A 72089-nucleotide genomic window follows, 5' to 3' on the forward strand; every position below is an offset into this window, starting at 1 on the left:
TCACAGCCAGTGATCCTCAGCTCCCCTGTACTATGAGCCCTGCAATTGTTCTGAGTCTCTGAATGTGTGCTGGGTCAGATTAAAGTGTCCACAGCATTCTGGGTCCCCTGCCAAGTCCTGTCAGGGACATTGGGCTCGAACCACGCCCCAAGCTCTGCTGGATTTCAGGTCCAAACCATCTGGTGAGCTCAGCTAGGGACTTTGGGCCCAAAATGCATGCAGAGTCCAGCCAGAGTTTCAGGGCTAGGTCTACGTGCCAAGCTCAGCTATGTTCTTAGAGCTCAAAGTACATGCCATGTTCAGTTATAGTCTCAGGGCCTGGACCTTCCAACAAGCTCAGCCAGGAATTCTGGACCCCAAGTGCACACAGGTCCAACCAGAGTCTCAGGGCCGGGACTGCGCAAAAAGCTCAGCTAGAGTCTCTTGGCCCAACCTGCCTGCCATGCGCAGTTAGGGACTCTGCTGATCTCTGCCAGAGTCTCAGGGGCAGAATTACATACTCGAGCTCAAGCAGGGACTCTGGACCCACACTGCACACTAAATTCAGCCAGGGACTCTGGGTCTAAACTGCATAGAAATTCCAGCCAGATTCTCAGGGCCACGATGTGCGCGAAGCCCAGCTAGAGTCTCTGGGCCTAACCTGGTCGCCAAGTCCAGCTAGGGACTCTGGGCTGAATCTGCATGCTGAGCTCAGCCTGCGTCACAGCAGCGGAACTGCGTGTTGAGCTGAGCTAGTGTCTCAATGGCGGAACTTCGCACTGAGCTGAGCGAGTGTCTTGGGCGGAACTGCATGCTGAGCTGAGTTAGGGACTCAGGGCCTGAACTGCCTGCAAAGTACAGATTGGGTCTCAGGGTACCATGTGGCCCAAATTCTGCCCAGAGTCCCCTCTCCTGCAATAATTCCCACCGACCACCACACCAATCACCTCCACTGGAGAGCTCCAAGCTGCAACATCAGCCACTTCCAGTGCCACTGCCGCCACCGCCGTCACTGATGCTGCTGCTGTCGCTGCCGCTTTGATTCGAGAAAATCTGTGCTCTTCCTGTGTGCAGGAGCACGCAGGTCCTCTGCACACTGGTCCCTTCGAACCATGGAGCACTCTTGATGCCGTGGTGTGGGTAACTCGGTGTTCTTGATTCAGAATTGTGTACAATTCCCTGAATTGTTTACTGGATATACTAAACATGGTCCACACTGCTCGCAGCCATCTTGGATCTCTTTTTCTTTCTATTTTATGGTTTCAGCTTCTTTACTGAAAATCGAGTGTCTGAAGATGTGTGGATCTATTTCTTGGTCTTCAACTTGATTCCATTGAACAACCTCTCCTTTTTCATGTCAATACTTGCAAATTTAATTATTATTGTTCTTTAGTACAACTTGAAATCAGGGATAGTGATGCCTCCAGAAGTTCTTTTATTATACAGGCTTGTTTTTTAAGGGGGATAAGGAATTGCTGCACATTGACCCCAGGGACATTAGAGCCAGATAGATGGAATTTGTTGAATGATTAGCAAAATCTGACTGATCAGAGACACACTATGGATTTGGGAAACAAGACTGTGACCCTGATCCATATTTAGGGTGAGTTTTTAAAGGAAAAACACCATAACCAACCACAAAGAATCAATTCTATTTCAGGTACATTGTGCCCAGTTATCTAAGCATTTTAAGCTGATTGGCTGGGATTTAGGGTAGGATACCTTTTGGAAACTTTCCAATTCCTCATTGTTCAGGAAGAAAATATAGTTAGATATTGCATTTTAACTACAACAGAACATACAATTACCCATAATTAAAGCAGGACACATATTTATCTTCTGTTGTTTTATTCTAGGCAGCAACTATTGAATTAGAAGTAAAAGGGTAATCTTGTGTCAGGCAAACAAAGCCTGAGAACTTGAACTCAGTTTTACCTTATGATTCAAATAAAGACTAAAAATAAAATGGCTTAAGGTATGCTAAACACAAAAGTATGTGTTAAAAGTTATACTAAAAATTAAAGTAGGTCTCAAAAGAGGGGCTATAGTTATGCAAAACATTAAAGCAGGTCTCAACTGTTTTACCACATCTGGGATTTTTAAATTCCAATAAAATTGAGAATTGTATTTTCAAGGTCTGTTTAAAAAGTGTTGATATCCTTATGGGAACTGTGTTGATTTTGTAGATTGCTTTTTGTTAGATGGCCATTTTATTATGTTAATCCTACCAATCCATGAGTATGGAAGATCTATCTATCTTCTGATACCTTCTTCACTTCTTACTTCAGAGACTTTAATTTCTTGTCATATAGGTTTTCACTTTCTTAGTTAGCATTAAACAAGATATTTTATATTATTTCTAGCTATTATGAAGTGTGTTGTTTCTCTAATTCCTTTCTCAACCCTTTTGTCAATTGTATACAGGAGTGATAATGATGATCTTTTAGTTAATTTTTTTTCTTGTGCCATTTTGTTGAGGGTGCTTACCTGCTATTGTCCATTAGAATTTTTGGGTAACTCGTGGATACTATCATATCATGTGTGAATAGTGATACTTAGACTTCTTCCTTTCCCATTTTTATCCCCTTGAACTTTAGTTGTTTTGTTTTTCCCCTAGCAAGAACTTCAAGTACTATTATTGTAGAGACACAGAGAGAGTGGCCAGTCTTGTATTTTTCTTAAATTTAGTATGACTGCTGTAAATTTATCTCTGCTTAATTTGAAGTTGGTTGTAGGCTTGGAGAATATTGCCATTAGTGTGATTTGCTGTGTGGCTTGTATTCCTGATTTCTACAAAAGCTAAGTATTAAGGGTTGTTGGATTCTGCCAAATGTTTTTTCAGTGTTTAATGTGAGTTTTTTCTTTCAGTTTGTTTACATGGTTGAGTACATTGATGTATTTCCATATTTTGAACCACTCCTGCATGCTGGGGACGAAGTCTACTTGATCATGTTCGATAATGCTTTTGATGTGTTCTTGTATTTGGCTTGGGAGTATTTTGTTGAGTATTTGCATAGATGCTCTTAAAGGATCTTTGTCAGTAATTTTCTTACTTTTTTGGAGTCTTCATGTTACTTAGGTATCAGGTTGTCTGTGGCATCATAGAATGAGTTTGGCAATGTTCCTTCCCTTTCTATTTTCTGAGATAGACTTGATTTACATTTAAAAATGGTATCTATCAAAAAAGTTGTTCATTTTATTGTAGATTTCCCAATTTTGTAGCATACATGTTTTTGAAGACTTAATCATTCCTTGGATTCCCTCAGTGTCTGTTTTTTTGTTCCTTTTCATTTCTGATTTTGTTAATTTGGATACTGTCTCTGCCTTTTATTTGTTTCACTAAGGTATTGTTTATTTAGTTGATTTTCTCAGGGAACCAGCTCCCATTTTTCTTGATTCTTTGTGTTATTCTCTTTGTTTCTATTTACTGATTTTAGCCCTGAGTTTGATTATTTCCTGCCATCTACTCCTTTTGTGTTTGCTATGTTTTTCTCTAGAGTATTCAGGCATATTTTACATTGTTAGTATGAGACTTTGCTAATTTCTTTATGAGGGAACTTAGTTCTCTGGACATTCCTCTTAGCACTGCGTTTGTTTTGCTCCATAAATGTGGTTATAAGGTTTTCATTTTCTTCTTTTTGCTTTAGTCCAGCTTTAATCCCAGGCTGTCTGATAGAATACACGTTGTTATTTCAATTTTCTTCTGTCTATTGAGGCTTGCTTTGTGACCATGTATGTGGTCAATTTTGGAGAAGGTTCTGTGAAGTGCTGAGAAGAAGGTATATTCCTTTGTGTTTACATGGAATGTTCTGTAGGTATCTGTTAGGTCCATTTGATTCACCATGTTTATTAGCTTTATTATTTCTCTACTTAGTTTCTGTCTCAATGAGTTGTCCATTAGTGAAAGAGGGGTGTTGAAGTCTCCTACTATGAAATATGGTGTTCAGTGTGTGATTTAAGATTTAATAATTTAATATGTTTTTATAAATGTAGGTGCCCTTTCATTTGTGGCATACATGTTCAGAATTGAGACATCATTATGGTAAATATTTCTTTTGATGAGTAAGACATGCATTCCCCATTCTTTTGCTTAATTTTAGTTGGAAGTCTATATTTACTAGGTATTAGAATGTCTGATCGAGGTTGTTTCTTATTTCTGTTTGTTTTGAAAACATTTTCATTCCCTTTATTCTGATGTAATGTCTATGTTTAATGCTGATATATTTGCTATATGCAGCAGAATGATGTATCTTGTTTTTGCCACCATTCTGTAAGCCTGCAGCTTTTTTATTGGTAATTTGAGACAATTGGTGTCAAGAAATATCACTGACCAATCATTGTTAACTCCTGTTATTTTTGTGTTGTTGGTGTTATTGTGTGTATGTTTGTGTGTGTGTGTGTGTGTGTGTGTGTGTGTGTGTGTGTGTGTGTGTGTGTTTTCTCACTTTGTTTTTGCTGTTCTGGAAATATTTCTTTACTGTGTTTTCTTGTATCTTCCTTAGGATGGAGTTTTCCTTTTATTTTATTCCATAGGGCTTGTTTAGTGGATATTGTTTAAATTTGGTTTTGTCATGGAATATCTTGTATTTTCTATCTATTGTGATTGACATTTTTGTTGGGTATAGTATTCTGGGCTGGCATTAGTGATCTCTTAGGGTTTACAAGATATTTGTCCAGGCCATTCTGGCTTGTAAAGCCTCTGTTGTAAAATCTGGAGTAATTTTTAAAAGTATAGATTTATGTACTACATGGCCATTATGCCTTAGTGCTTTTAATATTTTTCTTATATCTATACATTTAAGATTTTATTATTATGTGTCAGGAGGATTTTCTTTTCTTTTTTTCTTTCTTTCTTTCTTTTTTTTTTTTTTTTTTTTTTTTTTTTTTTTTTGTCCAATCTATTTCATGTTCTGGAGGCTTCATGTAAATTTATAAGCATCTCCTTAATTAGGGAAATTTTTCTTCTATGATTTTGTTGAAGGTATTTTTAGGGCCTTGGAGCTTGGTATCATCTTCTTCTTCTATTCCAATTATTCTGAAGTTTGATATTTTTATGATGTCCCAAATTTCCTGTATGTTTTATATGAGAAATCTCTTTAGGATTAGCATTTTCTTTGACTGGTGTATCGGTTTCTTCTATTGCATACTCTATATCCGATATACTGTTTATTCTCTTGTGGTCTGTTGGTGATGGTCACATCTGTAGTTCCTCTTCTCTTTCCTAGTATTGCCATTTCCAGAAGTCCCAAAGATTGTGTTTTCTTTATTGCCTTTATTTTAATTTTTAGGTTTTGAACAGTCTTATTCATTTCTTTGTCTTGTTTGCTTGGATTTTCTATTTCTTTAAGGGATTTACTCATTTCATATACCTGTTTTTATTTTCCAGTATTACTCTGAGTGATTTATTACTTTTCTGTTTTAAGGCATCTATCATTTTCATAAGATTAAAGTTTGCTTTCCTGAGCATCAGGTGTGTTATGATATCCAGAAATTGTTAAGGAATGACACCAGCTTATGATGGTCCTTTATTTCACTGAATTTTGTTGAGTATATTCTAATTCTGTCCTCTAGATATCTGTAGTCCCTAATGGCTGTCAACTTCTGTAGTCACTGATGTATGCTTCCATTCTGCAGGCATTCTCCAATGGCCACTGTCTCTGGGACAGTAAGGAGAAGTGGTGCCCTGGAACTGATATGGTGAGGTCAAAGAACAGACCTTACCTCTGTTGTCTACAACAGCTGCTATCCCTAAGACCACAGGCTATACTTGTGCTCAGGATTTGGCATATGAAGGTCAGGAAGAAGTCCCTACCTCAGTTAGTAGTTTCCAATGGCTGCCATCCAAGGAAATGCATAAAGAGCCAGCACCCATGAACTAGAGCATGTGGATGGTTTTGGCAGACCTCACAACTGATTATAGTCTCTAATGGCCACTGTTCCTGAGACCACAACTGAGCTAACATGAAGTAGTTTGTGTGTGGTGTGATGAAACAGACCTCATTTCTGCTGATGGGCTCCAATTGCTGCAGTTCTTGGTACTGCAGGCAGAGCCACTGCCTGGTACATAAATGGCTGGGGAGACATCACCTCTTTTGGGAGTCTTCTATGGCACCCAGGAACTAGTGCTTGTACATGGTTGGGGCAATCCTTACCTCTGATGGCAGTTTCCAATGGCTCCTGGTCCTGGAACTATAGGCAGAGCCCTCTATGCTTTTTATTAATAGTGTGACATGTCAAAGAGATTGGGGGATTAACATAGAAACATAGAGCAGTAGAAACACCCTGAATTCTAAAAAAAAAAAAAGTAGCCATAGTAAGGTTTCTTTTATTGTGCGATATTAAGTTTGAACTGGTTATCATCCATAACCTAGCAGTGGGACTGGGACATCAACTTAGCCACAAAACTTTGAACAACAATTTGTTATGCCTGTAAGATATACTGAATTAAATGTGTTGTAGCACATGTGGGAATAGCCAATCAAAGACTGGTCCAGCTTGAGGCCTACACCAAGAGAGGGAGCTCGTGCTTAACACTTCCTGGATGATCACAAACCAGAGGCAGGACACCATAAGGACCCAGGATGGAAGTAGACTGGATTGACAGTGAATGCCTATGGTAGATATTCTTCTTTACTTTTAGATCTGTTCCAAACCCAATTTTCATCACAGTGAAGTCATACAGCAACTCATGAGAAAAGGTCCAAATTTCCACAGCCAAACACCATGTTGGATCTAGGGGATCGCCACAGAAGTGGGAGATTAAGGATTGTAGGAGCCAGATGCATGAAGGACAAATCAAGAACATGACCCACAGAATCTCTGATCAGGGCTCATAACGGCTCACAGAGATTGCAGTGAAAAAAGTCATTTTTTATTTTTTGAGCTAGGGGTTCTGCATACACCCTATAAGTGTTACCTTGATGTTCTTGTGCAACTCCAAACAGTGGGAGTGGGGGTTATCTCTGGACCTTTAACAAGCTCTTGCAACTTTTTCGTATTGCATTACCTCATTCAGCATTGATATGAGGGCTTTTCCCTGGTTTTACTGTGACTTGTTATGCCATGTTCAATGTATGTCCCTAGGAGGCCAACTGTTTTTTTTTTTCCTTTGAAGAGAAATAGAACAGGGGTGGATCTAGAGAAGCAGAGATATAGACAGAATAGAGAGGATGGTTTGGGGCTTGGGATAGTGGAGGGACAGGAAACTGTACTGTAATCTGTGAGACAACCAAAAGTTAAGAATGAAAGTGCCAAATTAAAAAGAAAACTCTCAGCATTTTGTGTTTATCTTTGTGTAATCTGTCTATTTTTATGCCCTATTTTTTGCGGGAGTGGTTGAGACAGGGTTTCTTTGCACCGCCTCAGTTGTCATGGACTAACTTTATGGACCAGGAAGTCTCGAACTCACCAAGGTCCAACTGCCTCTGCCTCCCATAGTGCTGGGATTACAGGCATGTGCCACTCCCAAACAGTTTATGCCCCACTTTTAAATAGGGGTGTTTGCTTTCTTTATATTTACATCTTTTAGTTCTTTGTATTATCTAGATTTAACCTCATATCTGCTGTGTAGCTGGTAAATAATTTTTTCCCTTTCTGTAGAGTAAATCATCACCTAAATGATGGGGTACAGAAGCATTTTAGTTTTATGAAGTCCAATTTATTAATTGATGATCTTCGAGTTGTACTTGTGCTATTTTAGTCCTGTTCCTAAAAAAATGCTTCCTTGAAAATTCAAAAGTATCCTCGACTTTTTCAATTGGATTTAGGATATCATGATTACATTGGCTTACTTCTTTGATATTTCTGGAGGTGAGTATTGTGCATGGTGAGAGACAGGGTTCTGGTTTCTTTTTTTATGTAGAGATACACAGTTTAGCAAGCACTATTGAAAATGCTCTATTTTGTCTAATATGTCAGCTTGTTTTTCAAAGATCATATGACCATAGATTTTCTTGTTTTTGTTTCTTTTATTCACCATCTTCTATTCTATTACATCAGTCAATGGGCACAATGTAAAGCCAGTGTCATCCTGTTTTTATTACTCTCCCTTTTAAAAAATAACCTGAAACATGGAATGCAAATGTCTCCAGCAGAATTGCTTTTGTTGTTCTTGGTCTCTTTTTGCTTACACGTGGACCTAAAGATTATTTTGAGTGTCTTTGAGGATTTGTATTAAAAATTTGTTGGAGATTGCATTGAATATGTAGTTTGTTTTTTGTAAAGTATATGTTTTCACAAGGTTATTCCTGCTAATCCTTGAACATGTACAGTTTCCATTTTCTCTTTTCTTTTTCAGTGTCTTAAAGATTTCCTTGAATCTGCTAGGTAACTTTGACTTACAAGGCAGAGTAAATCCAAGGTTTCTTAGTTTGGCTCATTTTCTGAAAACATATTTATTTCTATAAGACTTCTATTGATCATCACTGTGTTGGTGTAGAGCTATTGTTTCAGATCTAATTGTGTTTCAGTTAGGAAACTGAGAGCACTTGCGTTTGGTATGTATATATTTTGGATGGGAATACATTGCTGATGGATCTTTGGAGAGAGGGGAATACTCCTTCATTGCTGGTGGGAATGCAAACTGGTTCAGCCAATTTTTAAAATCTATCTGGTGCCATCTCAGAAAACTGGGAATAGGGTTTCTGCAAGACCCAGCTATTCCACTCCTTGGAATATACCCAGAAGATGCTCCAGCACAGAAAAAGAAAATTTGCCCAACCATGTTCATAGCAGCCTTATTCATAATAGCCAAAACATGGAAACAGCCAAAGTGTCCATCAGTAGAAGAATGGATAAATAAACTGTGGTATATATACACTATGGAATACTACTCAGCTATTAAAAAAAGCAATTCTCGAAATTTGTGGATAAATGGATTGAGCTAGAAATGATCATAATGAGTGAGTTAACACAGAAGCAGAAAGACTCAAATGGTATATACTCACTTATATCTGCATATTAGCCAAAGGGGCATGTCCCATGGAAGCCTTCACTTACCAGGAAACTGGAACAGAGGGGAAGACATCCTATTGGGACTCTAGATGAGAGAAGCATGGGAGAATAGGAAAGTAGAAGGATCCAGAGGGTCCTAGAAACCTACAAGTAGAACATTAGGATAGACAGATTTGGGCCCAGGGGTCCCGCTCAAACTAAGGCACCAGCCAAGGACAATACCAGTGGTAAACTTTAAACCACGCCTAGAACTAGCCAATGAACAGAAAATTCTCCACAGTTGAGTGGAGAGTGGGGCATGACTTTCACATGAACTCTGGTGCCTCATATTTGACCATTTCCCCTGGAGGGGGAGACCTGGTGGCACTCAGAGGAAGGATAGCAGGTTACCAAGAAGAGACTTGATACACTATGAGCATATACAAGGGAAGGAAATCCCCCTCAGGAACAGTCATAGAGGAGCAGAATAAGGGGAAAAAGGGAGGGAGGGAAGAATGGGAGGGTACAAGGGATGGGATAACCATTGAGATGTAACAAGAATAAATTAATAAAAAATTTTTAAAAAAGAAAAAGAAAATCCAAAACTTCTACAGAGTCTGTACCTGAAGAAAAGAAAATTAGTGGGATGTTCAATTATAAAGTCATAAAAAAGAGAGTCTCTCTAACAACAATGATTCAGATGAAGGAACTGGGGAAAGAATTGATAAATCACAGGGGAACAGTATAATTGCCGAATTGCTATTGCGTGTTATAATGTCTTTTTTGAATATACAAGTTACTACAATCAAAATGTTCAATTTACTCTAGTGAATATAAGAAAAACTGTGGAGTTAAAAAAAAAATAAAATACATAAAATGTAATGTTTGTGTTTTATTAAGTAAGGACAAAATAAATATAACATCATTGGGCATACTGGCACATCATCAACAGTAGCATTTTGTAGGCAAAGGAGGGCAGATATCCACGTGTTTTTTTCCCACACTTGTCTACGTATGTGGCTGGGACCAAAAAAGACTTCATAATAAAATTATTTTACAGAAAAAGGAATGATATGAATCTCAATGATAAAATAAAAATAATGGTTCCACTACAAAGAGACTTTGATGCCCTTAAATGAAGAATTTTGAACCCACAGAATATGGTAATATTGTACCTGAATAAATGCTATAAACCAGTATGCCACTGGTTTCAGGCATTGTATTTAATTTACTTACATGTCATAGCTAAATTTTAAATGACTTTTCCTTCTTGAATGGGTTTTGTGCCTGATGTCAAGACAGCAGTTCTTATCTGGCCTTAACAAAATAATGTAGCACTTTGGGGCAAAAATCAAGCCAAGGAGTGCACTACTGGAAGCCAAGATACAAAAGACTTCCATTGCCACCATGACCTTCCCCATGGTGCTATGGTAGACAGGAAGGAATGTGATCCAGACACAGAAGAACACCTGCATGCTGAAGGACAGGAACTTGGCTTCATTGAATGTGTCAGGAAGATTCCTGGACAAGAAGGCCATGATGTAGCTCCCAAGTGCCAAGGAGCAGAGGTATCCCAGGACACAGTGGAAGGCAACTGCTGAACCCTTGTTGCACACAATGATGATGTGGCCATGTTCAGCACGAGTGTCTTGATCAATGAAGGGTGGAGAGGTGACCAGCCAGATTCCACAGAGAACAAGTTGGATCAGTGTGCAGATTGGAATTATGAAATTAGGAGCCCTTGATACCATCAACCATCTGACCATTTTAGGTGGAACAGTGACATTGAATGCAATAACCACAGTAATAGCTTTTGCCAATACTGTGGAGAGAGCCACAGTGAACAAAATTCCAAATGTTGTCTGCTGCAAGATGCAGGTGGCTGTGCTGGGCTGACCAATGAAGAGCAAGGAACTGAGGAAACAGATGATGAGTGTCAGTAGCAGGGTGTAGCTGAGAGCCCGATTATTTGCCTTGACAATGGGTGTGTCTCTGTGCTTCAGGAAGATTACAAGAACCACAGCTGTGAGTACAGAGAAGCACAGTGCAGTGGTGGTGAGAGCCATGCCCAAGGGGTCTTCATAGGCCAAAAAGCTCACAGATTTCTGGAGGCAATAATTCTTTTCCAAATTTGCATAGTGACTTTCTGGACATTTTACACATTGATCCATATCTGTCGTTCAGAAATAAAGATAACTGGCATCAGTTCTGTGGTGTTCCCTTTCCTACTGGGTTGTTACTCAGCCTAAGCTCATTGAAGTGCTTCCTAAATTACCTTTGTTTATTGCTTCAGGAATATTTTAAATCTATACAGCCCTCTCTGTCGCTGGTAACAAAGATTAAAGAAGACCCATACTTTTCCTGTGTCTTTGTATACATACCCTGAATTTGTGACTCTATTGCATCCAATATATGTCATAAGATTATAAGATTATATTGTAAAATCCTAGTTTGATTCTTCTTCCACCTTATAGAAATCCCTAATTTGACTTAAGTTTTGTAAAATATGCTCAGTTTTTAATTCATTTTATACACTGTTCTCTAATTTGTTATCCATATTAACTTATTTTCACAAAATCCATTAGGTATTTAAGATTGGCTCAAATTTAAATCTTAAAGATTCTCAAATTCAATATCTTAAAGATTTTGAAATAATAAATAGCACTTCATTCTTAAGCTTAAATCCTTCACACATAATATGTGGTTACACATAGCTATAAAATATTTCTAAGATATAGGGACATACCTATTGAAATATATCATGGAATTCTAAAATTTCTGAATACTCTCATCCTAAACATTTATCATTTTATATAAAAACAAATGTGTGTGTGTATGTACATTGAGCGTTATAATCTCATATTTTTATTACATTAACCATTGGTTTTTTCTGAAACATATCACCTCACTAATGGGATTTCTCTTTTTTTATACATTGAGATAAACATGAATTTATTGTCAGTAAAAATCAAATCTTGCTTTTGATAACTTGTTTTTTTTTCTTTTGCCTCAGTTATTATAGAACTGTAATGAATTTGTTCTCAGGAGATGTTTTTCAACTTATTTCTCAATAGCCACAAGTAATACCTTTGTTCCTATTATGAGCATTTACTGTTGCTTTTCCATTGTATAAGATATGCTTCAAGTATAACATTTGATCTCTGCCTTAAATTGTTTACATGATATATGTTTCATTAACTAATTATATAAAGATAACACTTCTTTTTTAAAAATAGGTTTTTTCTTACTCAAGAAGACTGAATCAGTGATACTTTGGAATTTTAATTTTGAACATGAATGTGTTCATCCTAATTTAAATGATATATGGGTTCAAAATATAGTCACTAACAGAAAATTGTGTAAGATCTTGTATTCATGCATAAAGTACTTTTACTCTGTGGATCCTGAATATTTATGTGGACCTACCTACATGAAAGAGTGTTTCATACTTGCAGGTATGAAACCACATTAAATTTGAAAAGAGATGGAAAATGATACTTCACCCTTATAAAAATACTACCCACCAGGTGAAATTTGGATTGACAACTATAATCCAAACACAAGAACACCTCGTTTGTAAAAAGACCATTACTACAGCTTAAATCAAATATTGGCACTCACACACTGATACTGGGATGTCTCAATATCCCACTCTCACCATTGAACAGGTCACCCAGACAAAAGCTAAACAAAGAAATACTGGTGCTAACAGATGTTTTAAGCAAAAGGACCTAACTTAGTAATGGATCAATTCACAGAAACACACACAAAAAAAAATACCTTCTTCATAGCATCTCATAAGATTTTTTCCAAAACTGAAAATACACTTAGGCACAAAACAAGACTCAACAGATAAAATGATATTGAAATAATCCCCTCCATATTATAAGGCTAGTATTCATTAAAGTTGGATATCAACTAAGCTTTCTGACCCAAAATATTTAAGTCTTTGAAGAAAGAAATTGAAAAAGGTATGAGAAGATTGAAAATCCTTCTGTGTTCATGTACCGATGGGATTAACAAAGTAAAATCAGCCATCCTACCAAAAGGTCATACAGAATCATTGAAATCCCCTTTAAAATTCCAACACATGTCTTTACAGAACTTAAAAAGGTTCTCAACTTCATATGGAAAAATGAAACTCAGGATACCCAAAACAATTCTGAACAATAAAAAAACTGCAGGAGGTACCTATATCCATGATTGCAAGTTGTAACACTAAGACTAACAAAAACAGGATGGTATTGACATAAAATAGAAAGTTGGTCAATGGAATTAAATTGCAATCCCAGATATCAATCAAAACGCATATGATAAAGAGTCCAAAAATTTATACTGGAAAAAGAACATCTTCATCAAATGGTGGTGGTGCAACTGAATGTATGCATGGAGAAGTATGTATGAATTTCTATGCTCATCACCTTACACAAAACTCAACTCTGAATATATAAAATACCTCAATATCAAAGAAGATACATTAGCAGCGTTGGTGTTCCAATCCCTCCATTCTAAGTCTTGTCTGGGTACAGGAAATGACCCATTCAGGCTTCATATCCTCCATTGCTAGGAGTTTTAGCTAAGGCCACCCTCACAGATTCATAGGAATTTCCATTGTTCTAATTTTTTAATTCATCCCAAAGATGACCCCACCACCACCAATACAGTGGTCTTACCCAGTACTGACACCCTCTCTCTTTCCCAATCTTCTGTCTCATATTTTCATGCTTACCCCAGCCTAGGCCTCCCATTCCATCAAACCATTTCTCCTTTTCAGTGAGAATAAAGTGTTCCCCTTGGGTACTATATTTACTTAGCTTCTTTAGAACTGTGATTTGTAGCATGGATATTTTATACTTTATGATTAATATCCTCTTATAAGTAGATATTGCTCGTAAAGACACTAAGAAAGTACCTTAACAACCTTAGACCCTTAGTTTGTCCTGACCACAAGAGATATGGGTGAAAGGAGAGAGCAGAATTTTGAAGAACTCTAACAATATTAATTATATTCTGCTCTGTTTGCAGATAGGAGTTAGCATAACTGTCATCAGAGAGTATAGCGGTCATCTACCCAGATAATGATGGAAATTGATGCAGAGACCTACAACTGAAAATTATATGGAACTTGAGGAATCTTGTGGAAGAGGGGAAGGAAAGATTGATGGAGCCAGAAGAGCCAAAGACTTCATTTAAAAACTACAAAATCAACTATCCTAAAAGAAAATAACATTGAAAATATCCTTGAATGCATTAGTAAAAGCAAATCTTCTCTGAACATAGCACTGATATCAAAGCAAGAAGGTGAACAATTACTAAATGGAACCTCAAAAAAGTGATTATTTTTTATTCAAATGACACAGTTATTTATACAAAGCAGCTTCCTACAGAATGAGATATTAGTTTTTCCAACTCCGTATCTGAAAGATCACTACAGATTATATAAAGAAGTTAGGGAATTAGATATCAGAAAATGATGTACAGATATAAAATGAGCATGTTCAATACAAGATTTAATACTACGGTTAAAGAAAATCTTAAGGAAATGTTCAAAATTCTTAGCCATCAGGAAAAAGAAATGCAAATCCCAGCTACTTTTGGGGGTTAGGAATCCAAGATGTAGGAACCAATCTTACATGGTATGGGACCAGCACAACAACAGTGATTCCAGAATGACCACAAGGCATTGGCTTTGGATCCCAAGACTCCAGTGTTTGGGTTCCCAAGGTGAATGGAAATCCCACACTGAAGGAGACAGTGAGCACAACCTCAGGTCACCTAGATAATCATGGTAAAAGTCCCACATTCTGCTGGAAGTAGAGTCTCAGCCTCCAGCCTGCAACTCACTCCCACTTTCCTGTAGGTGGATACCTTCCAGATATCAATGTGCCTGGCTCCAACCTTTGGCCTCATCATGACAGGAATCCACAGAAACAGTATCCAATGCTGCTCTAACGAGAGCAACCTGTCTCCCAAAGGAGAACAACCAGAACACTGGGTTCACAGATTCTCTGGGATAGGGACACCCAGCAAGAAAAGATGCAAAAACAGTGTCTCAGTAATTCAGTGCTGGTGGCTGACTCCTGGAATTCACCTGACAAATGAAGGTTCCTCATGAGCCCAGTTGGTTCTGAGTATCAAACATCAGAGGTGATCTGAAAGAAATACCCTGATAACAAAACGGGAGTCTGAGAACATACCCACCAACCCCAGGAGGGCTTCTGAAAGAACATTCAGCCTCTTGCTCTGGGCTGTGTCCATCAAAGACAGTGTCTGAGCATAATGTCTGGGCAAATGGAGCTTCTGAACCTCAGAACTAGAATGCCAGACGTGGGGTGGCTGGCTCCAAGAAGTTTGCTGGTAAAAAGAGGACCACATGATTCAGGGGGGCCAAGTCAGTCTTGAGGATCAAACATTTTAGAAGAGCAACAGACAGTTCCATGAGAACCACCTACCAATCAGCGACTATACATTCCAATCTGAAGAGAGTACAAGCTCCCTGCCCAGGGCACTTCCATAACCCCAAGAACTCCAGTAGGCACCAGTTACTACCAGCCAATGCCAGACACAAATAGATGGCTAAAGGCCAGTTTAAAATAAAATTAATGAAAGCAAGAGAAATGAAGAATCTCCAGAACAGAGTTATGCACTTGCAAACAGCATTGGATACCATAAAACAACTGAAATACAGGAAAATGACAATAAAGCTTTTCTAAGAAAGATGATCAACGCTTTTATAGATGAATCCCTTAAAGATATAGGAAGACATAGCCAAACAGATTAAGGCCTTAAAAGAATAAATAAATCCCTCAGTGAAATACAGGAAAATACAAACACATATGACAGAACTCAATAAAACATTTCAAGATCTGGAGATGGAAATGGAGCCAATAAAGAAAGCTCAAATTGAGGCAACCCTGGAGATGGAGAACATAGGGAAGAAAATAGGAGCTACAGAGGTAAGCATCACCAACACAATACAAGAGATGGAGGAAAGAATCTCAAATATAGAAGATGCAAGCAACAAAAGTAAAGCATCTGCCAGAAAGTATTCAATATAAAATATGAAAAAAAACTTAGAAGAAATAAAGAATACCATGAAAAGAGGAATGCTAAGAATAATAGGAACAAAAGAAAGAGAATGTTCCTGGGTTCTAGGAACCCAGAGAATTCAACAAAATTATGGAAGAAAAGTCCCCTCGTAAAAAGAAAGAAATGCCTATAAGTATACAAGCAGCCTACAGAAAACCAAATAGATTGGACCAGAAATCAAATTCTTCCTACCATGTAATAATCAAAACACTTTATGTACAGAACAATGAAGAATATCAAAAGCTACAGGGGGAAAAGGCCAAGTAACATATAATGGCAAACCAATCAGAATCACTCCTGAGCTCTCAGCAAAGAACATAAAAGACAGAAGGGCCTAGGAAGGCATCTTACAAACCCTAAAAGACCACAGATCTGGAAAACTTTCAATCACCATAGATGGGGAAAGCAAGATATTCCACAACAGAACAAAATTTGAACAATATACATGCATAAACTCAGCCCTACAGAAAATACTAGAAGAAAAACTCTGACCCAAGAAGGTTAACTACACACAATAAAACACACGATATAAGTAAATTAACTTAAAGAGAACAAGAGCACAAACTCCACAACAAAAAATATAAAAAAGAAAGTGATAATCACTGGCTATTAATATCTCTCAACATCGATGTACTCAACTCTCTAAAAAAAAGACACAGACTAAGAAACTGGTTACATGAAGAGGACCATCTTGCTAATGCAAGAAACAAACCTCAGCACAATATAAACATATCTGAGAGTAGAGGGCTATTAAAAAGGTTTCTAACCAAAGAGACACAAGAAAAAACCTTTAGTAGCCATTTTAACAGGTAATGAAACAGACTTTTGACTAAATTTACTCAAAAGAGATGAATGATACTTCATACTCATCAAACAGGAAAATTCACCATGAGTGCATCTCAATTCTTTGCACTGAATATAAGCGCAAACATATTCGTGGGAAAAAAATTGAGAAAGCTAACAACACATTGACCCCACACATTAATAGTTGGAGACTCTAACATTCAAATCTTTAAAAAAAAACAGGTGAATAAAAGAGAAAATAACAGGAAAATAATACACTAACAGATGTCAAAAATCAAATAGACCTATCAGATGTCTACAAAAGGATTCATTCAAACATAAAAGAAGATACCTTATTCAGAGCACCTCATTGAACCTTCTCCAAAACTGACGATATATTTAGGCACAAAGAAGGTTGAAATGATCCCTGTATTCTTATAGATCACCATGCACTAAAGCTGGACCTCAACAACAACAGAAATAACAAAAAGCCTACATATATACTGAAATGGAACAAATCTCTACTGAAAACAACTGGGTCAGGGAAGAAATAAAGAAAGAGAGTAAAGACTTCCTAAAGTTCAACAAAAATGAAAGCACAACATACCCAAAATTATGACTCATGGTGAAATTTGTGCAAATAGAAAGTTTATAGGACTAAGTGCCTTCGTAAAGATATTGGAGGCATCCCAGAAGACCAACTTATCAGCACACCTGGAGGACATAGAATAAAATGAATCAGATACAACCAAGAGGAGTAGAAGGTTGAAAATAGTCAAACAAACTAAAAGGTAAAGAGATAGTATTCAAATCAACAAAATCAGAAATGAAAATGGAGATATAGTGCCACATATTGAGGAAATACAATGAAACATTAGGTTGTACTTCAAAAGACTATACGCCACAAAATTTGAAAATGTAAATGAAGTAAACAGTTTTCATAATATGGACCCATTGGTGTCCTGCACAAACTCCTGTTCCAACCAAGGACAATGCATGCAGCAAACCTAGATCCCCACTATTCAGATCTACCCAATGCATAGCCCATTCTCCATAGCTGTAGGGAGAATGAGACTCACCCTCACAGGAACTCAGGTGTGCCCTATTTGACCATTTCCCCCTGGTGGGAAGGCCTGTGGCACTCAGAGGAAGGGGAGCCAGAATGATCTGGATGAGACCTGACAGGCTGTGATCATATGGTGAGGGTAGGAATACACTTCTGTCACAGGTCTGGGGAGGGGAATAGGGCAAAAGAAGGAGGGAGGGAGAATGGGAAGTTATATGGGAGGGGATAACAATTTAGATATAAAGTGAATAAATTATTTTTTAATATTCAAGTGGAAAAAGAAACTAGGGAAAAGGAATATAAAATATGAACCAAAACTACTTTGAGTTTCCATCTGTCACCAGTCAGAATGCTTACAAACAGTAATATAATGATAGTCATGCTAGCAAGTACATGGAGAAGTGAGAACATTCTTCCATTGCTAATGATTAATACAGCAACTGTGGATATCAGGATGCCAAATTTTCATAGACGTGAAAATCAATTTCCCCCAGGATCCAGCTTTATTACTCTTTAAAATATACTTTATCTTATCACAAGGATACTTGATTAAATATGTTCAAGGCTCTATTCACAAAATCCTGACACTTACCCTATGAGAATATACAGGGGGAGGTAATCCCCCTCAGGAACAGTCATAGGGGAGGGGAATAAGGGGAAAAGGGAGGGAGGGAAGAATGGGAGGACACAAAGGATGGGATAACCATTGAGATGTAACAAGAATAAATTAATAATAAAAAAAATTTTTTAAGAAAAAAATAACATAAGAATGAATAAATCAAATATGATAAATTTAAATGATGGAGTATTATTTCTTGGTAATTAAAACTGACATCAACATTGCAGACAATGGTTAAAGTTGAAAAAATTATTAAGACTGTTGTAAGCCAGACCCAGAGGGATAAATATAATATGCATTTGATTATACCTGTGTATTAGCTGTTAAATAAATGATAGGAAAGCTACAATCTATAGACCCAGAGGTATTTGTAATGGAGAAAGACACTAGGGGGTTATATGGATATCCAAGGGAGAAGAAAATAGAACAGAATTTATGGGTGAACTGGAGAGAAGGGGAATGAAAGTAGGAAGAACAAATATGAGGAGTGACGTGAAAAGGAATTGAGGGAGAAAATGTGGACAAAGACAGCTAGAAAGGAAGGGGATTTTAGGAGCAATATGAACACAGAGTGATCATAATGTAACCTCTAAATAATGATGGACATAGAGACCCAATAGCCATTTCTTGTCAAGAACTGATACTTTGAGTAAGAGGACTGGGTTTCATGAATTTGGGTTGTTAGCTACAATGGTATCATTAAAATCCCCAAATAATACAGGCTGTTTACAAAACAACTGGTTGTTCTTCACAGACACAAGGCCCCACTTCTGAGACAACACAACGCCACAACTTGTTTAGATGGAAATGCCAAGTTCATGCTACAAGAAACCTTCAGCCCCATGTTTCATATCTATACCAAAGAAAGATACTCTATGGGCTGTGATAAAAAAGAGTAAGCACCCAATCAACCACATAAGTTTTGAATGACATTTAGTCCTACCCACAAAATATGCTAGGGTAATGGTGATACAAACATTGTTGGAGGAACCGACTAATTTCTGATTTGACTCAAAGCCCACTAAACGAGGGAGTAATCATTCCTGATATTACTTGATCAACCAATGCTCAGAGAGTAGATACCTCAAAGATGTGGGGAACACCTATACTATTGGTCTCATCAAATGACTCCTGATTATATTCCGCTATACACATAGATCAGTACCTTATCCAGTCATCATTAGAGAGGCTTCCTTGTTTACTCCTATAACCGAAGAAAATAAATACAGAGACCCAGGTCTAGACATTTTACACACACACACACACACACACACACACACACACACACACACACACAAACACAAACACACACACATCACCCAGAGAAAGAGAGAAGAAGGGAGGGAGAGAGGAAGAGCATAAAACAGATCTAAGTGAGATGTTTCCATCTATACACTCACTCAGAGCATAGGGAGCCCCATAGGAGATGGGGAAGAGTAAGGAGGGGCCAAGGCAACAGATATCAGAAGAACAAGGCTCTAATTAACAACCAAGTAATGCTTTTATGAATACACAGAGAAGGATTCACTAGGCCTACATAGGTCAGCCATAGACCATCTGCATGCACCATAGCTACAGTTTTGTACATTTTTGAGATTCCTGAATCATTAACAAGTGAGTCTCTAATTCTTGTGCACTCTCTTGAGGTTTTATTTTTCTGTTTCCTTGTCTTTTCCAAAATGATGGTTTTTGTTTTATCTTATCACATGTTATTTTATTGAGCTTTTTATGAGATAAAGATAAAAAGTGGATATCTCATGATAGAAGTATTGGAGAATTGGGAGAAGTAGAGGGAAGGGAAAATGTATTCACTGTGTGGGGAAAATCTGCTTAATAAAGGGGAGACAATTATATAAATAAGAAGAACCTATGGTATGAAACAATCTATTTACAGTAAAATAAAATAAGGTTAGTTTTATGAAGATAAAATATATGTCCTTAGGACATCAAACTGAACTCTTCATTTACCTGCTAGGTAAAAAAAAAAAAAAAAAAAAAAAAAAAAAAAAAAAAAAAAAAAAAAAAAAAAAAAAACAGAAAAATGAAACAAATACAAATACAATAAATGATGAACTAATTATAATCATAAAGAACTTGTTATGTTAGAGATCTAAGCTTGAAGTGAATCCTACATGTAAGTGAGCATGGATTCGTGCTCAAAACACTGTGTTCATGATAAAATGAAATAAAGTGTTAATTTATGGGCAAGATGGGTGTCTTCAGGAATCAGTGCCTGCAATGGAACAACAATGTAAACAAAGAATGATGTAAATTTCTAGAATGTGTCCTTTCAAAGGGAAATAAAAGTATCAGAAATCCTTCAATTTCTAATTAAGGAAGAAAAATGTATCTTTTACTTCTCTTCAGTTCTTCTTCATTTGTTTATTATGTACTGCAGATGCCTGTGGACAAAATGGAAGTTCTCTGTAAACCAGCACTTACCTGTCTCGTTGGAAATCTCATTGTCTGCACAAGGAATGCAGTCATAGCAGCAGACAGCCTTGCCCTGCTGAGCGGCTTTCCTGAATCCAGGCCTACAGCGCTCACTGCACAAAGACTGAGGAATCTGAAATAAATGAAAGTGATTAGCAAATGCTTGGACTTTAGTGAGAAGTCCTAATAAATACAGAGTTTAGGGGTATCATTGAACAGTTAATTTACAAATGCTTTCACTTAACCAATTCTAGCAACTTTTGGGCTGCACAGCCCATGTATTTAAATAGATGAAGCTAATATTAAGAGTAAGTCATTAAAGTAGTGTTCTAAAAAGTCATGATATGATTTTAGTTTCAACCTGTCTCTATTCTTTTTTATTAATTTATTTAGAGTGCATCTCAGTTGTTTTCCCCTCACTTGTATCCTCTCATTCCTCCCTCCCTCCCTCTTTCACCCTATTTCCCTCCCCAATATCTGTGACAGATGGTTATCTCCTCCACCACAATATGGTCACAGCCTATCAAGTCTCATGCTGGTAGCCTGCTTATCCTTTCTCTGAGTGCCACCAGGCCTCCCCACCAAGGGGAGGTGGCCAAATATGGGGCACCAGAGTTCATGTCTGAGTCAGTCCCCACTCTCCACACAACTGTGGAAAATGTCCTGATCATTGGGCAGATCTGAATATGTGTTCACTGTTTACTTCATGTATTGTCCTTGGTTGGTGCTATAGGTTGAGCAAAACCCCCAGGTCCAGATACGCCCATCATGATGGTCTTCTTATGGGTTTTTATGACCCTCTGGATCCTTCTATTTCTCCCATTTTCCCATATTTCCTTCATCTAGAGTTCCATTAGGAAGTCCCTTTATCCATCCCAATATCCTGGTAAGTAAAGACTTTCATGGGACATGACTTTTGGGCTAGTGCCCACATTATAAGTGAGTGTATACCATGTGACTCTTTCTGCTTCTGGGTTAACTCGCTCAGGATGATCATTTCTAGTTCTATCCATTTGCCCATAAATTTTAGGGTTTCCTTGTTTTTAATAGCTGAGTAATATTCCATAGTATAAATGTCCCACAGTTTCTTTATCCATTTTTTGACTGAGGGACATTTAGATTGTTTCCAGGTTCTGACAATTATGAATAAGGCTGCTATGAACATGGTTGAGCATATGTCCTTGTTATCTGGTGGAGCATCTTCTGGGTATATTCCAAGGAGTGGAATAGCTGGGTCTCGAGGTAGCCCTATTCCCAGTTTTCTGAGAAAGCACCATAATGATTTCCAAAGTCGTTGTACAAGTTTGCACTCCCACCAGCAATGAAGGAGTGGTACCCTTTCTCCATATCCTCACCAGCATTTACTGTCATCTGAGTTTTTAATCTTAGTCGTTCGGATGGGTGTTAAGTTGGAATCTTAGAGTTATTTTGATTTCTTCTTCTCTGATGACTGACTAAGGATGTTGAGCATTTCTTTAAGTGTTCTCAGCCATTAGATACTCCTCTGTTGAGAATTCTCTATTTAATTCTGAGCCCCAGTTTTTGAAAATATTTAATTCCATAAAAATAATTCACGGTATTAAAAGAATACATACATTTTGCATTTTATTAAATGTGTGTATAATAATTGTTATAGTAGTCAACAGTTTAAGATCAATTAACTTGGTGATCAAACATAATATATGAAACATAAATTAACTTTATATTTGCAATGCTAGCTATTTCACTCTCATTAACTTCTACACAAAAATCACATCATATTGTAATACTGAGCCCCATTTCTTAATTCGGTTATTTATTTTGGTGGTGTTTAATGTGTAGCGAGTGCTCTTATATATTTTGGATATTAGTCCTTTGTCAGATGTATGGTTGGTGAAGATCTTTTCCTAGTCTGTAGAATGTCACTTTGTTCTGTTGACAGAGTCTCCTGCCTTCAAGAAGCTTCTCAGCCTCATGAGGTCCCCTTATTAATTGCTGATCTTAGAGCCTGGGATGTTGGAGTTCTGCTAAGGAAGTTGTCTCCTGTGCCAATGAGTTACATAAGTGACCCCCAAAATTCAACCAGAGAACTCCTACAGCTGAAAAACACCTACTGCACAGTGGTTGGATACAAAATTAACTCAAAATATCAGTAGTCTTCCTGTAAACAAAGGACAAATGTGCTGAGAAAGAAATTAGGGAAACTACACCCTTCATGATAGCCACAAGCATTATAAGGTATCTAGGAATACCTCTGAAGAAGCCAGTGAAAGACTTGTTTGAACCTGTCTTTATTCTTACTGGCAATTACTTTTATATTTAATGTGATTGTCAATGTTGATTGACAACTCAAAAGAGCTTGGATTAATTATGGAAACAAATCTTTGGGCAATTTTGTGAGGAGTTTTTTCTAATTTATTATAGTTTATCCAGATTACATTTCAATTGTTATCCCCTAGCTTGTATCTTCCCATTCCCACCCTCCCTTCCTCTTCCATTCTGTTCACTCCTATAGATCTCTGACAGAAGGGGACCTCCTCCCCCACCTATGACCACAGTCTATCACGTCTCATCTGGACATCCTGCTTCGCCTTCCTCTGTTGGTCTGATGTGTTTTGATGCTAATTAATAAAAGGCCTTCACACCACCTGGGCAGGGGAAATGAAATAGGCATGGCTAAGGTTCCTGGCCGTGAGGAGACAGAGAGATCCTTGTGAAGAAGAGAGACCTGAGGAGAAAAGAGGATAAGTCTGCCATGGGTTAGATGGAAGAGAATCACATGGCTGGCATGGATGGAGATTTGGCCCAGATGAACATTAGCAAGTATTTGGGATTATGGAATGGGGTAGCTTAATAGAAATTATTAGAAGCAGATGGCATGGGATTGGGGTAGGTATCCCATACGTGCTCCACTACGGGAAGTAGTTTAGGGGAAAAATATCTGCCCTGCTCCAGGTGAACTAAGGCTGTTTTAAAATAGAACAAGTGTCTGTGTCTTGATTGATTGATTGATAGGTAGTTATACTGTTGTAATAATAATTATAGGCCTGACAATAAACATTATTAGGCCATACTGATAAATTAACAACAAATTCTTCTGTGTGTCCCGTAGGATTCCCCATGAAGAGGAAATACTCAAATTGTGGACATCACAGTTCATATAAGCGGCAGTCCCTTTCCTCGACTGTGAGATTTATAGAGAGGTTGTTTAATCTGGAAAGAGTAACCACAAAATGAGGTCAATATTTCATTGACTAGTGTCATAGACAGAAAGAATAGTAGATATATAAGGAGAACCAAATTGTTTGATGTGTGATTCTGGTCTATGAATGTGATGTCATCACTTCCTTTCTTTTCCCACCATAATATACTGCATTCTTACAATATCAGATGTTAATCAAAACAATCCTGCCCTTCCTTAAGTTGTTTTTGTTGACTATATGAAATAGCAAGTAAAGATTGGGCATGCTCATGTACACACACACACACACACACACACACACACACACACATATACACACTCACTCACACCTCTGTCATGCTAGTCTACCCTTTCAGAGTCTGACAAAACAAAACTGCCACCTTAACTTTCACTGAAATTTCCGAGTCTGGATTACAAAATAAACCTTGGAGCCATGTTTTGAGGAACTGAGAGAAATCTAACAGACACTCAGGTCTTGAGAAATGTGTGGGCATTATAAAATGAAAGAAACTATTACACTGATCAGACACAAAGAATGATAAAATAGTCTATGCTTGCTATAGAAAGGTTCTAATGGTATACGACTACTAATTAACTCCCAGGATCACCATATCTTGAGAATTACTTTTTATTTTTTGAAAGATCACATGAGAGGTATAAGACACAACTCACCTTTGTGAACCTTGTAGGCCATTGTATCAGCTGCTCAGATAAAGAAAGCTGTTGACCCTGGGGAGCATTTGCAGAAAAACTTCCTACTTTCACCTTTAATTCAAGACCCTTTGGAAAATTCCAAAAATTGTGAATGTCATACCCAGATTCTAAGTTTCTTCTCCCATCCATTACTGTGTGGCCTCTCAGATGATTTCTCAGAAGACTATTCTTCAGGAAAGGAAGGAGCTAAAACAGATTCAGGGTCATAGGTTAAGGTCTATCTGAGATACTAAATGCATTTACATAAAAACATACTACAAAGAACGTCTGAGATTTAACACCTCATGATTTAAAAAGCATCTGTAAAGGGGAAAAAAAGTAGTGGAGTAAATGAAAGATTCTTTGACTGAAATGCATTAATTTATGAAAATATTACAGTGTTTGAGAGAAGTCATGGAATTAAACACAGCTAAGATTTAAAGTTGTGTGGATCCAGCTTATTCAAACTTCTTTGAAAAGATAGCCACACCTGTTAACTTTTGGACTATATTCAGAGCTTCTATCCTTAAAATGAGGCCCCTGAAGTCAAACATGAACTTTGAAGTGGTCCTTAATTTCAAAAGCCTATGGCGGTCCTCAGAAGCATTTTAAACCTTAAAGATGTACTGCTCTCACTTCTCCTCTAAGGAATACATATGGAAAATTCAATTTTTAACAATGAATATGATAAAGAAAACTCGGATACAACATGTTATTGAACTTAATATTGACTTAATGGGTTTTCCTTCCTCCTGGCATGCCATCTATAAAAGACACTTTCTAACATGTTTGCATTGACCTCCAGACAGGGAAACAAGTATTTTCTCCCTTGCTTACTAACAGCATATTCCAAACCTTATGATGCCAAATTTGGATGCCTTAAGGATTAATAAAAATGTCCCATTACAAATATTAAAATACACAGACAGAAATTATACCAGCCAGGGGGAAAATTCCATTTCTTTTCCATCTTCATGGGGTTGTAGTTGTATTTGCTGAAGATGCATCTCATGGAGGCTGTAGGCTACAGCATACACAGCTCTGTATATATTGTAGCCCTCTTCACTCATGGCTGGGTCAAAATACTGTCTGGGCAATAAGTCCAAAGAAGCATTGGGTTGGCAGTTCTCCAAAAGTTGACAATCAAATTCAGAAAATGAACACTTAAAGAACAAATACCAAAACTTAGGAAGATAATTGTCTTCTGGATATTTGTAGGGATTAACTGTTCGAATAAAATTTGTAAAGTCAACCATGTCTTCATGGGGGTGAGAGAAAATGAGACTCCCATGAAATGACTCTACCATGAAATAATCAGAATGGGTGTCAACATCCCATGGAGAGTTCAAGACCCAGACTTTCCATGTCACTAGGAGTTGTGCGATATGTCTCATTAAACCTTGTAAAGAAACAATGTCCCCATAAATAACTATCACATTTGCTGATGATTCTGGTATCTTTGCCAATTTTTTCCATAAGGCATTGGAAAAAGAATTCCAGATGCCAGGAATCATTTTTACAAAGGCTATACAGATGCTATTGCTCTCCATAATTTTTTTCAAGTCTGACTGAGTCTGAGTACTTCTGTGGTCATCTGAGAGAATCAGACCAACCCAGGACCAGCCAAAATGGACCATCAAAGACACTATGGCAAGGGACAGAGTTGTGTCTTTGGGGGCCATCTGATAGAGAGAATTGAACTGACTTTGATCATTCAAGGTAGAATCATATGGCCCAAATGTGAGCTGAAGAGAAAACACAATTGGAAACAGAAGAAAGAAAATTGGCATCAAGCACAACCTCACTTCTGAATCAATAGATGTAAACAATCAGGGAGAAGGTGTTTTCTTTCATATTTTAGAAGGCAAACATACTGCCCAGTTTTCCACAAAAATCACTGACAAGTCTTCATTTAAATAATATAGCTGGTCTCATCTACCTCTCTTTCTTTCCTGCTTCAAATCCTGGAAATATGGACCACCAAGTACCTTCATACTTTTCTTTGATGACTGATTAACTCAAATGCCCCTATTTTACATTTTCAGACACACCTATAATGTAAAAAATTATACTTGACTCTAGTTCCCATGCCTCATACTTCACCTCTGGTATTTTGTACAGTTGTAGCAGTGTCCCAATGTGGGCAGATGTTGCCCATGATGGTCCTGTGAGTACAGCAGGTGAATTTCTCATCTTTCCACAGTGATAATTAGCAAAGGGGTTGATCATTCTTGTGAGCCAAACAAACACACCAAGGAGGACAATTTTTTCAGTAAATCGAATATTATAGAAATCAAAGCCCAGTGTGGTGTTGGGTAGAAGTTGTTGATTTCTGTTGATCTCCTCAATGGCAAATCGCAAGGCCAGAAGAAACTGGTAGTTCTTCAACTTATATCTGCAACAATTTTTTCAAATTATAAGAGGAAGACAGACCATACAACCTTCAGATTTAATTGCAATCACGTTTACCATTCAAATGCCGATGCTTCTCTGAAATCATTATTTTAACATAGTCTCATATATGACTGAAATTATAGTCAGGGTTTAAGTGTACAGGATTAGATAAGATTAACACTCATGATTTATGGTCTGATGGACTCTGTTATTTTGTTGCTTTTTCTTTTATGTGTGGAAAATTTTAAGAGACTGCCAATGAATAAGTAAGTAAGTTCTGACAAAACATCAGATCTGTTGCTGTCTATATCTTGGAAATTCAGCCATTTACGATTATGAAAGGTCATTAAATATTGACACCAAACCCTCATTTTTATGTGGCAGTGTATTACTTACTAAAATGCAAAAACTTAATTCAAATCATATATTGCTGCAGTTCTTATTTCTATGATTTTTTTTAATAACATGGCCTGGAGCACACTATGTAGACCAGGTGGGTCTTGAACTCATGGATATCTTCCTGCCTCTGTATCGCAGTTGCTGATTCTAATTCATTTGAATCCACATACAAATATATTTTACTTTTGTTTGTTTTAATGAGGTGTGTGCATCAATTTTGTAGATGTGAGTCTCTGTACAGGTACATGTTTCTGTATGTTAATAACTAAAAATGCAAGACAGAGAAGGGACATCCAAGGTCAGTCCACACTGTCCACATTATTTGACACAGTATCTATTTTCTCTGTTTATTTATTTATTCATTTTACATTCTGTCCAGAACAACCCCCATCCTTTCCTTCTAGTACCTCTCCACATATATCCTCCCCACATTTCTCCTCTCCCATCCTCCTAAGAGAAAGTTGACCCCCCCCCATGGGTACCAACTCTTCCTAACAAATTTACTCTCTGCAGGACCAGGTGCGTTGTCTCATACTGAGGACAGACCAGGCAACCCATTTAGGTGAATGGGATACCAAAGGCAGTCATGAGACACAGAAGACCCTCACTCCATTTGGTGGGGGACACATATGAAGACCAAACTATGCATCTGCTACATACATGCAGGTTGCAAAGGACCAGGGCATACATGCTCTATTAACATTGGTTCAGTCTCTCTGAGGCCCCATGGGCAGAATAGTTGATTCTAAAGTTCTTCTTATGGAATTCTTGACCCCTGTCACTCCATCAAACACTATCCCCAACTCCTCCATATGACTCCATGAGCACTGTCTAATGTTTGGTTGTGGGTCCTTGCATCAGTTTCCATCATTTTCTGGGTAAAGCCTCTCAGAGGTGTTACCACTTCTGGAATATACTAGAAAGATGCTCCCCCATACCAAAAGCACCCTTGTTCAACTATGTTCATAACAGCTTTCTTTGTAATAAGCAAAAACTGAAAACAACCTAGATGTTCACTAACTGAATAATGGAAAAAGAAAATGTGGTATATGACTCAACTATTTTAAAAAAGCATCATGAAATGTTCAGAAAAAATGGTTTTAACTAGAAAATATTCTGAGTGAGGTAACCCATACTGTAAAAGTTATGCATGGTATCTACTCACTTATAAGTAGATGTTGCCATGAATTACAGGATAACCCACATACCCAAAAAAGCTAAATAACAAATAAGGCCCAAGGGAAGATGCTTTAACCTCACTGAAAACGGGAAATAAAATAGTCCTTGGAGGTGGATGGAGGGTGGAAACTGGGTAGGGATGGGTATGTAGAGGGAAGCAGGGGTGGAAATCAAGAGAAGGAAGTGTGAGGGAGAGAGGGCTGGGCGAGAGACCAGAAAGTGTAGGTGAAGTGCATCTCTGGGATATGCCAGAGACCTAGGATGGGGGCCCCAGGAAGTCTATAGGGAGTATCCTAGCTGAGACTCCTAGCATCAGGGATACAGACCCTAAAATGGCCACCTACTGTAGCCACGCAGAAATTCCAGTGGAGGCATAAGAATAACAAGGCACCAACAAAACCTTCAACACAAAATTTGTCTTGCCTGAGATGTGCTGGGAGAAATAAAGAGCAAATATTTAAGAAATGATCAATTAAGATAATCATATTTAAGACCCAATCCATGGGAGAGAACAAGTCCCTGATGTTATTAATGTTACTCTGCTATGCTGATAGACAGGAGCTAATGTAACTCCTGCATGGCCGCTCACTGTGTCTCTTACTCATTTCCTTAATTAGTGACTGACTGACTGACTGGCTATTTTTGTGTTTGGGTTTTTGGTTTTTGTTTTTTTGAGACTGGGTTTGACTGACTGACTTTTTGATTCCTTAAGACAGATTCTAACCATGTAGTCCTGGCTCGCCTGAAACACTCTCTGTAAATCAATCTGGTCTTGAAATTATTAAGATTCTTTCTGTCATTTCTTATACAGTACTATGAAGAAAAAAGAGTATCACTCCTATTGACTCCACATTTTGGTGTCTTTAGCACATAATCCTTTGGCACTGGCCAGCAAACATATATGGAGTCACTTCTCCCTGTTTTTGCCCTCCACATGATCACTGGATTGCAAGAGGACATTCATGTTCTTTGGTAGATCTGAACTCAGATCCTCACACTTGCATCTTGACATTGTACCTTATAAGGTAATTCTTTACCTGTCTTATAGCAACATGGTCATAAATATTACAGTCTTAGTGATTCCATAAATTGTAAACAAAAAGAAATAGTAAATCATTTAGTGTCAAAGATTGCTGTTCACAAAACAGTTTTCATAAGATTATATTTAGTAAATTGTTTTTCAGTTAGGTATAGAAACATTTCATCTTAAGACATTTTTAAAAGTTTCATATGTTGGTGAGCACATCCATATAAATTATGAAAATCACTTAAAACATGTATAACAAACAGTGAAACATTGAAAATCTAAGATTTTAAAATATTAGCAAGCCGGCGTGGTGGTGCATGCCTTTAATCCCAGCACTTGGGAGGCAGAGGCAGGCGGATCGCTGTGAGTTCAAGGCCAGCCTGGTCTACAAATGTGAGTCGAGGACAGCCTAGGATACATAGAGAAACCCTGTCTCGAAAAACCAAAAAAATAAAAAATTAGCAAAGACATATTAAGATGCAAAAAAGGAGATAGGCAAAAATATTGTAGATCAAAAAGTGTTCTCAGTTGTAAAGATGACAATCCTATTGTGAAATCCAATGCATGTAAAACAGTCAAGATTTGTCACTCTAAGAACACTCTGGGCACTCAGGAATCTCTGCATTCAGTAACATCATTTCTTCTCACAGGAAAACATCTCCACTTAAAGAGAGCCCAGATAAACATGGTAATGCTCAGAATAATTATTCAAAACATGAAATTGCATCAATAAAAATATTCAGATCATCTGGCATTGCAAACATGACAATAGAAGATCATGAAGTTCCAATATAATTTGATGAAATCAAAGTGAATAACACCAAAATTATGACTTTTTCTTTGAAAGATGAAATGAAGTCAAAATTTACATGAAGAAATTTGAGAATGGAAGAGTGAGTTTGAGAATCAAATGCATAAAAAATCACAAGCATGTTTTAATCCATTTAATACTTTGAGTCACAAAAATTAGGAACTCTTACAATGAATAATTGTACTTACTGTATGTGAAGGTCCTGATAATAGTGTTCATTTGTTTTATCAGGAATTCTGTTGCCTGTGTAATAAATATGAAGAGAAAAAAATGCACCAATGGTCACATCTCCTCCATGGTAAAAACTTTCATTAATCATTACATAGCACTCATTGTCACTAAAGGCACACACAGAATTGAAACTATGCAGGATCCCAATGATAAAAACCCAGAGCATCCTATTACCACATGTACATGCCAGTCAGAAGTCTGGTAGAAACAGATCTAACGATGTCCAGGAGGTATATATTCAGCTCAAGTGTTTGTGAACATTTGTGCCTCTCACTGTGTTAATGAGTGCAGCTGTGACACTAATTACCCCCAAGTTCTTCCTGACACCACATCCAGTGCCACTGAGAGTTCTGAAACTCTTCCTTTCCTTGGGCTCTGCATCTGAGGCTCTGTGCTCTGCTTAAAAACAAGTTGGAAAATGTGTTTTGTATCTTCTTTAGTCACAGGGACCATGATTTCGGCCAAGAAGATAGACATCAACAACAGGGTTCAACTTCTTGACTGGGCTGTTTTGGCCAAGATTGAGGCAAGAAACTTTTCATATGACAACAATTTGGTTGCTGAAAACATGCTATCAAAGTTTGCTGTGGTAAGTGAATTCAGAGAAGGCCTGTAAATATCCATACCAAGCACACACAGGCAAAATAAGTAACCCATGATTTTCTAAACCAATGAAACGAATGTAGTCTACTTTTAAACTATTCTCAAAATATTCAAAATACTCAAAATATTCTCAGAATATTTCACTATGATATGTTTGTATCTGCAGAACAATAAGATGTCTTTGCCCAAAACAAACTCTTTACTTCTGGCTTTGGAAGAGCCAGTGTCCTGCTGCATTCCTCACTTCCAAGTTATCTACTAATGTAAGTGCAAAACTGAAATCCCTGTTTACATTCTGAGCTTTGAACTTCTGCACTTTTGCTCTTTCTTTTTCATCCTGGCTTAACCATTGAGTAAATGTGTCATTGTGATTTGCCCCTAAATCTAGACCAATGTGTGTACCCACTGCTTACCCTGCTCTGAAAACATTAGTGTGAGAGAGAAATCCTCAGTTCTATAAAGTATAATACTTGAAAGGAATCAGACTGCATCATTTCACTATACACTGAGGGAAACCATTTTGTGCAGGGCTCTATTTACGAGCCACCAAGAGTTTAGGGAAACTGATATAGTGTGTATTGTGATATGGTAATGAAAGTTCTATCCCAAACACACAAGATGCATTTACACTCCTAAGATGAGTAAGTAGAGTAAACACAAAACCAAATCATCCAACAATACAAAGCACAATAAAAAAGTTAACTCTAGCTTGTTGGGAGTTTCTCTTTTTTAGAGGAACAATATGCAATGAGTACAAAATAGGCAGAACTTGTCTATTATAAGACTGTATGCATTGAAGAGGCACAGGGAAATTAGCTGTATAGTAAATCACAGCTCGGTACAGTCCTAAGAAATAGAGAAAAACCTGTGTTGCAGTCCATTCACACAAGCTTCTCCCATAGACAAAGAGTACTAAGTCTACAGAATAGAAAATTCATTGACAATTTCTTCAACAACTTTCTCTGATGCAGGATAACCATGAGACTTAACACATGGATTTGAGTGTATCCTGGTAACAATAGTAGGCATTTTTTAAATTTTTTTCTTGTCATTTTCTTAATAAATCATTGCTACATGTCCATAGTAAGTCTGAAAATGAAACCTCTTCATTGTTGAGACAGACATCATAGTCCAAGGACAATATAATACACATCAAAGTACGTTCTTACAAATATCTAAGGGAAAACACTGAAAGCAAATTGAGAGTTATTAGTGACCAGTGATTGTTAGTTCCCTTTATTGTGGAGTTGGTGCTAATAGGGTGACTGTGTTTGTTTTGCTATTGTAAAATTATCTATATATTTTGTTTTCTATATCTATATACTCTTTTATCTATATTCTTGACTTCTTGGATGTTTTGTGTCACAATTTTTTCTGTTTTATTATTTTCTTCACTTGTATCTTCAGCATCTTAAATTCTCTCCTCCATCGCTTGTATTCTGTTGTTCATAGTTGCCTCTATGATTTCATATCTTGCCTCCAAGTTTTCCATTTCCATGGTTATCTTGGTTTGTGTTTTCTTAATAATTCTAATTCTGGTTCAATGATGGCAGCACCAAAGACACGTGGTGTCTGACCTACAGAGAGGAGACTGTGCATGCTACTGGGAGCCACGGACCATGAGATCTGGGGAAAAGTAGGTGAAAGAGGTGTGCAAGTCTGGATTTTGGTCATCCAATGACCCACGGAGGATGGGAGCCCAGTCCCCAGAGTCTGGACTGGAGACCACCTGCGGGCTAAAAGCTATGGCCTTGCTCTGCAGCACAAACTCAGTATATGGGACTGAACTCCTAGAAGTGAGGCATCAAAGCTCCTAGCCTAGGGAAATCACAGAGAAATATGTGGATCTGTCCTCAGACACCCCCTCCAACCCACACCAGTCCACAGAAATCCCAGGTGCGACATGGAGGCCCAGATGGCTCTATACACTTTGTCCAGCCACAGTGGCATGGGCTGAGTGGGGCAGTTTGAGTGAGGCTGGGCAGGAGCCAAGCTGTCACACTCAGAGGACTGTCTTGGCACAGTTGGTCACAACAGACCCAGCCTAGCCAGGCTCCACAGCCTGGCAGGGTCTCTCTACCTCTGGAAAAGGCTAGGCAGGCCTGATAGCAAAGGGCAGGAAACTATTCAGCTGGCCCAACACAATGGGATAGAACCACCTCCTGTAAATGGTCTAAATGGAACTGGCAGGAGCCTAGCTACCAGCCACAGCAGACTGGAACAGACCCAGCCTAGCCATAGCCAGGCTCCACAACCTAAAAGGGTCTCCCATGCTCTCAGGAGAGAATGGACAGGCCTGATAGGAAATGGCAACAAACTATTCAGCTGACCCAATGTAGTGGGAAAGAAGCAGCACAGGTGGTCAGAAAGATCTGGGCAGAAACTTAGCTACCAGCCCCAGCAGAACATCCCTGCTCAATTGGCCAGATTGGACCCAGCCTATCCCCAGGGCCCAATGGCAGGGTATTCAAAGCCCAGCCAAAGACAGGATATCTGGCTCTACATAACACTATCTCAAACTGATCCTGGAGCTGCACAGCATCAGCACCTACCTCTGCTGACCCAGTAGGGAGCCCAAGGTGTGGAGCAAAGTCCCCAGGATCCAAAACCAGGTCACCTACCTGTCCCAGGGAAGAGTTCCCTGATCCCCAGAGGCAAAGGTCCTCAATCTATACTCACTCACCAACAAACTGCTTTCAACGATCAGTGAAGGATACCAGAAGCTACCTTCCAACATCAGAGACTACAAGATTACTAAAGGCCAGCATAAAAAATATAAACAACAAAAACCAAAACAATATGACATCTCCAGACGCCAGCTATCCAAAAGAAAGCAACCCGGAAAACTCAAGTACAATTAAAATACATGAAAATGACCTCAAATCCTTAGTAATGAAGATTATAATGGAGGAAATGAATAAAATCCATAAACAAATGCAGTAAGATGCAGCAAAACAGGTTGAAGACATAAAAGAGGCCTATAGAGAAGCACAGGAAGAAATTCAGGAAAAGACAATCAGATGAAGGAAATCGATAAAACAGTTCAAGATCTGAAGCCCTACAAAGAGGCACTGGAAGAAACTCAGGAAATTCAGGATTGTTTGTGTAAACAATCAGATGAAGGAAATGAATAAAACAGTTCAAGATCTGAAGATGAAAATGGAAGCAATGATAAAGACACAGACAGAAGAAAAACAGGAATAAGAGAGTTTAGAGAAGAAAGCAAACATCACAGAGGCAACTTTCTCTAATAGAATCCAAGAGATAGAAGAACAAATCTTGGGACTAGAATACATAATCATAGATCTTGAAGCAACTATAAAAGAAAATGCTAAACATCGAAGAAATCAAGGACACCATGAAAAGACAAAACCTGAGGAAAATAGGCATTGAGGAAAGAGAATATGCCTGGCTCCAAGGCCCAGAAAATATTTTCAACAAAATCATAGGAGAAAATTGCTCCAATTTATTTTTTTAATTTTTTAAAAAAATTTTTAATTAATTTATTCATATTACATCTCAGTTGTTAGCCCATCCCTTGTATCCTCCCATTCCTCCCTTCCTCCTGCTTCCCCCACTACTCCCTTCCCCAATGTCTGTGACTGAGGGGGACTTCCTCCCCCTGTATATGTTCATAGGGTATCAAGTCTCTCCTTGGTGACCTATTATCCTTCCTCTGAGTGCCACCAGGCATCTCCATCCAAGGGACATGGTCAAATATGGGGCACCAGAGTTTGTGTGAAAGTCAGATCTCCTTCTCCACTTAACGGTGGAGAATGTCCTGTCCATTGGCTAGTCTGGGTAGGAGTTTGAAGTTTACTGCCTATATTTTCCTTGGCTGTTGCCATAGTTTGGGGAGGACCCCAGGGCCCAGACCCGCCTGTAGTTTTCCAGGACCCACTGGATACTTCTATTTCCTCATTCTCCCAGGCTTCTCATGCCTAAAGTCTCAATAGGGTGTCCTCCCCTCTGACCCACTTTCCTGGTAGGTACAGTTTTTCATGGGGACGTACACCTTGGACTAGTGTCTCGATATAAGTGAGTATATACCATTTAGCTCTTTTTGCTTCTGTGTGAACTCACTCATTGTGGTAATTTCTAGTTCAATCCATTTGTCCACAAATTTCGGGAATTCCTTGTTTTTAATAGCTGAGTAGTATTTCATAGTGTAGATGTACCACAGTTTCTTTATCCATTCTTCTACTGACCTACATGTAGGTTGTTTCCATGTTCTGGCTATTATGAATAAGGCAGCTATGAACATGGTTGAGCATATGTCCCTGTTGTGTGGTAGTGCATCTTCTGGGTATATTCCAAGGAGTGGAATAGCTGGGTTTTGAGGAAGCCCTATTCCCATTTTTCTGAGAAAGCGCCAGATAGATTTCCAAAGTGGTTGTACTAGTTTGCATTCCCACCAGCAATGAAGGAGTGTTCCTCTCTCCCCACATCCTTGCCAGCATGTGGTGTCAGTTGAGTTTTTGATCTTAGCCATTCTGATGGGTGTAAGATGGAATCTCAGTGTCGTTTTGATTTGAAAATTGCTCCAATTTAAAGGAGATGGTTATAAACATACAAGAGGCCTACAGAACACCAAATGTACAGTCCAGAAAAGAACACCTTCCCACCACATAATAATCAAAACACAAAACATACAGAACAAAGAAAAATATTAAAAATGGCAAGGAAAAAGAAATAAGTAACATAAGGGCAAACTATCAGAATTATACCTGACTTCTCAACAGAGACCATAAAAGCCAGAAGGGCCTGTACAGAGATCCTGCAAACCCTAAAAGACCACAGATCCCAGGCCAGAATACATACCCAGCGAAACTATCAATAACCATTGATGGAGAAAACAAGATATTCTATGACAAAAACAAATCCAAACAGTACCTATCCATAAATTTAGTCTTACAGAAGTTACTAGGAGGAAAGCTCCACCCCAAAGGGACAAGCTACAACCAAAATTACATGGCAAACATATAACTACACCATTGTAAAAACACAACCACACAAACCCTCTACTGAAACCAACATCAAAATCAAGGAACATAACAGTCACTGGGCATTAATATCTCTCAATATAAATGGTCTCAGTTCTCCAATAAAAAGACACAGACTGAATGGGTGCATAAACAAGATCCAACATTCTTCTGAATTCAAGAAACACATGTCACCCACAATGAAAGACATTACCTCAGGGTAAAAGGCTAGAATAAGGTATTTCAAGCATCAGACACAAGAAGAAAGCTGATGTAGCCATTTTAATATCCAATAAAATAGACTTTCAACCAAAATTAATCAAAAGAGATGAGGAAGGACACTTCATACTCATTAAAGGTAAAGTCAAGCAAGATGAGATTACAATTCTGAACATCTGTGCTCCCAATATAACAGCAACCACATTTGTAAAAGAACTATTAACAAAGCTTAAACCACATATTGATACCCACACACTAACAGTGGAAAACCTCAACACCCCACCTTCACCAAAGGATAGGTCATCAAAACAGAAACTAAGCTGGGTGTGGCGGCACACGTCTTTAATCCCAGCACTCAGGAGGCAGAGGCAGGTGGATCGCTGTGAGTTCGAGGCCAGACTGGTCTACAAAGTGAGTCTAGGGCAGCCAAGGCTATACAGAGAAACCCTGTCTCGAAAAAAAAAAAAAAACCCAGAAACTAAACTGAGAAATAATGACAATAACCAATGTCATGAATCAAACGGATCTAACAGATATCTATACAACTTTTCATCCAACACAAAGGATTATACCTTCTTCTCACCCCACAGAACCTTCTCCAAAATTGATCATATAGTAGGTCACAAAACAAGCCTCAACAGATAAAAGATTATTGAAATAATACCTTGTATCCTATCAGATTACCATGGTCTAAAGCTGGACTTCAACAATATCAAAAATATAAAAAAGCCTACACACACATGGAAACTAAACAACTCTCTACTTAATGATACCAGGGTCAGGAGAGAAATAAAAAAATTAACAACTTCCTGAAATTCAATGAAAAAGAACAAACAACATACCCAAATTTGTGGAACACATTGAAACTGGTGCCAAGAGGAAAATTCATAGTATTAAGTGCCTTTATAAAGAAATTGGAAACATCTCATATAAGCAACTTAACAACACATCTGAAAGAGCTAGAAAAAAATAAGCAGAAACACCCAAGAGGACTAGACGTTTGGAAATAATCAAACTCAGGGCTGAAATCAGTAAATTAGAAACAAAGAGAACAATTCAAAGAATCAACAAAACCAAAAGCTGGTTCTTATAAAAATCAACAAATAGACAAACCATTTCCAAACTAACTAAAAGGCAGAGAGACACTATCCAAATCAAGAAAATCAGAAAATAAGAGGGAGACATAACAACAAACACTGAAGAAATACAAAGAATCATAAGATCATGCTTCAAAGGAATATGTGCCACAAAATTTGAAAATGTAATAAAAAGGGACAATTTTCTTGATCGATTCCACTTGCCAAAATTTAATCAAGATCAGGAAAACAAACTAAATAGTATATTTTCTCTACAGAACTAGAAGCAATCATTGATAGTCTCCCAACCAAAAAAAAAAAAAAAAAGCCCATGGCCAGATGGTTTCAGTGCAAAATTCTACCAAACCTTCAAAGATGAGCTAATACCAAAAGTCTTCAAACTACTCCAAAAGATAGAAATGGATGGAACATTACCAAACTCACTCTATGAGGCCACAGTCACTTTGATATCTAAACCTCACAAAGATCCAACAAACAAAGAAAATTCCAGACCATTTTCTCTGATGAACATTGATGCAAAAATACTCAAAAAATACTCTCAAATTGAATGTAAGAACATATCAAAGATATCATTCACCATGACCAGGTAGGCTTCATTCCACACATGCAGTGATGTTTTAATATATGGAAATCCATCAATTAATCCACCATATAAACAAACTGAAAGAAAAAAACCACATGATCACCTCCTTATATACAGAAAAAGCATGTGACAAAATCCAACACCCATTCATGTTTAAAGTTTTGGAGAGACCAGGGATAAAAAGCACATACCAGAAGATAATAAAAGCTATATACAGTAAGCCAATAGCTAACATCAAATTAAATGGAGAGGTACTCAAGGAAATTCCTCTAAAATTGGAAACCAGGCAAGGCTGCCCACTCTCTCCATATCTCTTCAATACAGTTCTTCAAGTTCTAGCTAGAGTAATAAGACAAAAAACAGAGATCAAGGGTATCCAAACTGGAAAGGAGGGAGTCAAATTATCCATTTTTCAGATGATATGCTATTATACATAAGCGACCCCCAAAATTCCACCAGAGAACTTCGACAACTGATAAAAACCTTCAGCAAAATGGTGGAATACAAAATTAACTCAAATAAGTCAGTAGCCTTCTTATATACAGATAACAATCATACAGAGGAAGAAATTAGGGGAACTACACCCTTCACAATAGCCACAAGCATTATAAAGTATCTACGAGTAACTCTAACCAATCAGTGAAAGACTTGTTTGAAAAAACTTCAAATCTCTGAAGAAGGAGATTGAAGATGACATCAGAGAATGAAAAGATCTTCCTTGTTCATGGATAGAGAGAATTAACATAGTAAAAATGGCCATCTTACTAAAAGCAATTTACAGATTGAATGAAATCCCTATCAAAATACCTACACAATTCTTTAAAGACATTGAAAGATCAATTCTCAACTTCATATGGAAAAACAGAAAAGCCAGAATAGACAAAACAATCATCTGCAATAAAAGATCCTATGGAGGAATCTCCATGCCGGTTTTCAAGCTGTACAGTAGAGAAACAGTAATTAAAACAGCATGGACTGGCATATCAATAGGGTGGTTGAGAAATGGAATTGAATTGAAGACCCAGATATAAATATACACACATATGGACACTTGATTTTTGACAAAAAAGTCAAACCTATTCAATGAAAAAAGGATATCACCTTCAACAAATGGTGCTGGTCCAACTGGATGTCTATGTGTAGAAATATGCAAGTAGACCCACATTTATCATCATGCACAAAACTCAAGTCCAAGTGGATTAAAGACCTCAACAAAAAACCAGAGATACTCAATATGTTAGAAGAAATATTAGGGAAGATCCTGGGACTAATTGGCACATAAAGAACTTCCTGAATAGAACTACAACATCCCAGGCCTTAAGGTCAACAATTAATAAATGGGACTTCATGAGGCTGAGAAGCTTCTGTAAGAAAGGAGACACTGTCAACAGAACAAAGCGACAGCCTATAGATCTTCACCAACCCTACATCTGACAAAGGTCTAATATCCAAACTATATAAAGAGCTCAAGAAATTAAACACCACCTAATCAAATAACCCAATTAAGAAATGGGGCTCAGAATAAAACACAGAATTCTCAACAGAGGAATATCAAATGGCTGAGAAACACTTAAAGAATTGATCAATGTCCTTAATCATAAAAGAAATGCAAATCAAAACAACTCTGAGATTCCACCTTACACACATCAGAATAGCTAAGATCAAAAACTCAAGTGACATCATATGCTGGTGACATTGTGGAGAAAGGGGAACACTCCTTCATTGCTGATGGAAATGCTAACTTGTACAACTACTTTGGAAATCTATCTGGTGCTTTCTCAAAAAACTGGAATAAGGCTTCCTCAAGACGCAGCTATTCCACTCCTTGGAATATACCCAGAAGATGCTCCACCACACAACAAGGACATGTGCTCAACCATGTTTATAACAGCCTTATTCTTATTAGCCAGAACCTGGAAACAACCTAAATTCCCTCAGTTGAAGAATAGATAAAGGAACTGTGGTATATTTATACTATGAAATACTACTCAGCTATTAAAAACAAGGAAATCCTGAAGTTTGCAGGGCAAATGAATGGAACTAAAAATCATCATATTGAGTGAGTTAACCCAGACTCAGAAAGACTCACATGGTACATACTCACTTATAATCAAACGCTAGCCCAAAAGGGATGTCCCATGAAAGTTTCCACTTACCAGGAGATTGGGATAGATGAGGGGACCTCCTATTGGGACTCTATATGAGAGAATTACCAGAGAACGGGTAATAGAAGGATCCAGAGGGTCCTAGAAACCTACAAGAAGAACATCATGAGGGGTGAATCTGGACACAAGGGGTCTGCTCAAACTACTGCACCAACCAAGGACAATACATGCAGTAAACATTGAACCCTTAATCAGACCTAGCCAAGGGACAGGACATGCTCCCAAGTTGTGTGGAGAGTGGAGATTAACTCTGACATGAACTCTGGTTCCCCATATTTGACCACTCCCTGTTGTGAGGAGACCTGGTGGCATGCAGAGAAAGGATAAGCAGGCTGCCAGGATCAGACTTGATAGGCTATGACCATAGGGTTGTGAGGAGGTCCCCTTCTGTCACAGTCCCACCGGACGGGGGGGGGGAATAGGGTGAAAAGGGGAGGGAAGGAGGAATGGGAGGAGACAAGTAAAAGGATAACAATTGAGATGTAAGCTGAATAAATTAATAATAAAATTTTTAAAATAAAAAATTCTAATTCCATTTTCATGTCTTGAACAATTTTAATCATTTCCTTTGCCTAGTTGATTGTAGTTTCCTGTTTTTCCTCAATGGCCTCTATTCCTTTGTTTGTATTTTCCTGTACTCATTGGAAGGATCTATTCATTTCCTCTTTATATTTCTCAACTAACTGCTCAATCATAGCTTTAAGGTCATTTTCCTGAGATTCAGCTGCATTGTTTTGGGGAATTTCTGGTGAAGCCATGCTGTCCTGGTTTTTGTTAATTGTGTTCTTACCCCCTTCCTTTAGCCATCTGCTGGGGGAGGCATGTGTTTCTTAAGCTGGCAGGTGAGGGGGTGAGCCCCTCTGGAATGTGGCTGCTTGGATTACAGACCTAACAGACACTATCCTGGAACTTATTCCTCTGAGCTCTGGCACCTGGGATCTGGGATTCAACAGAGTTCCGCTGAACATTTTGTCTCCTCAGGGGGATCATCAGCAAAGTAAAATAGTGGCTTGGAGGGCATAACACTATATCTGGGATCCAGATGCTGTTCTTGAGAGTCCCTTTTGTGGAGAGTGCAGGGTACTCATAGATCGTGGATCCCAGACCAGGGTATGACTTCAAACTCCCAATTTGTCCCCTTCTGCCTGAGAAGCACCAAATTCAGTTTTTTAGACACAGCATCCCATTCACTCATCAGTTTCATTACATCAGACCCTCTGCTCCCCAACCCCAGTGGTGTCTGCACTCAAGTATGGGAAGAGAGCAGGTTGCTAGGAGTACCTGATTCCAGATCCCAAGCTCTGATGTCTGGCTGCAGGAGGGGATATGCACAAGAGAGGAAGAGGCTAGTTCTGATCCTCCCTAACTCCTACGATGTCCTGTCAGAATAAGAATCCCCCAAGTCAATGTTTTGCATCCAGCAGCTAGTTCAATCACCACTTTCAATATGCAAAAATATACAACACTTCATGAACTTGTGTGTCATCAGTGCACACGGCCCAAGCTAATCTTCTCTGTATCATTCCAATTTTAGTTTATGTGCTTCTGATATGAGCACAATTGCCCATATTGTACAAAATGTATGTGCAAAATTAGTGGTTTTTTCCATAATGTGATGGAAGAATTGAATTAGGATTCCACAGTATAATTCGGTAATTGTATAACATATAATAGATGTAATAGAGCCTCAAATTCAGAGAAATCATACAAAGACACAGGAAAAGCATTAGTCTTCTCTGATTTTCGTCACCATAGGCAAAGAGGCTATATATGTTTGAAATGATTTATAGAGCACTTAAATGTTTGTTTCAGAAAAATCAGGAAGGTGATTCAGGAAGCATTTCAATGAGCTTAAGCTGAGTGACAGCTTAATGGGAAAGGGAAAACCAGGGGACTGATTTATAGTCACCTTCATTTCTGAACAGATATGGATAGTGCGTGAAGTATCCAGATAGTCACTATGCACACTCGGAGGAGAACTACTACCTCCAGAAATCTGTGAGCTTTTTGGCCTATGAAGACTCCTTGGGCATGGCTCTCACCACCACTGCACTGTGCCTCTCTGTATTCACAGCTGTGGTTCTTGTAATCTTCCTGAAGCACAGAGACACACCCATTGTCAAGGCAAATAATTGGGCTCTCAGCTGCACCCTGCTACTGACACTCATCATCTGTTTCCTCAGTTCCTTGCTCTTCATTGGTCAGCCCAGCACAGCCACCTGCATCTTGCAGCAGACAACATTTGGAATTGCACTCATGGTGGCTCCCTCCACAGTGTTGGCCAAAGTTATCACAGTGGTTATTGCATTCAAGATTACTGTTCCAGATAGAATAGTGAGGTGGTTAATGGTATCAAGGGCCCCTAACTTTATCATTCCCATCTGCACACTGATCCAACTTGTTATCTGTGGAATCTGGCTGGTCACCTCTCTACCTTATCTTGATCGAGATGCTCATGCTGAACATGGCCACATCATCATTGTGTGTAACAAGGGTTCAGCAGTTGCCTTCCACTATGTCCTGGGATACCTCTGCTCCTTGGCACATGGGCCATTATGGCCTTCTTGTCCAGGAATCTTCCTGACACATTCTATGAAGCCAAGTTCCTGTCATTCAGCATGCTGGTGTTCTTCTGTGCCTTTCTTCCTGTCTACCATAGCACCATGGGGAAGGTCATGGTGGAAATGGAAGTCATTTGTATCTTGGCTTCCAGTACAGCACTCCTTGGTTTGGTTTTTGCCCCAAGGTGATACATTATTTTGTTAAGGCCAGATAAGAACTGCTGTCTTGACATTAGGCACACAACACATTCAAGGAGGAATAGTCATGTAAAATTTAGGTAAAAAATGTTAGTAAATTAAGTACAATGGCTGAAACCAGTGGCATGCTATTTTACATTACTTATTCGGGTATAATATTGTATGGTTCTGTGGGTTCATACTTCTTCATTTAAGTGTATCAAAGTAGAACCATTATTTTATTTTATGCTTGAGATTCATATCATTCTTTTTTCAGTAAAAGAATTTCATTATGAAATCTTTTTTGGTCTAAGCCACATAAGTAGACAAGTGTGGGGAAAACTCATGGATATCTGCACTCCTGTGCCTACAAAATGCTGCTGTTGATGATGTGCCATTATGTCAGACATGAAGAATGCTGAGGTGGGCAGTTATGGCTGAAGTCTTCACTGTTTGAAAAATACCATTCATACCAATGCAAGAGCTGAAAGGTAGGCTGATAGTGCTGTGTAACCATGACAGCTGCCTTTGTCTGCCCTGGGTTGACCATAAATGTGAGAATTCCCTGTTGATTTAATTTTAAAGATCCCTCATGAGTTTTCTGAGACAGTATACCCTGATATTCCTAACATCATGGCTGCCCCAGGGCAGGCAGACTTCTTCCTTAGTGGCTAGGGGTAAAGGGGTTAAGAGAAATAAGAAAACACTTCAAATTTCAAATTTCACTCTCTATAACCATTTTTAGCATATATTGAGGTCAAAATGTACCATGAACCATACAATTGTGACTTGTCTGAGATTATACAAATGGAGCTTTGCTAGATTACCCACAGACAGATGAAGAATATGGAAAAAGGTAAAAGAAGGGCTCAAATTCATGGACCTGTCACTATCCCTGAGTAATGGGTTAAAGGTTTTGTGGCTGGGTTTCTTCCAGTCCCATCACTGAAGTCTTATTGTTTACAGGAGATGGCCATGGATACCTTCCAGGTACAGGGTCCTGCAGCTCCAACCTTGAGCCTCCTGATGCTCAGGATTCATGTAAACAGCCCCAGCCACTGCTCCAAAACTCAAAACGTAAGGAGACCAGTCAGACCTCTGTGCTCACAGGTTTACCAAAATAGGTGTGCCCAGAGAGCACAGTGTCTGAGAACAATGTCTGGGCAGCCTGAGCTCATTAATCGTGGAGCAAATAAGCCAGTAGGAGGACATGTGATCCTCAGACTTCTGCTAGTGAGAGGATGGTGCCCAGGCTCCTGATGATTCCAGTCAGTCCTCAAGACCATATGTGTGAGGTGAGCCACAGGAAATTCCCTGAGAAGCACCCATCAGTCTTGGATCATAACCACCAATACATGAAGGGATCCTCCAAGAATTTTTAGCTTCCTATACATTGTTATCCCAGCACACCTGAGGAGGCACAAGGAGCTACCAGCCAAGGCCAGAGACAACGGGATAGCTAAAGGCCAGCATAAAAAACACAATCAGCAAAAGCCAGAGCAACATGGCATCTCCAGAACCTAATTATCCAATGGCAAGTAGCTCTGCATTCCCTAATACAACTGAAACACAAGAAAATGACCTTAAGTCTATGCCTATGAAGATGATAACAGAGCAAATGAATAAACTCCTTAAAGAAAGACAGGCAGATATACCCAAACAGATTGAAAGTTTTAGAGAAGAAATGAATAAATCACTCAAAGAAATACAGGAAAATACAAACAAATAGGTGGAGGGATTGAACATATCATTTAAAGAAATGCAGGGAAAAAAAACAGGTGAAGGATGGCACAACATACCCAAACCTAGGGGACACAATGAAAACAATGCTAAGAGGAAAATTCATAGCACTATGTGCCTTCATATGGAAGTTTGATCATAAAAGCAACTTAATGACACACCTGAAATCCCTAGGAAAAAAAGGAGCAGACATACCCAAGAGGAATAGATGGCTGGAAGTAATCAAACTCAACTCAAGGCTGAAGTCAGTAAATTAGGATCAAATAGAATAATTCAAAGAATCAACAAAACTAAGAGCTGGATCTTTGAGAAAATCAACAAGATAGGCAAACCCTTAGCCAAACTAAATAAACAGAAGAGACTAGAAATGAAAAGGTGGACATAACAACAGATATTGGGGAAATCTAAAGAATCACTGGGTCTTATTTCAAAACCCTGACTGCCACAAAACTTGAAAATTTAAATTATATAGGCAATTTTCTTGATAGATTCCATGTACCAAATTTGAATCAAGAATTGTTAAATAAATTAAGTCATCTTATACCTCCTAAGGAAATAGAAGCAGTCATCAAAAGTCTCCAAACAAAAAACAAAGTCCATGGCCACATGGTTTCAGAGCAGAATTCTAACAAATCTTTAAAGAAGTGCTAATACCAACATTCATCAAACTATTCCACAAAACAGAAACTGAAGGAACATTATAAAAATCATTCAATGAGGCTGTAGTCACCTTCATAACTAAACTACACAAAGACCCAACAAAGAGAGAAAGTTTCAGACCAATTTCCCTTATGAACATTGATGTAAAAATACTCAATAAAACACACCCAAACTGAATCCATATAAAAATATCATCCACCAAAACCAAGAAGACTTCATCCTGGGCATGTAGAGGTGGTTCAATATACATAAATCCATTAATGCAATCCACCATATAAACAAAGTGAAAGAAAAAAACCATGTTACCCTCTTCTTAGATGCCTAAAATTTTGATAAAATCTAACAACTGTTCATTTTAAAAAGTCATAGAGATAGCAGGGATCCCAAGTACATATTTAAATATAGTAAAGGCAAGCTTATAGCAAACCTCAAACTAAACTGACAGAAACTTAAATCAATTCCTCAGAAAAAAAAAGGGACAAGTCAAGGCTGCCCACGCTCTCTATATCTCTTCAAGATACTTGAAGTCCTAGCCAGAGCAATAAGACAGCTAACGGAGATCAAAGAGATACAAATTGGAAAGGAATAAATCAAAGTATCATTTTTTATGATAGTATACATAAGTGACTCCAGAAATTCTAGCAAGGAACTCCTACAGCTGGTAATCACCTTCAGCAAACTGGCTGGATGCAAAATTAACTGAAAAGTAGCAGTAGCCCTCCAGTATATAAAATACAAATGGGCTGAGAAAGAAAGTAGGGAAACTACATTCTTCACAATAGTCACAAACAAACCTCAAGACCCAGCTATACCACTCCTAGACATATACCCAAAAGATGCTACGCCAAACAAGGACATACATTCATAGCAGCTTTATTCAAAATAGCCAGAAATTGGAAACAACACAGATGTCCCTCAACCAAAGAATGGATAAAGAAACTGGTACATCTACACAATGTAATACTATTCAGCTATTAAAACCAAGGAAATAGGGCTGGAGAGATGCTTCCAGAGGTCTTGGTTCAATTCCCAGCAACCACATGGTAGCTCCCAACCATCTGTAATGAGATCCAGTGCCCTCTTCTGGAGTGCAAGCAAGTGTACAGACAGAACACTGTATACATAATAAATAAATAAATCTTTAAAAAGAAACAAGGAAATAAAAATAAAGGAAATCATGAAATCCGCAGGCAAATGGATGGACATGAAAAATATCATCCTGAGTGAGGTAACCCAGCCCAGCAAGACGCACATGGTATATACTCACTCAAAAGCAGATATCAGCTATATAGTATGGGTTACCTATACTGCAATCCACAGACCTAAAGAAGCTAAGTAGCAATGAGGACCCTAGTGTTGGATGCTTAATTCTCATTCAGAATGGCAAATAGAATAGACACTAGAAGCAGTTGAAGAGAAGGAACAGGACAGGAGCCCACCATAGATATCCTCTGATAGACTCCACCTAACATAAGGATTAAAGCAGATGCTGAGACTCACAGGACACTTTGGGCAGCTCACAGGGAGTGTTATGGAAGAGTAGGGGGATAGAAGGACCCAGAGGAGCTTAACAAGAAGACAAACAGAACCAACAAATGTGGGCCCAGGGGAGCCTGAAGAGATGGATGCACCAACCAAGAGCCATGCATGGAGAAGAACCTCCCTGCTCATATGTAGGGGGTAGGCAGCTCAGTCTCCATTTGGGTCCTCTAGTGAGGGGAGCAGGGGCTGGCTCTGATACGAACTCTGCTGCCTGCTCTTTAACCACTACCTCCTGGCAGGGTACCTTACCAGGCCATAGAGGATGAGACTTGAAAAGCTGGGGTCAGTTGGTAGGGGAGGATGGATCCCTCTTTCTGAGGACTGTGGGAGGGGATAGGGAGAAGAGGGAGAGAGGGTGGGACCAGGAGGAGACGAAGGAGGGCTTATGATTGGGACATAAGTAATGATAAAAGGATAAGCTATTTTAAAAACAAAAGAATTCCCAAAATTTGTGGACAAATGGATTGAACTAGAAATGATCATAATGAGTGAGTTAACCCAGAAGCAGAAAGACTCAAATGGTATATACTCACTTATAAATAGACACTAGCCCAAGGGCATGTCTCATGAAAGTCTTCACCTACCAGGAAAGTGGGATAGATGTGAGGACATCCTATTGGGACTCTAGGTGAGAGAAGTATAGGAGAATGGGAAAACAGAAGGATCCAGGGGGTCCTAGAAACCTACAAGTAGAACATTATGATGGGCAAATCTGGGACCAGGGGTTCTTCACAAACTTTGGCACCAAACAAGGACAATACATGCAGTATAATTCGAACCCCTACCCAGATCTAGCCAAGGGACAGGACATTCTCCACAGATGAGTGAAGAGTGGGGACTGACTTTCACATGAACTCTGGTGCCCAATATTTGATCACATACCCTTGATAGGGAGGCCTGGTGTCATTCAGGGGAAGAATAGCAGGCTACTAAGAAGAGGCTTGATACCCTATGATCATATACAGGGGGAAGAGGACCCCCTCAGTCACAGTCATAGGAGAGGGGAATAGGGTGAAAGTGGGAGGGAGGGAGGGAAGGGGGGAGAAATGGGAGGATACAAGGGATGGGATAACAATCGAGATGTAATATGAATAAATTAATAAATAAATAAATAAATCTTTTTTTAAGTGACAGGAGATGGGGCCAGCGCTGAATGCATTTCCAGAACTGGCCGCAAGGTGGCGCTGAGTGGGCGTTTACACACGCTCTGCCTTCCCATATCATGGGCAGGCCAAGCAGAGGAACCTGGATAGCCTAGTATATCAAAAGGCTTCAGACTTAAACACTGTGAACTGTTAGGATAGGTTATGAACACGACACATGTTAGATGGAACTGAAGGCTAAAGTCAGGATTGCAGGCAAGTGACAGCACTCAGAATCTGAAACTGGGAGATTACCGTTAATTTATCAGGCAGTAGGACAGGGTTATGAGTAAAGGAGGCACAACTCCCCCAATGTCACCCTCAGCAGCCTGAGGAACGCCACTAGAGTTTTAGGAACCTCAGTTTAGGCCAAACCAGTGTCTGTGGTTTGCACAGTGGAAGAATTCAGCCTTTTAGGGAGTAAAACTGAGATTTTATCAAAGATACTTCAATAGTATTCGCTCTTTTTTTGTTGTTTTTGTTTTTTGTTTTTCAAGACAGGGTCTCTCTGTGTAGCCTTGGCTGTGCTAGACTCACTTTGTAGACCAGGCTGGCTTCGAACTCACAGTGATCCGCCTGCCTCTGCCTCCCAAGTGCTGGGATTAAAGGCGTTCGCTCTTAATCCCAGCTCTCAGTCGATCTCTGTGAGTTCTAGGCCAGCCTGGTCTACATAGCAAGTTCCAGAACAGCCAGGGCTACATAGTGAGATGTTGTCTCACCAAAACTAGTAAGGTTAGAAGGAAAAGATGTGCTCAGAAAGCAAGATACACTAGAGACCACAGTGTAGGCTCACACAGCTCACTGTTCCTACAATCGCCTATGTAAAAGATCATAGTGGAATTTAAAGTTACTGTCTTAGTAGCGGGTGGTTCTTTTTCTTTTTTCTTTTTTTTTTCTTTCTTTCCTTTTTTTTTCCATATATATAGGTGTTTTGCTTGCACGCCGTTCACATACTGTAGCCATCAGTCCAGAAGAGGTAGTCAGATCCCCTGAAATTGGAATTACAGATGGTTGTGAACCACCATGGGGGTGCCGAGAATAGAACGTGGGTCCTCTGGGAAAGCAACACGTGGGACTAAGCTGCATCTCCAGCCCCCAGTGTGTGGTTCTTAAAGATCACAATTGATGATGTAGAAGCCTAATACAAGGTGATACTGGGAGCAGAAATATCTTTAAAGGTTTTGGGTTGTGTGAGCTATAATTCCTAGAAAGAACCTGCGTCTACAGAAACTGATCAGGAGTGTGCAGAGATTGGAATGTTGCAGGTCCAGAGGCTAATCCTCTTATCTTGGGCAGTTCTAGCCCTCTGAAACAGGCATTCAAGGCCCACCTCTGCGGCAGAACCTGTAAGACCCCCAGCACGGTGGTCTTAACGTGGAGACCCCCACCAAGAACCAGCGAGACCAAGGTTTCGGTTGCAACACGCAAGAGGCTTTATTGCAGGGGGACGGGTACCCGGGTGTCTCAGTCTCTGGAGAGGCTGGCGCGCCGAGCGAGTCTTTTGGGGGTCTTTTATAGGGATTTTAGCAGGAAGCGCGGGTACAGAAGCGAGAAGCATAGTTACAGGGCTCTGATTGGTAAATTTAAATGAGGCGAGGTTATGGCCCGGTCATCAGATGGGCTCTGGGAACAGGGGAGTTTACCCGTTCCCTGGGGCCAGATGGCCGACCATAAATACCCTGTTTGACAAGGACAAACTGTTTCTGTTATCTCTGGGCCCCAGGCCTCATCTTATTCCGGGAACCTATTATTCTAGTCTTGCCTTGCAAGATAGCGTTACTGCTGCTATGCTTGCTATGGCGGGTGCACAGGGGAGGGGGTCTTACATTCCCCCCTCTTGTTGTAAATTGAATGAAATCTTTCATTCAATGACCTCTGGTTCTACCTGTTGGAGCTGTTGGTATTGTTGGGTTAGAACCAAGGCCTGTACAACCGATAGGCGGTCTCGGATGAATTGCATCAGTCTGTTAAGGATGCAGGGCCCAAAAAGTAGGAGCAGGATAATAATTAACAAAGGGCCCATTATGGTAGATATTAAAGCGGTGAACCAAGGAGCCTTATTAAACCAGTTTTTATACCAAGTTCGTCCTGATTCAAATTGTAACTGTCGCTGCTTGAGCCTTTCTCGCAGCTTAGACATACTATCTCTGACTACTCCTGTATGGTCAGCATAAAAACAACATTTTTTCTTGAGGGCTGTACAGAGCCCACCCTCTTTCAAGAACAAGATATCTAACCCTCTACGATTTTGGAGCACTACCTCTGAGAGGGAGGTCAGGGACTGCTCTAGGGCACTGATGGATTTTTTTAATGCTTGGAGGTCTGCATTCATGGCCTGTTGTAACTGCTGGAAGTGAGTGACCTGAGTGAGAGCAGCCGTCCCAGTCCCGATTCTTGCAGCGATCCCCCCGACTCCCAATAGCAGTGCCAAAGTAATGGATATTGGCTCTCGGGGGTAGCGATTGATCCTTGGCAGCCTTGACGTGAGCAGCGTGGATCCAGGTGGCAATTCCGTCAACCTTGAGAGCCGTTGGGGTGGTCAGGAGTACTGTGTAGGGTCCCTTTTAGCGGGGTTCAAGGTTCTTGGCCCGGTGGCGTCAGACCCAAACGTAGTCTCCAACCTGGAAGGGGTGAGGGGCCAGGGGCTTATCAAGTTGGCCCTTATAAGCACGGGCTAGGGGTTTCCATACCTCATTTTGCACCTCTTGGAGGGCTCTTAGGTGTGCCTGGAGGGAAGGCCTGGTGGCGAAGGAGCCAATATCTGGGTCAAGGAAGTGAACAATAGGAACATGTGAACCGTAGACAATCTCAAAAGGAGTAAGCCCATGTGGGCCAGGGGTGTTCCTAACCCTGTATAGGGCCAGGGGTAGTAGGGCCACCCAGTCCTTAGTGCCAGCTGCAAGCGTCAATTTGGTTAAAGTCTCCTTAATAGACCTGTTCATGTGTTCTACCTGTCCTGAACTCTGGGGTCTGTATGAACAATGCAATTTCCAATTAATCCCCAACAGTTTGGCCACCTGCTGGCTTACCTGAGAGACGAAGGCTGGTCCGTTGTTGGACCCGATTACCTGTGGCATCCCGTAACGAGGGAAAATATCATCTAAGAGCTTCTTGGAAACCACCTTGGCCGTCTCATGTTTGGTGGGGAAGGCTTCAGCCCATCCTGAGAAAGTATCTATGAAGACTAGCAGGTACCGGTACCCGTATATACCTGGTTTGACCTCCGTGAAGTCAATCTCCCAATGGGTCCCTGGCCGGTGTCCTCGGACCCTAGTTCCTGACAAGTTCAAGGATTTGTTAGTATTGACCAGCGTGCAGGGCTGGCAATTGTCAATGGCTCTCTGGAGGGCCTCCTTTTTCTCCAATAGGTAAAAGTCCGTTTCTTTTTTTTTTTTTCGAGGAGGGTCTTCATTTTCTGGGTGCTTAAATGAGTGAGCTTGTGGAAGTAGTCAATCAAATAGTTAGTTGCTTTTGAGGGGACGACTACCTTGTCCTGGTATCGCCAATGTTTGGGGCCTTTAGGAAGAGCGCCCATCTTGTGAAGTCTCGGTATGTCGTCGTTGGTGAATTTTTAATTCCGATCCTGCTGTCCTGGCGCTCCGGTGTCCTCTTGTAAGGAGAGCGCCTCGAGAGTGTCGAGGGGTCTTGTAGCGGCTTGGCGGGCTGTCTCGTCAGCCAGCCGATTACCTCGAGCCTCAGGGGAGTCCCCTTTCTGGTGGCCCGGGCAATGGATGATGCTGAGCTGCTGGGGTAAAAAGAGGGCCTTCAGGAGGGCCAGGATTTCAGTCTTATTTTTAATTTTTTTACCTCCTGAGGTGAGGAGTCCTCGGCGCCGATAGATTTCTTCATGTACGTGGGCCGTGGCGAAGGCATACCGGCTGTCTGTATAGACTGTTAGCCTCTTTCTTTTTGCCAGCTCCAGGGCCTTGGTCAGGGCAATCAGTTCAGCACGCTGGGCAGAGGTCCCTGGGGGCAGAGGGCTGGCCCATAGTACCTGGTTGGTGGTGGTGATAGCCGCTCCGGCCCATCGTGTCCCATTATCCAGGAAGCTGCTCCCATCCGTATACCAAACGAAGTCGGTTGCAAGATGTACTTTTTTTCTCGGTGGTCCAGCGGTAAGGCTTCCCGCCAGTCGCTCCTTGCACCCAGGCAGTCTTTGTTGTCAGGGGCCCCGGTGTGGTGGTGAGGACAGAGTGCTGAGCTCCCGTATCCACCAAGAAGGTGACGGGTTGCCCCCCCCCCACATTTAGAGTTAGCCGGGGTTCAGGGGGAGGCTCCTGACCCGGACTTCTTCAGTCTTCTAGGTTGAGGAGAGCCGCGGAGGGGGGGGTCCTACGGGGCCCTTTGGGACGCCTGGGACAGTCCCGTACCCAGTGGCCTCATTCCTTACAATAGGCACATTGGTCCTTATCCACAGGGGTTTTTCTCCGTTCTCCCTGGCCCTGACTATCCTGGCGCCCTGAAACTACGGTGGCCAACAGTCTACTCATTTCCCTATGTCTCTTCTTATCTCTAGCATTTTCCCTTTTTTCTGCTTTTTTTCTCAATCTCTCTTACTTTTTTTCGGACTCTTTTCTAAGCCTTTCTTTTTTCTCTTCTGGCGTCTCTCTCTTATTATAAACTTTCTCTGCCTCCTTTAAAAGATCCTGAACTGTACTTTTCTTGAGTTCTTTCAATCTCTCTAATTTGCGTCTGATATCTGGGGCAGATTGCCAGACAAAGGACATGGCCAGGGTGGTGGCCTGGAGAGGGTCCTCAGGGTCATATGGAGTGTAAACCCTGTAAGCCTCTTTCAGACGCTCAAGAAAAGCTGACGGCGTCTCATCTGCTTTCTGAGTAACCATCTTAACCTGGGCCAAATTGGTGGGCCACCTGGCGGCTTTTTGGAGACCCGCTATGAGCAGCTGGCGATAAAGACATAGGTGGGCCCTACCTTTCTCAGTGTTGAAGTCCCAGTCCGGTCGTTTCAAGGGGAAAGCACTGTTGATTTTATTTGGCAGCTGGGTAAGCCGCCCATTAGCTCCTGGGACGCTCTTGCGTGCTTCCAAAAGGACGCGCTGCTTTTTTTCGGAGGTGAGGAGCGTCTGTAGGAGCTGTTGGCAGTCGTCCCAGGTGGGTTGATGAGTGACTAGAATAGACTCAATAAGGGAAGTTAACCGGGAGGGATCTTTAGAGAAAGGAGGGTTATTATTTTTCCAGTTATAAAGATCTGAGGCAGAAAACGGCCAATATTGCATCTGGCCACCCGTGCCAGCCCGAAGGGGGAAGGCCTGAGAGGTCTGGGGTGGAACTTCGCGCCGGCTACGGAGTCGGCCGGCCATTGGTGAGGCCTCGGGCGCTGCGGCGGGAGCAATATCCTCAGGGCGGGGCGCGGGTCTGGAGCGCGCAGGTGGCGGCGGCGCAATATCCTCAGGTGGCCCCAGCAACGGAGGAGCCGAGGGAGTCGGGGGTCCAGCCGGTGAGGCTGGGCCTGGGGCCGCTGGGGCCCGATAAGGGGGTGGTTCTTCGGTTAGGAGGTCAAGGAGGGGCCCCTCGTCCGGCGGCAAGACCTTAGGGGGGGGGCGGACAACGGCGGGATAGAGACCGGTCCCAGAGGGGGCCACCGGAGTGGGGACCAGGGGAGGTGCTAAGGCGGGCGTGGTAAGAGAAGTGGGGATAGGAGGGGGCTGAATGAGGAAAGGTCTGACCCATGGAGGGGGGTCACGAACGAGAGATTCCCAAGTCATTATGTAGGAGACCTGGTCCGGATGACCGTGTGGTCCAGGGTCCATAATTTTGGACTTGACCTGTAAAATGAGAGAAAGGTTAAAAGTGCCATCTCGTGGCCACCCGGTGTTAAACGTGGGCCATTCGGCGGAACAGAAAGTCTCCCATTTGCCCTTGCGGACTTCTACTGACAGATTGTGTGCAATGACACGGACCTCTCTGAAATGCTGTAAGGTAAGGGTTAGCGGGGTGACAAGAGTCTGACCCATGGTACCAAAAACATAAAACGAAAGACAACAGAGGAAAACTAGACACAAAAGACCAAAAACAGCCTGCGCGGGAGGCTTGCGCCAAAGCGAAAACAAAACAGAGGTTGGAGACGCAGGGGGTCCGGATTCCTCGTCTCCCAGATGAGGCGAATAGCCTCTCAGATGGGCCGGGGCCCCAAATAACCCTGGGGTAGACAGGGTTCTGGTGGGATGGAGAGTCCCTACGGAATCCCGCCGGGACGTCTCCCGGGGGCACAAGGAAGAAGTCCGAGTTCGTCAACTCCTTCTAGTCCTTGCCAGATTCAGAGAGTCTGCGCAGACACCGAGACATGTAACGATTAACAGAGAGATGACAGAGAGACGAAATGACAACAACGACTAAGCCGGCCAGCACAAAGGCTTACCTCCCGAATTTGGGTCGGTGGTCCCTGGGCGGGGGTCTCGATCTCGGTGGAACCTCCAAATGTAAGACCCCCAGCATGGTGGTCTTAACGTGGAGACCCCCACCAAGAACCAGTGAGACCAAGGTTTCAGTTGCAACACGCAAAAGGCTTTATTGCAGGGGGACGGGTACCCGGGTGTCTCAGTCTCTGGAGAGGCTGGCGCGCCGAGCGAGTCTTTCAGGGGTCTTTTATAGGGATTTTAGCAGGAAGCGCGGGTACAGAAGCGAGAAGCATAGTTACAGGGCTCTGATTGGTAAATTTAAATGAGGCGAGGTTATGGCCCGGTCATCAGATGGGCTCTGGGAACAGGGGAGTTTACCCGTTCCCTGGGGCCAGATGGCCGACCATAAATACCCTGTTTGACAAGGACAAACTGTTTCTGTTATCTCTGGGCCCCAGGCCTCATCTTATTCCGGGAACCTATTATTCTAGTCTTGCCTTGCAAGATAGCGTTACTGCTGCTATGCTTGCTATGGCAGGTGCACAGGGGAGGGGGTCTTACAAACCAACATCTTGTGACTAATAGGTAAAATCCTTCTAGAAGCTATTAACCTGCTGGGCATGGGAGCACTCACTTTTAATTCCACTTCTCAGGAGGAAGAGGCAAGTGGATCTCTTTGAGTCCGAGGGTAGCCTGATCTACATAGAGAATACCAGGACAGCATAGAGAGACATTGTCTCAAAAAGGAAGATATTAAAACATAGCAGACCACTAGCTTCCACCAACCTAGAAGCTAACGATGTCATTAGATAGCATCTTGAGCCTAAAACAACTTCCTCCATCTCACTGTACCTGCCTCTCTGATGTACCCACCAATGAATTTTAAACTTGCCTTGTTTTGTGACTTTTTCCTGTAAAACTATAAAGCTCCATGAAACCGTTTTCCACATTGGAACATGGAATCTGGGGTAACCTAAGCCTGGGTTCCCCAGACCATAGACACAATGTTGCCAAAATAAACTCTTAATTCCCTTTTAAAATGAGAGCTGTGATTTTTTTTTATTCTAAAGTTGTGTTTTGGTTGGGTAGTTGATTGGTTGATTGGTTGGTTGGTTGTTTTCTAAGACAGCTTCTTACTGTGTAGTCCTGGGTAGCCCTGGGTAAAACTCACTTTATACACTAAACTGGCCTTGAACTCACAGAGATCCACCTGCCTCTGCCTTCAGAGTGCTGGGATTAATGGAGTTCATGTCTTGCCTTTACTGTGCAGTTTCACCTGAGACTTTTAAGGCAATTTCTTAGGAAAAGAATAAGGCTATATTGTGGGAAGGAGTGTAAGCTTTGTCACAGATGAAAGCAGTCTTGGTGGGCTTTGCCCTTGGACACACCATGGATACTCCCTGAGATTAAACTTGAGATGGATTGGGTGGAGCCATCCTGGGCCTGGAATTCAGGAAGCCGACCTGGGGACTCCGCCTCGACTATTGTGTTTTTAATCAACCCTCAATGGGAGAGGGAGACCACTCCTTGCACATGACAGACAGACAAGTGGAGGGAGACAGAGAGAGGAGCAGCAGAGTCAGACCGGGCTTGGGATAGAGAAGAGGTTCAGCGAACAGGCTGGACCAGCTCACAGGCCAGAGATACCTAGGGACCAGTCCTGTGGAACGGACACCGAAAGGTTCACTCTTTTTTCCCTTTAACCTTTTGTCCCTTTTGTGTAAGCTAGTTGGGTTGTATAATAAAGTTTAATTGTTAATTAAAAAAAAAACAGAGCCAACACCATACACATTCAAGCCTTAAGCCTAGGGCATTCACATGTTAGCAAAAGTATCTATGCTGCCGCCTGCTTAACCTACTTAAACTCTATAGACCCTCTGTTGAGACCTACTTTAGTTCATAGCACGACAGTAGCTCCTCTGTTAATACTTGCTACGGTCTTTAGGATATCAGAAGCCATTTTTCCCCCAAGTCTCCACTTTGATTATTAGGTGAAATAAAGTTCAGGTTTACAGTCCCTACCTGCCTAAGACCAGAATATAATTCAATAGTTCAATACTTGTGACTTAGAATAAAACAACACATGATAAATGCATGTCTTGCTTGAGTTACAGATGAATGTATGTTCTATTAGAGTTAAGACTGCAACATCCTACTATGTTCCCTTCTCCTGGAACAGTGGGGAACTGGAATGTCCCCAAACATATATCCTAGTCAATCATCTTAAAATGCTTTGTCTAACTACCTCAACATAATACACTTGGATGATGTTTAGCTTATCAAAATGGCATAATGCTTCCCCCACCCCTCGCTTCCTTCACCTGGATACCAGGTGGTTACCTGGTTATGGTTTTTCATATTAGAAAGGTTGCAATAGAAACTGAACAGTATCACAGTCTGGGTCCCAAATCTAGGCTGTGTCCCTGACTGGTCAGTTTTGTTTAGTGTTCAATAAACTTCCATCAATAGGAGTCTGTTGTTCAAGTGGTCAATGTGCTGCTATTCCTGAACTTATATCATCCATATATGAAAGGAACATTACTTCTGGTGGAAAGTCTTTACATCAAATGCTAATGCCAGAATTCTTGCTTGCCAGCTCTCTGAGGTTTCCATCAGACTCTTGGATAAGGGGCTCCTTTCCCTCTTCTGTCCTCCAAACTTTCTTGATTTCTGTCCTGATTCAAGTTCAGGGCAGGCAGACTAAGTTTCAAAGTCAGTATAAGGCCAGTTTGGGACGCATAGCAAAATATGAAGATGTGCAGCTGCCCTTTAATCTGATCTTACCAGTAGTCTTACTGGAAAAGCTAGTTTATAGCCAGAAAGGAGTAGCTCTTACTACGAGCTCTGGGGTCTTAGAATGACCGCCCCCCACAATAAACCACAACAGGTGTCTAACTGCGGAACCACGACAGGGTTAACTGGTTTCTGGTAAATGACAGACAGTTGGAGAAATAGGAACCTAGGCTCTGACAAGATGGAAGAACATTGGCCATATAGCCAGTCCCCAACAGGCATGGGCTTTTGAAACCTCAAAGCCCACTGCTAGTGACACACCTTCAGAATGCCACACCTACTCCAACAAACCCATGCCTCCTAACCCTTTACAAATAGTTTTATTTGTGAAACATTCTTGCCCACTAGAGCCATCTTTCCAACTAATGATTGAATATTTAAACAGATATCAACTTTGTAGACTTCAATTTTTTTAATTTGGTTTATGTGCGTGTGTGTGTGTGTGTGTGTGTGTGTGTGTGTGTGTGTGTGTGTGTGTTACCTGTAGGTATGTCTATGCACCATGTGCATACCTGAGGTCCACAGAGTCCAGAAGAAGGTAGTAGATGTCCTGAAACTAGAGTTACAGACAGTTGTGAACCACCATGTTCCTAACCAGTAACGCATCTCTCCATTCCCCCATACCTTATGGTTTTTGTTTTTGTTTGTTTGTTTGTTTTGAGGCAGGGTCCCAGGTTGAAATCCTGATCCTCCTGCCTCTAGGTCCTTAGTGTTGGCACCATATTTAAGTTTCACACAGTGCTGGGAATCAAAGCCAAGGCATCATGTGTGTTAGGCAAGCACTCTGCCAACTGAGCCATATCCTCAGACCACAGAATTGAAGAAACGCTTCATATCTTCCCTTCAGTTTGCTCTGTACTTTCTGTGGACCTTAGACTGTCTATAGTGCATTACTTAGACTCCCTCTGACTCAACTCAGACTCCTCCTGCTCACTGAAATGACTGCCTTCATAATCCTGGATTGGGCCACATAGAGATATGGATGCTGCCAGTCACTTCTTGATCCTTTGGTTCAGTGAAGAGCTAGGGGTGGGTTAGACTTGCTGGGAAGCAAGGAATCTCCCACATCACAGTACGCTCCAAAGACAAGGATATGAACACCATGGTCTCTCTACAAACAAACACCAAAAACCCACCCCAGCATGGGTCACGGCTCACAAAGCTGGAAACATGGAGCTCACAACTTGCAGGCAGCTCAGCAAGCCGCAGTGAGTATTTTCCTGGCAACTTGCCTGGTCCAAGTGTCTCTCAGCTGGAGGAGGAAGCAACCTGGTGCATCTGGTGAGTTCCCAGGACTTCCTGGAGACTTTGAGTTGTTTACTTACTGTGTGGGTACAGGCACATGAGTGCCAGGGCCAGGAAAGCCAGAATCATTGTATCCCCTGGAGCTGGAGTTAAAGCCAGTTGGAAAACCGAACTTGGATCCTCTCCAAAGGCAGTATCTTCTTTTAGCAGCTGAGCTGTCTCTCCAAATCCTCACTTCCTGAGTTTTAAAGAGCTTCCTTGCAGGTTGGAATGCTTCACCTCTCCTTAGCACATCCTGTTTCCTAACCTCTCCAAGACAGTTTTATTTCAGAGGAAATTGCTCCACAACAAACAAGCAGTAAACTCTCTTAAAAATTGAGCTATCTCAAAAATAAGAAAAACAAAAAACCCTGCTGACCTGGAACTACGTGCGTGCGTGCGTGCGTACGTGCGTACGTGCGTGCGTGCGTGCGTAGCTAGCCTTAACCCACCTGTCTCTGCTTTCCAGAGTGCTGGAACTACAGGTGTATATGACCATACCAAGCCTAAGAAAAAAATTTTAAAAGTCTAGATATTTCCAGATGCATGCAGCCTGTCTTGGGAAAACATGGATGCACACACTTTTAGGTTTTTGTTTTATTCCATTGTCTTTTGAAACAGTCTCACCACGTAACTATGGTTAGCCTGGAATTCACCTTGTAGACCAGCCCTGGCCTCAAACTCACAGAGCTCTGCCTGCCTCTGCCTCCTAAGCAGTGGGATTAAAAGTGAACAGCACCCTGCTTAGACCACTCTACAAGTTTGAAAGTTTCTGTTAATCTGTTAAAGAGTAAACAGAAGCCTCCTCCTGAGATCTCCCTTCTCTTTTACAACCCAGGGCTTAAAATCTCCCTCCCCCCCACCCCCCCACCCCGAGCCTCTCAGAGTGGGGAATCGCCTTTTTGGTGATTGCTCTTCTGCCCCTTCCCTGAGGAGCTTCAAGACCCCCTGTCCTCCTTTCCCACGCAGCCTTCTGTTTCCTTTTATTCTTTTGACTCCCCTGCTACACAGAAGGCATGAGACTTAGAGTGCATATTAAAGTTTGTTTCTTTGCTTTTTGGCTGCCTCATTTTGGCTTGTGATTTTGGCACTTGCCAAGCTTGAGAGGCACAGCAGGGGTTGCCTTCTCAGAGAGGCAGAACATGGGTACTCTTTTCCTGAGAGAGCTCAAGGATTTTCCTGCACTCTCTCTTCCGGACAGATGCCACCACCACGCATTGTTATAGTTTCTCAGCATAAGGCATGCTGCTCCGCCTGCCCTGGTTTCCCCGAGCTCTGCCTAGCAAGCTGCCCCAGAGCGTGGAGAAGCGGAGAAACAAGGATGACAAGCGTGCCCAGAGGAGCAGAGGGACAGAGGAGGAGGACATCAAGGATGACATAATTTGGCTAAATACAAGTTTAAAAAATGGATCTCCACAATAGCAAAATGGAAGTTATGGAATTATACTGGAATCAGAGATTTGCCTTCCTCTGCCTCCAGAGTACTGGGATTGAGGATATGGGCCACTTCATCTAACCAAGATTTTATTTTATTTTATTTTGGCTTGTTTGTCTTTTGTTTTTTGGGACAGGGTTTCTCTGTGTAGCTCTGTTAAGAGCCTCAGAGTGTCTCCATGTCCCTACCACCACCACCACCACCACCACCACCACCACCACAACCACCACCACCACCACCTCTCTCTCTCCCTCTCCCTCCCTCTCTCTCTCTCTCTCTCTCTCTCTCTCTCTCTCTCTCTCTCTCTCACACACACACACACACACACACACACACACACACACACACACACACACACACCACACACACGCACGTGAGTTTGTCTCCCCCTCTCCCAGGCACCCCCATGTGCTGGGAGCCTGCACTAACCTTTTCCTGGTCTAGCCCTGGTGGAGCTCCCATTCCAGAGCCTTCCTGCACTCACCACTCAGTCTGGCTCAGCACAATGCAGCCCTTCACCTCCTGGAAGCCCCCTACCCTGGGGCACTTTCCAGCCCTGGTGTACTTCCCACACACCCACCTGCACTATCACAAGCCTTGGCACTTCCCTTCCTGTATGCTCTGCTCTCTCAAAGGCTGGTCTACAGCCTCTGTTCCCATAGTCTTGTTCTATCAGAAATGCAAACTCGGGCACACATACCTGGTCTCGTGTGGTCTCATGAGTCCCCCCTGCCTTGCTCTCTGGACGCTCACATCCTAAGCAAGGGGTCATCAGAGTCTATCCCTGGAAGTCCAATTGGGAGACAGAGTCCAGAGTCGATGCAAAACCAAAGGAATTTATTAAGCCGATGTGCCGCAGTCCACCAAGCTCCGTGGAGATGGAAGACCCCGTCCCACAAACCCTCAGGGTTTAAATATGTTTTACAGAAACAGAACTTAGTGACAATGATTAGTTAACGAGTGCTAGGCTAACAACAGGGATCTAAGGTAGTAAATTCTAAGTAGGGTTGAGATAAGGGCAGTAAATTCCAGGGGCAGGGTCGAGATGGAGACTAGTGAAGAATTTTTAACTTGATCCTCTCAGTTTGCTGTTACTTTGCTCTCATTATAAGCCTGCAATTTTTAACTTGCTTGCTTGGCTGACTACCTTATTGTCATGGTGACTGAATTCAGGCCACCTGGAGTCTGATATTTCCTTAGCTAATAAAACCCCATTTCCTTAGCTACACTATTTCCTTAGCTAATAATGTCACTGCTGAGTTCAGGCCATGTAGAATCTTACACAAGGCCGATACCCAACATCTACTCAGAGATTTCCACTTTAAAAGAAGCCTGTTCTGTCGCCTTGATGCTGCAGTCAGCTTCCTACTCTGGCTGTAGTCCTAACCAGCTAGAAGCTTCCTCCCAGAGTAAAGTTGACTTCCGGTTTACTTTGACTTTCGTGGTGTTCTGTCATCACTGGTTGTGCAACCCTCAGACCCAATACCCCGGTTGTCCTACAACTTGCTCTGTGGACCAGGCTGGCCTCAAACTCACGTGTGTGTGTGTGTGTGTGTGTGTGTGTGTGTGTGTGTGTGTGTGTACTGGGGGGCCGATAGACAGACAGGCAGGCAGACAGACAGACAGACAGACAGACAGACAGACAGACAGACAGTGCTGGGGGGCAGATAGACAGACAGACAGACCATCTGATCCTCTGGAACTAGATTTACAGGTGGCTGTGAGCCACCTAATGTACGTGCTGGGAACCTAACTTAGATCCTCAGTAAGACTAATGTATCCACTTAGCCTCTGAGCTGTCTCTCCATGCCCCACTGTGAACACCTCTAACATTTTGGGCTGAGTGGGAGAAGCTATCTTATGAAAAGTGAAATGATCACCAGTATCTCTAGCTTCTTCCTACGAGTTATCAGTAGCAACCTCTGTCCCTAAGTCAGCCAACAACGGCTTAGGCTAATATGATATGGTTCATTGGACACAGGTGCTTGCTGCTAATCCTGACAACTACAGTTTGATCCCAAACCCCATATGACAAAAGAAAAGAACCAACCCTATCCTCTAATCTCCATGCATGTGCCCCAAAACACACATAAATAACAAAAAAAAAGTATATAAATAGGAGCTAGAGAGACAGCACACACATGCATAACACATGTATACAAGTGCCCGCAGAAGACAGAAGAGGATGTCAGATCCCTTGGAAATTGAGTTGTGGGGGTAATAAGCCAACTTACCTGGTAACTAAACTTTGGTCACAAGCAAAAGTAGTGTTTCCTGGCTAGATCTGAATGAATGTCCACTCACCCAAGACAGGAAACTAACCACCAAAGTCCAATTTGGTGAACCATTAATTCACCGGGGTTGCTTACAGGAAAATGGGAGAGGTTAGTCATTAGAACAGAAATGACGCCAAGGGAGCCGCATCACCAAAGCCCACCTCAGCATGGTGGCAGGCAGCTCACAAAAGCTTGTAGCTCTCTATATAATTCACAGAAAGCTTACCTGGTCTCTGCGTCTTTCAAGCAGCTAGGCTTGTCTGAGAGCGTCTTGTATTCATAAGGAGGTAGAGCCTGGAGCATCCGGTCAGATGCTGGTACTTCTTGAAGCTACTGAGTTTACTTCCTGAGCTCTTTTCTCTAAGATTTATCTTCTTTCTTTTGTTTTCATTTTTTATTATGTTTCTTTTTTAACATATACATTTATATTATTACACATGAATGAAATAAACTACATACAGCAGGAAGAACCATGAGTCAATCATAAGTTATATAAATGTTACATTCATAGTGATTTGGTTATTTGTATTTGTTAAACTTGAAGTAAACATCTTTCCTGTCTTGTCGTGTCTAAATTTCTGAATGAAAATCGCTATCTATCAAATCTCATCTCTATTAACTAAAATCATCGACCTTGATCTAAAAACATCCTATCCCCTTAACCAACTAAGCTTAATTGTAAGACTAAACTATCTGGTCTTCAACCCCATCAGAGACTTGAGAAGGAATAAAACTTAAATACTTGAGTGAGCCCAAAGTGGAGGTTAGCAGCTTCCAAAATGAAACAATGACTGAGACAGTTTACTGCCTGAACAGTCACCCAACACTCTCTATAATGTTGGCGCATCATCGTCAGCCTCCTAGCCCAAAATCTCTGCCAGACATATTTTCTTTTAAAATTATGCGTGGGGGGAGACTTTGTGCACATGGGTGCAGAATCACTGAATCCCAAGCACCTAGAATTACACCCAGTCATCTAGAGTTGACTGACATGCCTGCTTGGACCAAAACCTGGGTGCTCTGCCAAAAGCAGTACCTTCTCCTAAGGGCTAAGGGCTAAGCCATCTCTATAGTGCTAACTTCTTGAATTTTAATGAACATCCCTATAGGATAAAATGTGTCCTCTCTCTTTAGCACATCCATATCTTAATGAGCTTCCCTCCAAGATGGAATGTTTTCTCTCAAAGGAATTGCTCTACAAATAGCACTCCTAATTGCTGAGACACCACCCCACCACTCACCACCAATGGCTTTAAAAACAGGGTCATTAAACATTACCAAATGCATCCCGGGAAACAAAAATCTCTCCTGGTTCAAAACTGCTGCTCTAGAGCAGCCTTTTAAAGAGGAGTCATCCTATGGCTGCCTGACTCAGCCAGATCCAGAAAGAGCTTCAAGGTTTAACCGTAACCACTGTTGTGACGTTCTCCCCTTCCACACTTCTGTTCCTTCACTGAGAACCATCTTTCCTGCCCACTTCATCCTCCAGGTCCCTGGTCAAATGTTACCTCCCATTGTCCACTCTAGCAACAAAGAAAGAAACAAAGAAAGAGAAAAGAAAAAGCATTCTATTAAGCCTCCCTCTGTTCCATTACCCTTTTTCATTTGTAGATCTTTAGCCCTTTCCTGGAATGACCTAATGACCTACTTGGTTTTTTTGTTTTGTTTTGTTTTGTTTTTCGAGACAGGGTTTCTCTGCGTAGCCTTGACTGTCCTGGACTCACTTTGTAGTCCAGGCTGGCCTCGAACTCACAGTGATCCGCCTGCATCTGCCTCCCGAGGGCTGGGATTAAAGGTGTGCGCCACCACGCCCGGCTTATGACCTACTTCTTGTCTATTAGGGTTCTCAAAGAAACATAACTGGCAGGATGTATACATATTACAGAGAGATTTACTCAAATGTGGTGAACAGGGCCTGGGTAGTTCTAACAGCAGCACCCATCTGCACCCTGGAGAGGCTGAGGACGTAGCAGCTGCTCAGTCCACAAAAGTGGATGTCTTCCCCTTTAAAATAATTTATTCACATTACATCTTGATTGTTATCACCGCTTCGATTGCACCTTCCCTTTTCCACCCTCCCTACCTCATCTGCCCGTATTCCTCTCCCTTAGTCCTCTGACTGCAGGGAGGGGGGCTCCTCCCACAACCATCTGACCACAGCCTGTCAGGTCTCATCAGGACAGCCTGCCCCCCACGCCCTCCCAACCCCCGCCATACCCTGGTCCAGATTAGCAGGGCTTGATGGTCTCCTTGTGGAGCTCCTGACCCCTCTGGAGTCCTTTCTTCCCCCTCCCCCCTCCACCCACTCTTTCATACAACACTCAGTGCTCCGCCCAGAATCCAGCTGTGAATCCCAGCATCCATCACAATCCCCTGCTAGGTGGAGTCTCTCAGAGGACAACTATGTTGGGCTAATGTCCACTTATAACTGGGTATGTACCATATGTGTCTTTCTGGGTCACTCAGGATGCTCTTTTCTAGTTCCATCCATTTGCTGTCTAGGGCCATTTCTCTGTGGCAGCAGAAGCTGTGCCTTCTGCTCAGCTCTGAGCTGCGGACCCTGCTGGGAGAATCCTTTGTGTTCCCTGTGCTGCTGGAGAAGCTTTGCTACACTTGGATGTCTGGATTATCTACCCGTGAGAGAGACAAAGCAACCTGAGTGGAGAGTTTTTCCAGGCTCTGACTTCTTTTCAGCCTGCTTGAGAAGCTTGGGGAGAGGCCCTGGAACAAGAAACCTGGTGTGTCTTTTGGTGTTTAAGGTGTAATCCCTTACAATAAACTGGGGCCTCGACTGGGTATCCTCATCCTGGCCTTCATATCTCTGTTCTCCCCCGCATCTGCATTCCTTCTTTGAGGTGGACCCTGGTTCAAAATTGTGCCGCAGGACGGGACAATTTGCCTGCAAATGATTTCCTTGTTTTTGATAGCCGAATAGTATTCCATTGTGTAAACGTATCACAATTTCTGCATCCATTCTTCAGTTGAGGAACATCTAGGTTACTTCCAGATTCTGGCTATTACGAATAAAGCTGCTATTGTAGGAACCGGACAGACAAGGGCTAGCTTCCCTGAACAGAAGCCCCCTCCCGGCCCTATGCTCAATCAGCTTGAAGTCAACTTCCCTGGGAGCTAAACGAGGGGATCACTTCCCTGAGATCCAAATAAAAGCTCACTTTATCAGATTGGGGCCAGCTTCCCCTTCCCCAATTGTGTGGGAGACCCCTCTGTGTAACAGCTACAGCAGATGAAATGTCTAGATAAGAGTCCCCCTGCAGCATAACTCAAAGCTCCTCTGCCCTGTACCTTATCAATTAAGGCCAACTTCCCCTAAGCCCCTTACCCAGTTATGTGATGCCAAGGCTGGGAAAGTCCTGCTTGCAGTTTCTGCCTTTAAAATCCTTGTATTCAAAGCTGCCCACCTTCCTCAGCCTCTGGGGAACGGACGGTCCTTGCTCCAAAGCAAGATCAATAAAAAAGACCCTGTGTACATTGCATCTGGCTGGTCTCCGGCAGTCTGTGAGGTTTTGTGACCTGGGCATTTCACTATGAACAAAGTCGAGCAAATGTCCCTATATGCCCAGAGTGGGATTGCTGGGTTTTAGGGTAAAGCTATTCCCAGTTTTCTGAGAAAGCACCAGATTGATTTTCAAAGTAGATGGCATAGGAGACAACTTCCTAAACAGAACTCCAAGAGCTCAGGCTCTAAAGTCAACAATTAATAAACAGGACCTCATGAAACTGAAAAGCTTCTGTAAGGCAAAGGACACTGTCAATAGAACAAAACAACAATCTACAGACTGGGAAAAGCTCTTCAACCCTGTATCCGACAGAGGGCTAATATTCAAAATATATAAAGAACTCAAGAAACTAAACACCAACAAGCCAAATAAAAAAATGGGGTACAAAGCTAAACAGAATTCTCAACAGATGAATATCAAATCACTTAAAGAAATGTTCCCTATCTTTAGTAATAAGGGAAATGCAAATCAAAAGGACTCTGAGATTCCATCTTACACCCACCAGAATGGCTAACATCAAAAACTCAAGTGACAGCACATGCTGGCAAGGATGTGGGGAAAGGGGAACACTCCTCCATTGCTGGTAGGAGTGAAAACTTGTACAACCACTTCAGAAGTCAATCTGGTGCTTTCTCAGGAAATTGGGAATAATGTTACCTCGAGACCCGGCTATACCACTCCTGGGCATGTGCCTGAAAGATGTTCCACCACACAATAAGGACATTTGCTCAACTATGTTCATAGCAGCCTTATTCTTAATACCCAGATTCTGGACACAACCTATATGTCCCTCAATTAAAGAATGGATAAAGAAACTGTGGTACATTTGCACAATGGAATACTACTCAGCGATTAAAACCAAGGAAATCTTGAAATCTGAAGACAAATGGATGGTACTAGAAATTATTATCCAGAGTGAGATAACCCAGACCCCGAAAGACATGCATAGTATGTACTGACAACTTATAAATGAATATTAGACCAACATAGATGTCCTCTGAGATTCTCCACTCAGCAGAGGATTGGGACAGATGCTGGGACTCCAGGTGAAAGTGGTATGAAAGAATGGGGGGAAGAAAGACCCAGAGGGTCCAAGAGCCCCACCAGAAGATCATCAAAGCTGTTGGATCTGGATGCAGGGGGCCCTGCACAAATTTTTGCATCAACCAAGGACAATACAGTAAGTCTACACCCCCTGTTCAGATCTAGCCAATGGACAGCTCATTCGCCATAGCTGTGGGGGAAGTGGGGACTGCCTCTGGCATGAACTCTGGTACTTCCCCTTGGTAGGGAGGCTTAGAAGCACTCACAGGAAGAAGTAGGCTATCCAGATGAGACCTGTCAGGCTGTGGTCATATGGTGGGGGAGAAGATCCCCTCGGTCAGAGATCTAGGGGAGGGGAAGAGGGCAGAAGAGGGAGGAGGGAATGGGAAGAGACAAGTGAGAGAATAACAATCAGGATGTAATCTGAGTAAATTACTTTTTAAAAACATGCCATATTCAGCAGATCTCTGACAAGCTTGAGGGTAAGCATATTTGAGCTAAGCTATCTTTCTATCCAGTTATCGGCTCTAAACTATACCTTGCAAACACAAAACAGAATGTTATCATCTCAACTTATATTTGACCTTGAGAATATAACTAATCATATTAGTTCTTAGCAAGACTAAAATATATTTTTGAACATGTTAAAGGATCTGATCATTTATAAGATCTTAATAATCAAAGACCAGGATTTAGGGTCTTATCCCTGTTAAGCTGAAGCCTTAACAAACATAAACATAGTCCATAAACAGAGAACATAATAGTTTCCTGTATGATTTAGTTTATAAAAATTACATAGATTATAAAAGTCTAAAGTCTAGATAGATAGATGATAGATAGATAGATAGATAGATAAGAAAAATAATACTAAGCATATTTAAATCAGTAATTTTTTTAAGCTTTTTTGAGACTGAGCCCTACAAGATTATATGATCTCAACTGTCAAACTGCCTTAGAACTGCATCTTCATGAGGTTTTCCATGTAGGGGTATGTCCTTGTAAAGGCTACAGCAGATCCCTAGCAAATGGGAGAACAGAAAACCACTTCTTTGTGAGGACCACACTGGGCACTGATGTACACCCCAGGTAAAATTTATTCAATGGGAACAGCCTACAGTGTGGATTTCTGGGGCACATAAAGGATACCCACAAACCCTACATCTGTGACATCTTCCCCTCACATGTTTGTGGACAATACAAAAATGTCAGGCCCCAATCCTCCAAAGTGACTCAGCTCAGACAGGGATGGGACCTGGCAAACATTCAGCATTCCTCAAAAACCTTGTTTGTCAGGAAAAGCCAGTACTTTCTTCCCCGCTCCTATAGCCGTCCACTCTCCAGAGATGACATCTAGTTCTCTATTAACATTGAGTTGTCTGTTAACAACAGATCAGAACTCCATATTAGTTCCTAGGCTGTTCCAGCTAACCTGCCCTCCTCCCACCGCAACATAACCCCTTATAACTGGCAGGACTCTTCCCCCAATCTTGTTATCTTCTCTGCTCCTGTAGCCCTGGCAACTAACTGCCGGTCTGCTTCTCTCCCCATCTTTTCTCTCTGCTCCTCTTTGTCCCTGATAATAGCAGAACAGTCATGTTGGCAGTTTCTTTAACTACACCCCTTGCATACAGAGAATCTCAGTGACGTAATGTTATCTAAACCTTGACTTTCCAAGTACCTAACTATACGCATTAATATGATGGGGTAAGGGTTTTAGACCGTGGTTCCTGGAGTAAATCAAGGAATAAACCTGGGGAAAGCCCTTACAGGTAGAGGCTCTTTTTAAGTGTAAATGAGTGAAGTGAATTTCAAAGGTAAGTTGAAGACCTGCTTGATAAAGGAGTAGGTAAAAGGTTGTTACAATGGTCTGTCTGAGTCTAATGAAAGGTGAAGGTACTATCTTAAGGTTATGGCAAGAGATCAGAAGGGTCAAAACATCACAGCACTCTGTCAAGTGATAAAGGGGAATCCATGGCTCAACAGAAAATGATCTTTGGTGTAATCATTTCTAGAAAGCAGCAGTGTTTGCAAAGACCAACTAGAACTGTAGAGATGTGGAAAGGTTGCAGTGCTGAGGTCCATAGGCTAATCACCTTATCTTGGACTAGTTTGTTTGTTTTCATATTTGTTTTAAGGTTGTTTGGCCAGTAGGTACGTCCAGGCAGTATGTCCATTCAGCAGCCAGAAGAAGGGGTCAGATCCCTTGGAACTGGAATTACAGATGGCTGTGATCTGCCACAGGAGTGCAGGAGTGTCTCTAGCTCCAAACCTTACTTTAAAAAAAAAAAATTCATAGGCCACATTGATGCAATAGCCATGAATTGTTGACTCCTGGTTATGTATCCTGTATGAACATACATGATGATAGCTCAGGGGGGAAAGCTTGAAATACATGCTTTAAATCTTAAATTTAATCCCCTACACTCAGATGCACTGGTGCACATCTGTATTTAAAGCGCTCCTATGGCAAGATGGATAGATGGTAGAGAAAGGAAAATATCTCCTAGAAGATCACAAAATAGCTAGCTGAACCATGCAATGCAGTGTCAGAAATCAGAGATTTTGTATCTGGAGAGCTGTTTTATGACCTTCACATGTGTGCCATGTCTCAAAAATACCAGCACTTATACAAATAACTTTTAAAAAATATGAAGAAGTACAGACTGAATGGCTGGTTCCAGTATCACCACACATGCTACAGAGACAAAGACCTGAGCCAATTCCAAAAGAGAAAAGCAATGCGAACAATGAATGCCCTAGATCTCATTTATTCAATGTACATCCATGTAATAAAAAAAAAGAATTAATTATTGATGGTACAAGCTCAAGACAGAAACTGTTTAAAAAATAATAATAACATCTATAGGGCAAGCAAGATGGCTCAGTGGGTAAAGGTGGCTGTCACCAAGCCTGGCAATCCAAGTTCAAGCCCCAGCATCCATATGGTACAAGATCACTGACTCTCGCTAATTCATTGATCTGACAGACTAATTCATTGATCATACATCTAGCAGCAGGTGTACATACATATATACAAAATAAATGAACATAATTTTAATAATAAGCTACCCTTTTCTATTTTGCAATTAATTATATAGAAAACTCCATGAAATTGCAGAAGTACATACAAGTCCATACAGGCACTGACTAAATTCAGGCACATGTGTACATATACTGAATATATATATATACATATATAGTCTATACATACATATGCCCATTTACAAAAACACCCTACTGTTCCAATGGCTGGCACTTTAGGGCTGTACTGGACTCCCACAACAAATGAGAATATCAGTGACTTAATTTCCCTTTTCTAATAGTTTGGTAAAATGTATCTTTTATCACAAAAACACTACAAAAACACTTCTGAAATTAGTCAAAGTCAATCTGAAATGAAATTTATAATGTTTAACAAGACAAATATAAATATGTGTTGTTCTTATTGTTAATTCGTGACTAACTTTCCTCGTGCATGTTTGCTGTCTAAACAACAAATAATTAGATTTGTTTTTTGTAATATAACCAGGTAATGTGCCATTAGATCTCAGAATAAAATGACCTTCAAGTAAATAAAGAAATTTCATTTTGGAATATGCTGTTAAGTGAGGAATTCATTTCTCGGGAAACACTATTAGGCAAAACTGCAATTGTAAAAAAAACTGTGGTAAGAGTCATGTACTATATATGCTGAATTCTGACCTGTTGAGGACCTTGCTTCATTCAGAGCACATAGGGCATCCCTACCCATGAGCTGGACAATGGGGCTGATCTGTTATCCAGGAATGACTCATTCCCACACCATGACATTGCAAAGCCTTCTCTTCAGTGAGTTCCTCCCCGGGATGCCAGATCCGACCAACTCTGAGACGTGTGACGTCTGAGTTCACCTGCTACTGAAGACTCTTCCACATTCAGAGTACAAACACGGCCTCTCTCCTGGGAGAATTCATCTGTTCATGCTTTCCCACAGCTGCTGCATTTGAGCGGCCCCCCCAACCGTGTGAACTCGGTGGTGCGCCCTCAGTGATGTATCTGACTAAAGCATTTTTCAGTCCTGACACTCCTACAGTTTGTCTTCAATGTGAGTTTGCAGATGTGCCGTCAGCTCCGCCTTCTGTAAGAACACTTTCCCACATCTCTCACAGACAAAAGGTGCTTCCTTCCTGTGAATCAACTTATGTTTAGAGAACACTGACCGGCTTCGAAAGTCCTTTCCACAGTGAGCGCACACATAAGGCCTCTCCCCTGTGTGGATCCGCTCATGCTCCTGCAGCTGGACTTTAGTACAAAAGGCTTTCCAACAGTTGCCGCATTTGTACGGTCTCTCCCCGGTGTGAATGAGAAGATGCACCTTCAGCTCAGACGGGGAGCAAAATGACTTCCCACAGAAACTGCACTTGTAAGGCTTCTCCACCAGGTGAATCTTTTCATGTCTGCTCAGGGTTGACAACTGCTTGAAGGCCTTCCCACACACGGAGCACACATAAGGCCTCTCCCCTGTGTGTATTCGGGAATGTGCCTTCAGCTGAGATGTTTTACTGAATGATTTCCCACAGTCTGGACATTTACAAGGCTTCTCCCCTGTGTGGATTTGATAATGGGACTTCAGTTGGGATGGATAATTAAACAACTTCCCGCAGTCAGGGCATTTGTAAGGCTTCTCCCCAATATGAAGCTGCTGAAGGGGTGCCAAAGTAGACTCCTGGAGGCCTGATTCACATTTCTGAGGGACAAAAGGTCTCTCTTTAGTATGAATTAACTGATGTTTACGAAAAGACGACCGGCTACTGAAGGCTTTCCCACACTCAGTGCACACAAAGGGCCGCTCTCCTGTGTGGATTCGCTCGTGCTCCTGGACTTGCTCCTTAGTGGAGAAGGCTTTTCCACAGTGGCTGCAGTTATAAGGTTTCTCCCCTGTGTGAACTCGGTAATGTGCCTTCAGTTGGGACATTTTACTGAACAGTTTCCAACATTCACGGCATTTGTAAGGCTTCTGTCCCGTGTGATTCTGATAATGCACCTTCAGTTCACATGGAAAATTAAATGATTTCCCGCACTCATGGCATTTGTAAGGCTTCTCCCCAGTGTGAC

General features: G+C 41.1%; 2 protein-coding genes across 2 annotated transcripts in view; both read right to left on the reverse strand.

Moving 5' to 3' along the window:
- Positions 1-954: 954 nt before the first annotated feature.
- On the reverse strand, positions 955-59210 carry LOC311609888 (vomeronasal type-2 receptor 116-like; the record flags this gene model as incomplete). The annotated part of the gene is made up of 8 exons (XM_084803325.1): positions 58764-59210; positions 30773-30827; positions 26878-27169; positions 25713-26519; positions 24754-24981; positions 20910-21033; positions 10147-11083; positions 955-1132 (listed from the first exon to the last, which is right to left on the reverse strand). Exons 1-8 carry the CDS (start codon positions 58810-58812, stop codon positions 955-957), a joined length of 2670 nt encoding a protein of 889 aa, XP_084659451.1. The 5' UTR covers positions 58813-59210.
- Positions 59211-69747: 10537 nt separating this feature from the next.
- The window catches only part of LOC311593065 (uncharacterized protein), a 13515-nt gene continuing 11173 nt past the window's right edge, over positions 69748-72089 (reverse strand). Inside the window, exon 5 of the mRNA XM_084774139.1 lies at positions 69748-72089. This exon is cut by the window's right edge and continues 1287 nt beyond it. Coding sequence (XP_084630265.1) covers positions 71062-72089 — 1028 coding nt within the window. The 3' untranslated portion in view covers positions 69748-71061.

The sequence above is a fragment of the Acomys minous genome, assembly GCF_964271855.1.
Source record: "Acomys minous genome assembly, chromosome: 2".
Taxonomy (NCBI): domain Eukaryota; kingdom Metazoa; phylum Chordata; class Mammalia; order Rodentia; family Muridae; genus Acomys; species Acomys minous.